Source organism: Sorghum bicolor, chromosome 5 (genome assembly GCF_000003195.3).
Source record: "Sorghum bicolor cultivar BTx623 chromosome 5, Sorghum_bicolor_NCBIv3, whole genome shotgun sequence".
Lineage (NCBI taxonomy): Eukaryota > Viridiplantae > Streptophyta > Magnoliopsida > Poales > Poaceae > Sorghum > Sorghum bicolor.
This window is the reverse complement of record NC_012874.2, coordinates 5,219,051-5,291,139: the sequence shown is the minus strand read 5'-3', so window position 1 is coordinate 5,291,139 and position 72,089 is coordinate 5,219,051. Positions and strand designations below refer to the sequence as shown.

Genomic DNA, 72,089 nt, shown 5'->3' with positions numbered 1-72,089 from the left:
GCACCACATCAATCTGGCAAGCCAGGACACAGAGGCAAAACATGGATTAGTCCAGTGCTCGATCGCCAGCTGCTAAGCAGATGCATCAGTGGTACTACTAGCGTTTAGCATGCATGTCAAACCTGACACTGCACTGCAGGTTGATGAAACAACACAGATAAGATAGGTTCCCTCGTGTCAAATACTCCTACAAGATCTGCCGGAGAGCCCTTGAGCATCAGTATCATAATAATGGCAGGCTAATTTCATTCCTTTTTGTAGCAACAGCACGTGTTACGACCATCCCGTGCGGCTTACGGTTCGTTGTATAGCAATAATTCATGCGTCAAGTCCAATGCATGCAGCCAACTATCCAAGCACACGGCCGCATATGCATATGCATGATGCATTGGTGATAATTAACAGAAGACGTGACACCAAGATCAGATTCTTTAAGATAGCGCTTGGTTGACAGACATCTAAGGATGGGACGGTTCCATCTCAGTTTTCAGTCGGGATAATCCCGTTTGCAGTGGTGGAGGAAGGATTTAAATTGAGGTGTGGCGAGTATCGAAATAGCTAATATAGGTAGCTAATACGGGCCGTTTGTTGTTTGGTTGAACAGGAACAGCATGGCTACATTTTTTATTTGGTTTTGGTACATCAAAAGTGAGATCATATTATATTATTGTAACATCTGGTCCTCAAAGGTTATGATGGTTCCAGCCCCAGTTCAGACTGAGAAGGTTCCGGACTAAACAAATGGTAGCTCTCATGTGGTTGCATGATTGACTTCCACTTTTACAGTTAGATACTTACACTTTTACAGCTTTGAAATCCTGGATAATTAATATGAACTATGAATGTGCAAATTACATTTCTGACTAAAAATGATTCAATGGATGAAACTTTTAATGCTGAATGAAGGTGAACTAGCTATAAAAGATAAGAACATTCCCAATGCAAGAAACTATCCATAGTTTCTATGGTCTAGGATATTGTGCACCAAGAAACTATTCTTCCCGATATACATTCTCATTCTTTTCTGTCTAGAGTTCAGATAAAAATCAACCAATCAATCTCTCTTCTGTACCTGGAACCTCTATTGTGTGAAGCAGTGGAGCGTGATGATGCAAGCTCCCGGCGACCTCTGGAGGGCTGGGTGCGCAGACACTACTACATAATACTAATTGGAGGCAGACAAAATGGGTTAATGGAGGCGGGCATTGCAACCGCCTCCAATGGCCTCGGTTAACCATGATATAATTGTGGCATTTGTTTTGCCCGCTTCCATTAATCTATTACCGGAGGTGAGCTCCTTAGAATGCCCATTACGGTTAATTGATAAAAAAAAACAAAAAAACAAGCCCAATGGTGAGCGCGCCCATTCTTGAGACCACCAATGAGCCCATTCCTGAGCCCACCAATGAGCTCGTTCCGAGCCGGATCTAGCCCCATCGTGCCGCACGCAGGAACAAAGATGTAGACTGCCACTAGATCTAGGTATAGATCTAGAGCCCTCACAGAAAGAGAGTAAGGGAATGAGGAGCGAGGAGAGATGGAGAGTGAGGAGGAGAAGAGCGGATCCAGTTACTCGTGTCAAAGAGTGAAGCGCCCCTGGTAAACCAGGAACTCAAATGTGATACAATACTAGTTCCAAGAGGCTAATAACACATTTATTACATCAGATAAGTTTTATCGCAGTAGTCTCGGTAAGCGTGGACAAGGAAGGCACGCTATAATAATAAGACACCAAAATACAACATAGGTCCAAAGACCCAGAAATAAACGATATCACAATCGAACATCTGACGAGTCCCAATGCCACAGGCTTAGTTGGGTGCAGACACGACCTTACTCGAACGCCACTTCGGGATCGAAGTCCGGATCTTCCTCTGTTTAATAAAGCAAGGGTGAGTACAAAGTACTCAGCAAATCCAACCTTACCCTACGGAAGGGGTTAACAATATATATGCATATGGATAAATCAAGAATGAGGCTTAGTTTTATTTGCATAAAGCTATCTTTTTACACATGCAAGGTTTCATTTCACAAATACTATTGTAAAAGACCTCTTTTTCCACATATGATAGTATTTCTAAAAATGGGGGTTTGATCACAATTTTAAGTGTTGTTGAACCCTTGTTCCCACAACACAATGGCAGTCAACCATTTATTTCCAAAATCACACTCTCTCACATGCTTTCACTCATACCAACCCATCTAGTTGTTGAAACCAAACCATAACCCGTCCGATACCGCGGACACGGTTATCCAGATAGATTTACACTCTGCAGAGGTTGTACACTTTTTCCACAAGTAGGATACCATAACTTACACCGTCGTGCAAGCACAGATCCATCAAAGTCATTACCCTCCATAGCTAAGTAATGGCGCTTACCACGGGAACACTAAAGCCACATCTCATGATACCACAATAATTCACAAAGCTCTTTTTATATATTTTCACAATTTCACATACATCACTTAGTGTCCCGTTGCACACCTGCCTCCAGGTGATTGCCATACTAACTAGAGGGATTTAGACTAAGCCTTTCCCATGTAAGGCGAGTGGTTGTACGATAAATGAGTTAGGCAAGATGAATCATCAACTCAGTCCTTAATCGAAACAAGGCGGATATCTTCACGCTTAACCTCGCAAGGTATAAGCCACAACACCAAGGCATCCCTCAACAGGGATCCCATCCGCCCCATCTCTATAGTGATCACATCTATAACTTGTTCATTACCCTTTTCACAATACCCACAATTTATTTTCACCACTCACACCTTTTACTTTTAAAATCATTATATTTGAGAAAATATAGTGATGAGTATCCAGGATGAGTAACAAGTCCTGAGCATTCTAAATAATAATATTTCTGTCATAGCATATTATTTGTAATCGGTACAGACAAATACAGGGAAAAAAATACTACAGAAAGACAGAGAAGAGCAAGGAGATGCTCATGAGCTGCTCACCTCGTCTTGCGACGACAGTCGAGCTCGGCTTGTGCGTATGGCCGTATACGGTATACGCGAAGTGAGAGCGAGTGAGCGAGTGAGCGAGTGAGTGAACGTGTTTCTCGGGTGGTGAGAGTGAGCACCCGAGGCTGGCTTTTTATAGGCCAAAGCGCTCAGCTGCGTGCCATTAAAAATGCTACTGTAGCGCATGGTCGGTGCCTAATTTGCATGCACGATGCATGCAAATGGACGGTGCCTAATCACCGTGTCCTTGCATGCAGGTGCATGCAAATGGACGGTGCATGCTCATCCTATATGCATGCATGCATGAGATATATATTCGTGTAGGTGCACTGCTATATTTTCTTGCATGTAAGCTTGCTGGTACTCGCTGTTATTTGTGCGCGAAAAATATGGATGGATTAGATGGAGATACTATAGAGCTCAAATTATTTTATAGTTTTTGAAATATATTTTAAAAATAATTTTTAATACGAGTGATTTTTGAATGTGAATTTTTGGATGTTACAAAGAGCGGATCAAGGCCGCCATAGTGGAGCTCGCCACTAGATCCAGTGGCTAGGTGTGGATCCCTCCACGCCGCCAAATCCACTTGCACTGGTGTGTGTGGATCCTCCACATCGGTGCGGATCCTCCACGCCGCTATTGGGTGCATGAGCTAGGGGCTGCATCAGAACACGCCGCCGCTAGGTGCATGAGCTAGGGTCCACGTTGGGCCGCCAAACTGCTTCTGTTGCCGGACGCACGAGTGGGTGACCAGATGAGCCACCACACAATGGCCTCCATCACCACACGAGTGACCATGGTGTTGCTTGTGTTGAGAGAGGGAGGGAGACGCTTTTGCTTGTGTTGAGAGAGAGAGAGGCATGGGGAGAGTGGCTAAGAGGAAAACTGAGTGACCATGGTGGAGTTCAAAACCCTAACACCCGGTTACATGTGTTGGGCCATTTCCAGGAGATGGTCCATTTTCAGAGGCAGGCCTATTAGGAAGCGAGGCCTATTAAGAAGCCTGCCTCTGTAAATTGATTTTATAAAAAGCGAGATATTCTAACCGCTTCCATAAATAAAATCGACTGTGTCCATTTAAGAGCCGGTTCAATTTTACGACTGCCTTGGTTAATAAAAGTGTATCATCTTAAAAAAATTATTTGTGTATTAGTGGGACACAGAGAGCTCCCTGTCGGGCGGTGATACGTGACGACGTGGGCTCGCCGTGGCCTCTGCGGGGCTACGCTAGCGGACGTGGGCGTGGGGCCGAGCAACTCCATCCGGCAACCATGAGCTCGATGGATGCCCACGAGCTCAGCTGAGCAAGTTCCATCGGGCGGTCGGGAGGGAAGAGGAGGGCGACAGCAATGGAGGCCGGGGAGGGGAGGGCGCATGGGATCTGAAGCTACGGATGCAAACGATGCATCGGCCTCTAATGTTGTTTTCTGTTTTCTTTGTTTCTTCCCTGGCCCTCTCGATCTTCGCATAGACGTCGAGTCTAAAGAAGAAACAATTTGTACGGATTTTTATTTCTCTCTTCAATAAATCTCTTACCCACATCAGTAAAGAGCTGAGTTTGCTGGACAATAAAAAACACACTACAATGATTCCACGTTGGCGGTGCCCGATCAAGTTTACCACTGTCCTATAAAAGGAAGCAACTGCTCGGAATCGAAAGATTCAGTCAGAGCTAGAACAGTTCGTTCCTGCAGTCTACAGACCCCACCCGGACCTAGCTCGCTCCCTCTACAGAAACGTCAACAACTAGAAGCCAAAACGTCATGAAAGGATGGAGTAAGGACACACCGAGCAATGCAATCCACGGCAGGCGAGCATGTGGCTCCATGGACGTACAGCAGCTGCTTCTTGAAGTCTGAATCGAGCAAGGAACCAAGCAGCAGCTGCCAAACCAGTCTCAGCAAGCTGCCTGCCTAGCTCTACGTGTGCCTACGTGGAGCTCGATCGTCTGTCGCCATGCACGGAGTAGCATCCAATCAGAATGCAGTCTAGTACAATCCAGGTACCTGCAGGTCCGGTCACCATGGAGTCATTGAACTCAGCCTCGGTGTCCCTAGATGCATCGTCGTCTTGCTTGCCTCCGGTGGGACCGGGACAGGATAATTTCAGCAAGTGGTTGAACTGGAAACATGAAAAAGTGCATCCAATTCATCACACATCCTTCACCTCCTTTCTCTTGATGTCTCATTCCTACAGAAATAGCTACCACTATCAAATATATATGTCGGTTGCTTCATGATCGCAAATATTACCATACCATCACTGCTAATTATTGTTAATATTTGGAACAATACTATATATCACACTACTGGTTATCGTTAACAACCGACAGTGGTCAATTTTAATAAAGATTGATAGTGATTTAACATGTAGACCAAATCAATAAAATCAAATCTAGTTAACACTCTTCCTATCGTATACCATTTCTAGTGCCTAGCCAATTCCTGTTTCACTCAATCTCTCTCATTCACGCTCACACTCCGCCTCTCACTACTCTCTATCTCCCACACGGGGCACAAGTGGGGCCTTGCGACGGCAACTGACACCTCATAGGCATGGCGGCATCACAGGGCGGATGAAGGCAGTGCGGTTCAACTGTTGAAGGCGTGGCTATATATGGTACCGCCCATGGTGGCTCTCTACACTCACCGGTACAAAATTGATCTCCTTTTTGTCCCATTGGGAATGACTCTATAGTGCTGTCTTGAATCCAGACTAAAGGTTCTCTGAGGCTAAAAAAATAATGTCTCCCACCTCTGTCTTGTGGGATTCGAATCCAAGACCTTATACATTGTAGATATGGCTTTGGATGACATGCTTTTCCTTTTGAACTAAAGAGTCTATATTAGTCAGGGTTGGTGTGTTATCAAGTGGGATTAAATGGTCAATGCTCTTTGGTCACCGGGAAACAGTAGTTGTGAATGTGAATAAAAATGAAAACAAAAGGAGAAAGAAATTTTAAATGGTAAACTTGAGACAGAAATTCAGATGGAGCAAACAGCCAAACAGGCACACATGGATCCATTCAGATTCAGGACTATGAATCATTCAGGTCCTGGCGTGCCTGCCAATTCACGTACACGGACAGCCAGTGCATTACCACACCAATCAGGCAGGCAAGGACACAGATGAAAAGCATGGATTAGTCCGGTGCTCGCCAGCTGCTAAGCGCAGTTAAGTTAAGCAGATGCATCAGGTGGTACTACAAACTAGCATGCATGCATGTCGAACCTGACACTGCACTGCAGGGTGATGAAGCTACACAGGTAAGTTCCCTCGTGTCAAATTACTCCTACCAGATCTCTGCCGGAGAGTCCTTGAGCATCAATATAATGGCAGGCTCATTTGCTGCTTTCCTTTTTTGTAGCAGCAGCACGTGTTAGGACCATCCCGTGCGGCTTACGGTTCGTTGTATAGTAATCTGCTGGTTTTTAGGGGATGAGTTTGTCCCGTATCTTGTGGAAATATTCTCCAGGTGAGATAACTATGTCCCTCATGTATCCTAACAAAATAGAAAAAAAGTGGGATGGTCTAATTCCATCCCACCACATCCACCAAACCAAACACTACCTTCTTTTTTTTTGTTAAATCCAAACCAGACACTAACTGTCGTGGAACGCATATGTACGTAACCCAATAAGGCATATATAGTTTAATGTGATGTTAAAATGGCCATGGTGTTGTATAGGCATGATTATTGTTTGTTTTGCAACTTTTGAAGCACGTTTTCTTTTGTCTCATGATTTACATCTTCAGCCAGAAATATTGCAAGACAAATAGATGGTGCAGAGCTACCCCTTTCCCCTTGTACTGTGCATTAGATGATTTGAGGATCAATCAAACGGGAATCATCTGTCCGAACGTTCGGACATGATACCTCCTCCAAACGGTGCGCGGGAACGGACGGGAGGAACGTGCCAACGATTGCTGATTTTACTAGACAGGCCCATCAACGAGCGCGGCCCAGCCACCACCGCGTGAGCGATTCAGATTCAGATAGTAGGGCACAACGTAATCAGGTACGTGCCAAGTGGTTCACGGCGCAATGGCAAAGGCCATTGGTTGGGGGGCTCCCACCCAGGGTTCAAATCTTTTTCTTTCCTTTTCTTTTTACTATGGTTTTCTATTCTTCTTTTATTCTCTTCATATTATTTTTCTTTTATTTTATTTTATTTTTAAGCTTATTTTTATATCGTTTTTCTGCCCTTTTTCTTTTTACTTATTTTTATATTCTTTTTTTTTTACTTTTTTTACTTTCTATATTTTTGTTAATCTTTCTTTATTTGTTTCATTTCTTTCTTCTATTTTTCTCTTTATTTTATTTTTAGCTTTTTTATTATTTTATCTTTTGTATTTATCTTTCATTGTTTTCTATTTTTGTTAATCTTTCATATTTATTATTTTAATTATTTTAAGTTTTCTATGTTTTATGACATATATTTGATGTTATAAATGTGATGTTCTACGATATATTTTGTGATGCTCATGTCGTGTACATATGATGTTCTCTTATATATTTGGGGATATTCGTGTAGTATATATGTGATGTTTATGATATGTTGCGTGATGTTCACATAATATAAATATGATGTTTTATTATGTTTCTGTGACGTTCACACATTATATATTTGATGTTTTGTGATAATCCGGATGAGGCCACGCATCAGGCTCCGCATGTACCGGCGCTAACAAACAGCGAGCCCGTCGGCGTCCGGACGCGCCGGCGAGCGTTTGTAGTCCACGGTGAAGTCCACGTCGCCTCGCCGCTCCCGCCCAAGCCGACCACCTCCATCTCGCTCGAGGTCGTTGCGGCGGGAATAATGGGTACAAGCTGAAGACGCACAAGGTTCTTTCCTGCTATCACGTCCTTGGTTCCGGGAATAATGGGTACAAGCTGAAGCGGGGCCTCTTGCGGTCCGGCCGTTCGGACTGAGTCCGGCGTCCGGCAGATTCCCGCCGAATTTTCTTACAGATAGATTTTCCCGTCTAGTAAGTATAGGCCAATAGTAGGAAGTGACAGGTTTTGGCTCAGCGCGTGGGTAGATATTTCTGGGCTGATCTATGCTTATCTCATTCCATGTCAACTAGGCTGACGCATTAAATAGTCTTCAACAGATTTAAAAAAGTCATAACTTTTATACTGATCATTAAAATTAAATTCCGATTACACCAACGGTTTTGTTACAATAAATTCTTCAAAATAAGATCTCACATGGATATATTTAGATAATATTTTATTAACGAACATTTATCTTACAAAGATAGAACATTATTGAGCAGAGATGATGTTCTAGGTTTATAAAAACAATGTTCCGTCTTCAATAAAAAAATGTTCTCAGTTTAGAACAATAATATTCTAGTTTAGATTTATGATAATATGATATAAAAATAAATATAAACAGATAACATAAACAAATGACAATAAATTTTAAAGTAAAGCATAAGAGAAAACATAATAAAGAAAAGATAAAAAAATATAACACGTATATTTTTTAAACGTCCTAAATAGACTAGAATATCACATAAACTAAGTGAACAACATTAAATACACCATAAAATATCACTAAATACATTATAGAACATCGTATATATATTATGTAACATCACTATATATATCATAAAACATCACATGTATATTGTGCAAACATAGAAAACATAATAGAACATCACATATATACTACAGGAACAACATTAAATAAACCATAAACACAAGTAAATACATAATAGAACATCACATATAAAGTAAGCGAACATCACTAAATATACCGTAGAACATCACGTATATAGTAAGTAAACACCACTAGATACACCATAGAACGTCACAGAAAACGTAATAGAACACCACATGTATTCTACATGAACATATGAAATACATCATAGAACACCATTATATACGACGTGAACATCGCATGTATACTGCACGGACATCACCATAAAACATTACATCTATACCATGTGGACATACAAACATCATAGAACATTACATTTATAACATGTGAACATCACAAAAAGTATCATAAAACATCAAATTTATATTACAGAAACATCATAAAAACATCACAGGACATAACATTATATACCACATGAAACATCGTAGAACATAAATCTATACCATATAAACATCTCATGAAATGTAGAAAATAAAAAGCAGAATATAAATTAAAATTAATCAATTATAGTAATAACAATAATAATATAAAAATGAAAAAATAGCAAAGAAGAGAAAATTAACATAAAACATGAATAATAAATGATTATTATATTGGAAAATATGAAATAAATATGTATATGAAAAATGTAATAATTAATTAGTGTAAAATAACACAGAATAAAAAATAAGAAAAGAAAAAGAAAAAGAAAAAAGAAATAAAAAAGAAAGTAATGAACAACTTACTAGTTATGTAAAAGTTCATCTAAAAATACCGAACCCAATCGTTGTATAAAAATTCATACCGCACATGTGTTGGAGACGTAGAAAAATAAAATAAAATAAAGTAATGAAAAACAACATGAAACAAAAAGTAGAAGATAAAGTGAAGAAAAAAATAAAAGTAATAAGAAAAAAGGAATGAAAAGAAAAAGAAATAAAAGAAACATACAAAATATAAAAGAAAGTGAAAAGAATAATAAAAAATATGTAAAACACAAAATAATAAAAAATAAAAAAGAAGCATGAAAATAACAAGAAATGAGAAGTGAAAGATAAAGTGAAAAAAGGAAATAAAAATAATAAGAAAAAGAAAGAAAAGAAAGGAAAAAAGAAAATAAAAAGAAATAAAAACATATAAAATATAAAAAGTGAAAAGAATAATAAAAATAACTATATAAAACATAAAATAAATAAAAATAAAAATAAATCATGAAAAGGAAAAAGAGAAATCAAAAAGGAAAGAAAAAGAAAGGAAAAGGAAAGAATAAAAGGAATAAGAAAAAAACTAACGCAACGTACCTGGCTGCCGATTCCTGCACTCGTTCCGCCTCGGCTCCCGTCGCGGGAAAAGGTCCACGCGGGAAACATCGGACGGCGGTTCCCGTCCGAGCGTTCGGACGGGAAGAATTCCCAGCTGAAGCAGCACTTGCTCCCCGAGAAGACGACCAAACGCAAGAAGATCGAGGCTCTCCAAGGCCTTGTTGAGCGGTGAAAAAATTTGGATTTAGTTATTGTAGTACTTTTGTTTGTATTTAACATTTATTGTCTAATCATAGACTAACTAGGTTTAAAAAATTCGTCACGTAAATTATAGGTAAACTGTGCAATTAGTTATTTTTTTACCAATATTTAATGTTTTATACATGCGTCTAAAAATTCGATGTGACGGAGAATCTTGAAAAATCTTGGAAAATTTTTAGGACTAAACACGCCCGAGGTTAATGTCTCAAGTTCGTTTGTATAGCTGTATATAAATGCTACTGTGGACCTGTCTGGTTTCTTGTTTTAGCGTCTGTCTACTCCTCGCTTTTGGAACGCTTCTTTTGTAGTGCTCAGATTATAGTGGCTTTGGTAGTGCAGCAGGTAATGTGTTCTTTTAAAATTCTGGTAGTATGTTGTAGGTCTGGGTACCTGCTCTTGTCTAAACTCTGTGTTCAAACTTTATTTCCCTTGGAAGCAATGAAAATGGGGAAGGCCTCTTGTGTCGAAAAAAATGCTACGGTGAAAAAGAGATGATTGTATCAAAACAAATCAAGCAACCAACACTTTAAGTAGTAGTAAAATACTACCACTAGTCATAGCACATGCGATCCTTACTAGAAGACATTGAATAATAAAACACTACGAGAAGCTCACATCCGTAGTAGAAGAAGAAAATTCTACTTGTGCAAACATGGTGTAGAGCTACCTAGTCTTAGATAGTAACCCCATATTGACTTGCTGGAACTAGGTAGCCAAACACATGGGTGTCTTTGGGGACATCGGTGAAAGAGGATTTGTGACATCGTAGACATTGCTCTCAGGCGCAATTTAAGAGGACCGGTGGAGCTGAACTGCGCGAAGACAAACTACTTCGTCAAGAACAGGTTCTGAGAGCTGCTTCCCATGTGCCTCCTGTTCCCAACAGACAAAGTAACTTCTCGTTATAACCATCGTGTCACATCTTGATCTTCAATAGGCCTCTGTTTGGTAGTTTGCTATATATTGTCTAAAATATAAGAGGCATGGCAAATTGGCAATGATGGATGAATTTTGGTACATGCATTCTGATATCCCTTGACAATAATATCTCGATTACGTATATATATTGTCACATCATGTATTATTAGAGAACAGAAGGCTCTGAGAGTAGTCATGGAAAATAACAAATGGATACAGTATCTTTTCCTTAACTGCATACTTTTCTTAAAAATGAATAATAACTTTCGAACAAAAAACAAATAGGAGGTGTCAACATATTGGAAATGAAGCAGTCCGTATCAGAAAAGTTACATTATTACTTGAGAACCAGTGTGTATGATTTATAATTTATTTTTGTAATAATATAATTTATGATTTTATTAAAGAAAACACATGGGTACAAAGATCAATTGCAAAAATGGCCCCCACCATCTATGGTATATCATGTCCACTAAGTGCATGCATGTTGGAATGTTTATGTTACTTACCATCTTTTAACCCCCTCGACATAAGTAGCAAACATTCTATAGTTACGTCCGTAGTCAATAGGTTCTCTACAGAATGTGGTCTCGATATACTATACTTTCTTCATATGGTATCAAAATTTGTAGTATATTCAAACAAGCTGGGCTACAAGTAAGCACAACTATCTGTCCTAAGACTTAAATTTCAGTATCACATAAATTAAATAGCAAAAACAATCTCTCTGTTCTCCTTTGTTGGTTGTTTGGATAGCTAAAAATGGAAATTTATTAATAAACACACAGTCTAGGTTGTCGCTATTATATGTTAATGTGCCTTTGAACATATCCTATACATGTTTGGATTATAAAACATGCGCCAATGAGTTTTCCATGTAACCGAAATGAAACCGCACTGCATCTAGCATCCCATCTGTTGCTTTATTTTTGCTCATCATTTCTCCCACTACTACCATGGGGACATACACCTGGATTATGCTAGTGCTGTATCATCTTCCACGACGTCTGTTGCATTAGAGGCAACCTGAATAATTCAGTCTGTGGACAAGATTCTGCAAACCCACCATTCATTTGCAGTGCTTGAGCTTCTCTGTCACCAACGGTTACAACACCCTCCATGAGTAGAGATAATATGTGACAATGGTGGTTGATGTGACTCACGAAGTTCCCAGTGTGCACTTTGCTCTAGAGGTTGGTCGTGAAAGCGACTACATCAGCTTCCCTCATGCCTACCATTCCCATGAGACAGTATCACAGTAACATCCTCACTCTCACCATTTTCTCTCCTTTTTCTCGTCATAATATCAAAATGGGTTGTTAGTGTTAGCCATGCCGGGCGAAACATGTTATATATAGAGAGGGCATGAATGCCAACAATGGTGCAATAATATTGCCTCATACTTATATATTGAGCACATCAGGTGAAGCTATGATCCATTGAAGATATATGTACCATTCAATAGGGACCATGAATCAAGCATAAAAATGAAATCAAAACCTTATGAACTTGAACATCCACAGCATAACAATCATGAGGCCACCACTTATTGGAGGAATCAACTAGTTGATGAGCAACGTTTTGTAAGGCAACCAATTTCAACGAAGCCCAAGAAAACGTAGACTGTTTTATACTCCCTCCATCCCAAATTGTAAGTCATTCTAAGAATCTTGTAGAGTCAAGCTATCCTAAGTTCGACCAAATTTATATGATAAAATAATAATTATTATGATATCAACTAAGTATCATTAGATTCTTTCTTAATTATATTTTCATAGTATACTCACTTTATGTTACAAATCTTAGTATTTCTGTCTATAACTTTGGTTAAATTTAAAAAATGCTTTGACTCTCCAAGATTCTTGGAATGACTTAGAATTTGGAATGGAGGAAGTAGTGTATATACATGGAAGGCCGAAGAAGCTCCTAAATCAGTTGCCATGTGAGGCTCCACAGATGCCCGAGTCATGTTTGTATTTCATGATTACTTAATAAATCACCGAGATAGCAAGTTTTTTCACTGACCATATTAATAAATTAATTGTTTTTTGTTTTGATATAAATCAAAGACCTTTGAGATCCTTCCGCATGGCGAAGGGGCAGAGTAACCTCAGCAAACTAACTAGATTAATTTATGATAAACCAGATATTAAATTGTCCCAGTCACCTCCATATAGTACCTTCCATGGTCCATAACGATTATATATATAGCCATATAGGATGTGCAAGACATCATATTCAGGTAAATCAATAAGTTAGCATGAGGAGAAAAGATTGCGGGTGTATGCTACTCCCTGGAAAAGCTGGCTTAATTTCATGCGGTTAGATAGGCATTGGAGGCAGGAGGGAAGAAGTTACTAGATGCAGTCTATATTACATGTTTCCTCCAGAGCTAGCACTACCATTTCTGACGGGCACAAGTCCCAAAGGCAACACCACTCCCCGTTCATGCGTTGGGCGTTGGGCCCCTTGACAAGGGCCAGCTGTGCGTCAACAAAGGCAGCATGGCCGCCTGGACAGCTTGAACGGCATCATGTCCAAACAATGCGTACTACATGCACATGCTAAGAGACCCATTGTTTTCCTGCTCAGGAACTGAAAAGCAGGTGAGGACGATCAGGCCATCTCTACATCTAATTTAATTAGACTTCATCAATTTGGCAGTCAGTGAGGAAGAGGACTTCTTATATTCTCCTAGTGTATTATCCAGGCCGTTTTAATTACTAATGAGCATGCTTAAGTCAACTGGCACCAGGTGGTCTGCTTGAACAGCGTGTGGATACTCACATATCTGGTGATTAGCTCCTCATCAGTAGATTTGTGGTCATGATCTTTTTTATGAACTTTACCAATAGAAATACATTTCATAGAGTATTGTGTTTAGTAGAATATGCCTTATTTGCCGATTGTGGTTATGTAACATATATATATTATAAACATTGAACGTTAACATGTTTCCATCGTATATCTACAAATATATTCCGAATATTTGTTAAATATTTATTATGTGAAGTATAATCCATGTCAAATTATCAGTTGGAACTATTTAATATTTCTATAGTTAAGTATACTGATTAAATAACCACGATATTGAACTTAATTCAGCCTTCAACATGTGTTTGTTTACATTTAAAGTCTACAATTCTAGGCATTTATACTCACTTCAGTACATAAACTTTTTGTTTTTTCTCGAAAACACAAGTGAACTTCACATCTTTAAATTAATAAGAAGACGAAAAAGGCTAAAGATCCCCTACAAAAAAAAAACTAAACCAGATACCTAAAGTCCTCACTATCTTGAAAAAAAGGATGGCGACCACTAGAACACAGACATAGGGTTTAGTCACTACCAAATAGTGGTGTAGTCAACAAAGTGATGCCCGTAGGTTTAGGTAGGCTCCAAATTAAAGCCTCATCTGTTCAATGGCCAAGCCGTGGCATAGCACATCCGGTGAAGCTCGGTCGATGGTATACCATACCATAGGGACCACAATGAAATTAAGACCTTACAAACTTGAACATCCACAACATAACAAGCATCAGACCACTAGTTATTACTGAAGGTGGAATCAACTAGTTGTGGAGCAATGTTTTGTTAGCCAACCCTTCGCAACAGCTCAAACCAGAATTACATGCTGAATACACAAACTTTCTTATAGTGTATATATACAAGGCCACAAAAGCTATGCTAACTCTGCCATGTGAGGCAGACTCTTCTTTTTATATCATCACGGTTACTTAGATTACTGAGGTAGCAAGGTTTTTCACAGACTATACTAATTACTACTTGTTTTATGTTTTTATAAATGAATGATCTTTGAGATCCTACCGCAGGGGTTGAGTCAACCTCAGCAAACTAATTAGATTTATGTGCAACCAGATATTAAATTGTCCTGGTCACCCTCCATCTACTTTCCCTTGTCCATATCGATTATATATAGCCATATAGGACATGCAGGGCATGATATTCAGATACATCAATAACTTATATTAGCATGAAGAGAATAGATTGGGGGTATATGCAACTTAGTTGGATAAGATACATTCGTGTGGTTACGTAGGCTTTGGAGGCAGGAGGGAAAATGCTACTAGATGCAGGCAGATGGCATGTCCTCGAGAGCTATCATGACCATTTCTCACTGGCACAGGTGCCAACGGTACCAGCACTTCCAGTTCGTCCATTGGTTATGGATGTGTTGGGCGCCATGACAAGGGCCAGCAGTGCGTTAACAAAGCAGGCGTGCCCCAAAACATGTGTGAGTTCCATGATTGAGCAAACTAGCGAGCAAGCTCGATAAAATATCATCAGCCCCTGTGTCAACCAGTCATCACGGCGCCACCGCCTTGCACAGTTAGAGCTACACACTGCAGCAGGTCCCCTCATGGTGGCACCATAAAATCCACTGTCTCTGTCGCTGTTTCGAGGAGCATGCATATATATTGGAACACCTAGACATGTACTTTTGTAGGTTCATGCTTTATTTTGCACTGCATACTCAAGTGCAATGGGTTCGCTAGAGTACTCCGATTGGAATGAAATGGCCACCATAATGTCAGCTTGAACATGATCCAGTTTGCTCAGCACCTGCACGTCACCTTTAGATCAGATAGTTGTGTATAGAGTACTGACGCTTGACCTAGCTAGGAGTCACTTTTTAAGGTCTCCAATTTCCAGTGTGCTTGAGTTGACCACAGAACCAGGCTGCATTCTCCAGTTTTATACTTCTAGTCTTAGTACTTCTATTTGTGTGTTTCTGCAATGAACTATGGACAGGCACTGATGCATGCTTGAACGGCATCATGTTTTATAATTTTTCTTGGTTTCTAGCTACTTTCCAAACAATACAGAAATTTATATAAAAGCTCTCCGTACTATAAAAATAATTTTAGGAGACAAGTGCTATTATTTTCGGAGGCACTATATTTTTTGTCCATCTTTGTACATAATATTAGAAGACAATATTTTAGAAGACAATCACATAAACTTGCCTGTTTCCGTTACTAACCTTCCTAATAAGATCTCTGATCTTTGGCTCCCTGAAACTTTCACCTGGGACAGTTCTCTTATTACTCAGATCTTTAACAACCAGTCAGTCAACTCAATCACTAGCATTGTCCCTGTACAGTCCAACTCCCCTGATATTGTCAGGTGGAATCATTCAAAAAAAGGGGACTGCACGACAAAAGATGCCTTTAGATTCCTTAATACTCAAATGCAGGTACATGCTACCATCTCAAGCAGCGAGAAGCATTACCACTGAAGCTCTTACTATTCTTAAGCGTGTCTGGAAATGCAGGTTGATCTCCCCGGTGCTAAAAACCTTCACATGGAAGTTAATAAGAAGAGCCCTCTCCATGGGTCAAAGAGCCGGAGGCTTATCCTCAAGAATCGATAAAAAATTGCTCCCATTGTGGCAAGATTGAAAATGAATCACATCTTTTTTAACTGTAGCTTCTCCAGGGCTGTTTGGTTCACCCACAGACCCTCTTTGCGCTCTTCTCTCCTACCGGTGGAGCAGGATGGTATCCAAGAAGAGCTTTGGTCACTTTGATAACAATGCAGACTTCTGAGGAGGCTCTTACAAAAACATTGCCACTCACTGGTTCATTTGGAAAGCTCGTAATGAGCTGCGCTTTTGACAAACCAAATGGTCTGTTTTGCAGGTACACTACGCTGCTCAAACCCATATCAGTGCTCACAAGCTAGCGCTGATGAAGGAGGACACTCCCCATTATGCTCCAAACTCTATAGGTCATTGTCAGCATATTGACCAAGAAGAACAGGTGTGTCGTAGGCCAGGCGAGCGAGCCATTGCAACTAAAGGAGTCATAATGATCCAATGGAAAATCCAAAAAAGGCAAGGATTGGAAATCTCATCCAAAACACAAGGTTGAATCTCAAAAATACCATCAAAGCACTAGTCCAAGAGTGTTTCTCTGTCCTTATGGGTGAAGCTATTGGTCTCTCTCTAGCTTCAGCTGTTGTGGAAAAACTTGGGTGGACGCATGCTACTTTCCTCACCGACAGTCGACAGATCCTCGCCAAATATATGAATGGTGATAATCAAGCCCCACCCCATGATTGGAGCAGAATCAAGCCATTCGTCTACAACTTCTTCACTTGAAAGGCTCTTCTACTAGCATCCTCAAGATTGAGAGAAGACTCAATAGCTCAGCCCATTTTTTAGCTCGCCAAGCTCGGGAAGGACATGAGCTTCATGATGGTCAAGTAGCTAAGATGTGCATTAATACTAGCCACAATCATTTGTGTCCTACTCTGCCATCAATTGTTGATGTACTTTTACAGTCATGTACCTGCATAGCAGTCTGTTGCTGCTAGTTTTAATAAATTTGCTTTATGTCCAACCAAAAAAATTACTTGGTCAAGAACAGGTTCGAGCTGCTTCCCATGTGCCTCCTGTTCCCAACAGTCAAAGTAACTTCTCAACAATTATAACCATCGTGTCGCATCTTGATCATCAATAGGACTCTGTTTGGTAGTTTGCTATTGTCTAAAATATAAGAGGATGGCAAAATGGACGAATTTGGTACGTGCATTGTGATATCCCTGGACAATAATATCTCGACTACATATATTGTCACATCATGTATTATAAGAGAACAGAAGGCTCTGAGAGTAGTCATAGAAAACAACAAATGGATACAGTATCTTTTCCTTAACTGCATATTTTTCTTAAAAAGGAACAATAACTTTCAAAGAAAAAACAAATAGGAGCTGTCAACATATTGGAAATGAAGCAGTTTGTATCGGAAAAGTTACATTATTGCTTGAGAACCACTGTATGATTTATAATTTATTTTTGTAATATAATACCATTTATGATTTATTAAAGAAAACACATGGCTACAAAGATTAATTGCAAAAATGGCCCCCTTCGCTGTCTATGGTATATCATTGTTACTTAAGATCTTTTAACCCCTTGACATAAGTAGCAAACAATCTATAGTTACGTTCATAGTCAATAGGTTCTCTACAGAATGTGGTCTCGATGTACTATACTTTCTTCATATGGAATTTGTAGTTTATTCAAACAAGCTGGGCTACATAGTAAGTACAACTATCTGTCTCAAGACTTAAATTTCAATATCACATAAATTAAATAGCAAACAATTAATCTCTTTGTTGTCCTAGCTTTGGTGGTTGTTTGGATTGCTCAAAATGGCAATTATTAAACACAAAGTCTAGGTTGTCGCTATTATGTTAATATAATGTGCATTTGCACATATCCTATATATGTTTGGATTATGAAACAAGCCACCGACGAGTTTTCTATGTACAGAAATGAAACCACACTGCATCTAACATCCCATCTGTTGCTTTATTTTTGCCCATCATTTTCCCACTACTACCGTGGGGACATACACCTAGATTATATGCTAGTGCTGTATCATCTTCCACGACATCTGTTGCATTACAGGCAGCCTGAATAATCAGTGTGGACAAGATTCTGCAATCCCACCGTTCATTTGCAGAACACGTACAGGGTCTCATCTTTTATGGGGTTCTTGACGACTCCGTCCATGAGCTTCTCTGTCACCAGCGGTTACAACACTTCCATGAGTAGAGATAATCATGTGGCAATGGTGGTTGATGTGACTCACGAAGTCCCCAGTGTGCACCTTGTTCTAAAGGTTGGTCGTGAAAGCGACTACTGCAGCTTTCCCTCGTGCCTACCATTCCCATGAGACAATAATATCTCAGTAACATGCATCCTGACTCTCACTATTTCCTCCCCTTTTTCTCACCATAAAAGGCACTAAATTTTTTGTCCATCTTTGTACATAATATTACAAGACAATATTTTAGAAGACACTAAAAAAATATGCCTGCCTCTAAACAAGCCACATGTGTAAATCGTCTCATTTAAGATGCCTCTAAACAAGCGACATGTTTTAAAAGAATAACGTTTTTGGTTTTTATCATAAAGTAGGCGTGCGCTGGCTAATCGACGCAGGTAATTACAGTACAAGGCTAATTAGAACCAAACCATTCGTTTGCATGACAATGGCCCCTGTGTCCATTATTGCTGGGCAAAATCTGTGCTAGACACTGCTAACCTACAACGGAAAAATGAATCAGCCTCGGCGGCGCAGGTGATTAATTCTAATAAGCTGAGTTAATTTGAACGCATGCATCGACAAGATTTCTTGGTATCTGGAAACTCGCTTCTCACATCTTATATATGGGAACTGAGGGAGCACTGAGGAGCACATGCATTTAACTCAATTGACGCTGGCTGTACTGCTTGAACAACTGTCATTCTGGATGTTTACATATCCAGTGATTGCTCCCGCGTCAAAGGAGTTCCATTTTTGCCCAATGGCTTAAGAAGCCATGGAGCCGTGGTCACTCTTTGTGGGCATGTTCATCTTTGTTAAGAATAGAAAACAATTTTTTTTTCAGAATATGCATTGTGGTTATGAAACATATAGTGAAATATGTTCACGTTTCCATGCTGTCAACAACATATTCTGATATATGTTAAACATTATTTTTTAGAGTATTAATCCATATCAAATTTATTAATTGGGAGGCGATATCAGTACTGAATGACCATTGAATTTTATAGTTCGATCACAAATTGAATCACTACGATGTTGAACTTAAATGAGCCAGCAATATAGTGTTCCTTTACAACTAAGACTTCTGAACATTTGTTTGTTTTTCACAACACAAATTAACATTCAGATACTATTCTCTACACCTTGAGTTTGAAAATTTCGGACATAACACTTTAAACAATATAAAACAATCTTTCAAAACACTGATGTCACCACTATTTTTAATTTTAAATTAAAATTCTAATATATTTAGATCAAACCATGAATTGTTATAAAATAAGTTTGGTAGTATATGCATGGTCTGTGATTCTGCGAGTGTATCAAGTTGGTGGAGATTCCTGCTCCACGCTATTGTTGTGGTTACGTTTTTCATGTCATATTTAGAAGTGTGTATGGTAACTTAACATGCACACATGATTATTATAACCCCAACATGACACTTCCTTGTAGCACTATAATTCAAATAATGAGTTCATGACATATCTCTTCTGCACCTAAAAAAGTGTAACAAGAATTGTCTCTGTGCATGTGAAACAAAGAGATATATTGTTTCAAAATCCTTTGCACGCTCGCTCCGCTGTGCAATGCATGCGCGCGAAACCAAGACTGCGTCACCTCCTAGGTTGCTTGCCCATATGCAAAGCAATATACGGTTTCTTTTTTTGTAATTATTTCAGGGATTTGACCCTGGAGGTGCATGCGAAATCTAGGACCATTGCAGATGGGTTCGCAAGCTGCCACCCCTCACCTTTAATTAATATAATGGTCAGATATGTTCTGCTTTTTCAGCTGTTTGAGACAATTAAACATGATTGACATGCATTCTAAGTACTGCCGAGTGATTAAAAACCCACCAGCAATTATCTAGTGTATATGTATGTGTATGTCCTAATGACCTATTCTGCAGTGTAATAGTTTTTTAATGTGAACCAAGACAAATAAACCTTAGCATATACATGATCAAAGATACTGCTAACTTCATCGCCATGTGAGGCAGGGCCAAACATGCCGCTAACTCAGTCGCATCATGTGACTATAATTTATATAATTGTTTCATCCTTTTTGAAAATCAAAGGATATTTTAATTTCTCTATGAGCTCCAACCTTTATCTACCGTTCTAGTATATATTTTGTTGCCCCTGGACGATGATATATATAGGAGACTGGTGCACATCAATTTGGACGTGCAAGGCATGATATATATATATATATATATATATATATATACTCAGGTACTACAGTAACTTAGCAAGAGGAGAAAGCTCACATGTATAGCTGGAAAGGCTTTTGCTCCTTCTTGATAGGCATGGGAGGCATGAGGGAAGAAGCTACTAGATGGCGGCAAACTACTTGACGTCCAGAGGTACCATGGGTAACACCCACCGGTGTGTGTTGCATCAGCAAATCGAGTGGCCGTTCGGGCACCATATCCACTTCCCCAAATGCAATGCCTAACCCAACAGCATCGACACCATGAGCCCCTGGGGAATAGGTCTCGCAGCGCACCTGTCACAGGTGTCTATCCCGTAATCTAACTTATGTGACATGGAGCCCCCCGTGATCTAGCAATACCGCCATACCAGCAAGCAAGCTTGATGAATTGCATGATGAGCAACCTTGATGAATTGCATGGGCCACAGGTTCCGGCAGTGGGTGAGCAGCCATGGCATTGCATGGTTAAAGCCCAATGAGCAACCGCCTAGATTGGCCCGTATGTAGTATCATCAAGGAGAAATATCAAAATCATTTAGTCGTTGCACATTATATTTATGACAATAGTTTCAAAGCAAGTACATGGTTTTATAGTCATCGTCTCATCGATATCAAGCAAAGTTGTGCTCTTCTTTAATTATGTCAGGTTAGCAAAAACATCTACCTAACAACCATTTAATGTGCAAGATGTCATACACATATCATCGAGTACATGGTACAAAGTGGTCAGTTCTACTTTTCTGTGGTGGTATGTTATATATTGCCCCGTGGGGGTCACAGGAGGTTCGTGCATCAATGGCATCATATATATCCAAAGGCTTGGTACCAAAGGGACATCAACTTGACATAAAAGACATATCAGATAACGAGTTCATTGGAAAGGGTTTTATGCACTTTTGTAGGCATGAGAGGCAGCGGGGAAGAAGAGCAAGCTAGGTGCATACATGCCCTGTAGCCCATATATACGAGATCTTGAGAGGATGGAACCCACAGCAGCTAAGGAGGAGGCCTCGCTGGGGAACAGCAGTGCAGAGCTGATGGAAATGGTGGAGAGTACACTTGCAAACAGCGCGGGCCACGCCGTCAGCCCGCTGGGCCAGGCCGCGCCGCGAGCACGCGTCGACCCGCATAGCGGCCCACCTATACGAACCGGGTATAGGAACCGCACAACCCGTCGCGATGCCTCCAACCGCGCCGCCGGCGGCGCCACAGGCGACTCAGCTGCCGCCAGCACAACCTCCACGGGTGGCTCGTCCCGTGCCGCGGCCATCACCACGGGCGACTGCCGCCATCGCCCCCCACCGCGTCTGCCCGACTCCCCAGCGTCGATAAGCACCCAGGTATGCCCATTGAAATCCTTACGAGCTGCAAAACGGGAGGAAGAGAGAAAAATAGGTTTCGATGGGATTGGGATCCAAGATCACTCTGCTGGAACGAGATGGAGAGAGGTGAGTGAGGTGGTTGGCTGACGGGCAATTGGCTCAGAGGCGGAAGTAGTCGTGCTCATCGCCCGTGCAGGAGCAGCTCACGCCGTACCCCATGGCTGCTGCCCGAGCTGCCGCCGGTCGCTCATTTTCTTTTGACTCCTCAAAGAAAGAATGTGGCTGGGGATTTTTCATTCACGACGATCAGGGCCAGGCAGTGGCATCGGGTGCTGGCCGAGAAGAACACCAATCAGGCTAGGGAAAGTAGGGATCATGCCTATCATAATTGAAGTGCTTGGCACGGTTGCAGATCGCTTTCCGGTTCTCTTTTCTAACTGTACTCAAAAAGAGGTTTCAGTCCGTTAAGCAGTGAGCTCCAATCTTCAGAATGCATTCATTAGTAGGTTCACAACGCAAGTGCTGGATGAAGCCACCGAGAACACCAGGCAATCCCAGTTTACAAGTAAAATCAGGTGCCGGCGGCAGCAAATTATGAGATATATTTTATTAGTAACCTATATGAGGATATAAAGATTGATATTTTTTTAAATGAATTTACTGCTGTTTTTTTAAGTAAATTGCTTTTTTTAATTACTTTTGGATGTGCAGTTTGTGTCCTGTATCGTTTCTGAAACTACAACATAGTGGGAACATTTTTTTCTTTAAAAACTTTGTATTTCTGTTAATTCTGTGGTCATTGTCCCATACAGTACAGTACAAAATGCTAATGAGCATCTCTTCTTGCAAAATGCTAATGGACGTCTCTTCTGGTAGGCCAATATACTGCAGTTGTACCTCGCCTGCATCCGGAACACTCTGAGGCTCCTCCTGCTGCTACTGTTCCCAGTTCATCACGAGCCAACAAGCCTAGTGCAGATGCAAACCTGGTGCCACTACCGCCACCACTTTATTGAGAAGAAAGGTGAGTTTTGATATGAAGTTTTTCTTGTGGATGTCGTACTGCAATTAGAACACTAGCTCATGCCATCTATACGCTGCAGTTATCTTGTTGGGTCTCCATTTATTTTACTATTAGTTGAAATAACAGTGCTACCATTTGTACTCTGTAATCGTTATTTGCGTTCTCACTGTAATAGGTATTTGTGTTCTACAGTTTACAATTTGTTTCCATGTAATGCAGAAAGTTTCCTCATCATCAGCTAAGCGGAAGGAATCCGGAATGAAACAACGAAAAGAACAACCAACAAAACAGTTAAAGTCACCAGCAGAGCCAATGTCGTCACTCATTCCAGCAAGATCAACAGGGATAAGGATGATGCTATCATCCCCGAGGGTATCCCCAAGGTGGATGTCTCCATCTACAACATTGGCAAACTCCCCACTACAGCCCCCAACATCTGCTTTGGAGAAAAAAAGAAACAATCTTGGTCATGGTAAGTGTTGATGTACTCTTTTGGTATTGCTTTTTATGCTTCTAATTAGTGTTTTTATTATTGTTGCATCTGTTATAGTTAGTGTTATCTAATAATATATTTTTCATGCTGACCACTAGGATCTCCACATCTGATTAAAAGGCGCAAACTTACATCTGAGATATGGGAAGATTTTGAGGCAATATATGATGGTGGAAATGTGGCTCAAGCTCAGTGCTTACACTGCCATAAGTTATTCAAGGTAAACCGTGATGTTGGTACAAGTGCTTTTGTATTATGGTTACTTTACAATGCAGAGTACATTACACAATGTATTAATGATCAAAGATAGTAATCAAATCGAATAAAGACCCACAAAATCACATGTGTCTAGAATGATTTTCAGTATGAGTGTTATTTGTAAGATATGGCTATCTATATGCTTAAATGGTACAGTACCATTATTCAATGGCATGGCATATATATATTTTTCACTTTCAACGGGGGAAAGGCTCCCCACCTGATGGCTGGGACGTGGTTTCAGGTGTGGTTGGGGGTGGAGGTCCGGCAGCACGGCGTTGCCAGAAGCGTCGCCATCAACCCAGCCCGAAGAAGACCCTGTGAAGGGTGATTTCACTATGCTTAGTGGCTCAATACCATGGCATGGCATATATATATATATATATATATATATATATATATATATATATATAACACTTATGTTTCAGTTGGGAACACTAGCTGGAACAGTGGGAGGCATGAAATATGGGAGCCGCCAGTGATATTTATTTGAGAACAGTGGGAGGCATAACGGAAGCAATATATATTGGCTGGTTAAAGTTTCAGTTAGTCATGAAGCATGAAATTCCCTAGTGACAACAATTGGATACCGACGACCAAAATCGAGCTTATAATTAGTCTCTTGTGTCCAAGTGACATATACATTTATCTCATATTCACATTTCTGAAGCTTGAAATGAATATTTAGGACCCCAAATGAATTCAAATGAACAATTTTTCAATTGAAAAGTTTTAGATATTGTCGAGTACAATGACTTTGGTTTGGTTGTTTTGCCTACCATGGTTGTTTGCAGGATTTGCATTTCAAATTGTGATATCTTGAAATAGAATGTTAGGACCACAAATTATTTCAAATGAATAAGTCATCAACTGCAAAGTTGTAGTTCACATTGGGATATACAATTTTGGTTTTGGTTATTTTTTCATTTCAGATCATTTTTTTAGAAAAACAAATTTCAGATTCTGAGAATTTGGAACAGAACTTTATTACCGCAAATGATTTGAAACAAAAAGGTCAATAACTGTAGTTCTCATTGATATCGATAACTTCAGTTTTGACGTGCACCAACAACCAGAGGATGCTGATACGAGAATTATAATTAGACATGAGCGGCATTGGCTGGGTCACGCTATTCGACTTTGTCTAGTTAGCTTCCCTCTACATCCCATGCCCATCATGATAAGTTGATGTACCTGATGAGTATCATGCCTAGGCGTCAGGATCCTATATATATCACCGTCTTAGGACAACATATAAAACACTATGATGGAAAGAAAAGTACATAAAGGTTACTGCCTAACTAGAATGTTTAGGGGGTGTTTGGGACTGCTCTGCAACACGTTTTTCAGCTCCGCTCCACGTTTTTTTAGCCAAACAGCTTCAGCTCCATGCACTCAGTTCGAAAAAAAAGGTGGAGTTATGAGAGCACCTAAAAAGGTACTCCACAAACTCCAGTTTTTTGTGGACCTGCTCCACGATGGAGTTTGTGAAGCAGAGTTTGTGGAGCAGTCCCAAAAACTTTGTGTCTGACTATAAATCAGCAGATATGCAGAATAAAATAGAAAACATGGATTATATTGTCTCAAAGGCAAACTAATCAGTTGTTACAACCTTCAATAAATTTTGGTGCACCATCATGCTATTTGACTCTGTAGTTAGCTTCCATCTAAGTGCTCCTTTGCTACTGGTGAGTGCGCCACGGTTAAGAGAAAGCACTATATAGAGGTGATGCCAATAATGATGAAATACTTGGTAGGTGTATATATTGAAAATATGCATTACTCTATGGATCACAAACCCTATATCTTTGTTGCTTACTATGTCATTGATATATGTGGCACGACAATGGAACCTCAATGCATGAAATAAAAGGAACATGTTTCACTAGAGAAAAGTTCTGTCAAGGAATTGTAGTCATGATAAAATCATAAATGATGTAAAGCAACTACGGATATTACACTAACTGACATTGATTCACATATTAAGTGTTGATCCCCTGATAAAATATCTCATAGGCATCATGTTCCACATTGTGCATTAAGCAACAAATCAGGAGAAAGATGTTACACATTCTACTAACCAGACAGGCTCATTGAACTGAACCTAGAGATGGAAGGAAATCAAAGCCACCAGTAAAGAGGGAGGGGTGAATGTCTCTTGGCAGTCACAAAAGCAGTGCAGTGAAGAAGTCTAACTGAGCGGTATCAATGGCTTTGTGACCCACTGTAGGGAGAAGCAGACACTACTGTAGTACACCTTGATGGTAGTCTTTTTATCTGCTTGCTGCAGACCAATGTCAATGACCAATGGAAGAAATATAAAAGTGCCATACTTAATTGTGAAAGAGACTGTATGATAAAACACTTTCATAGTAGTATCCTTGGTTACTGTAAAGTTGAAGACGTGCATCAATTTCTTGGTACTTAAAATGATGTTTCTAAAAGTGAAGAACACAGAAAGATTGATGATGATAGATATTAAGTCATGAGAAGTTTATCTTGCAAAGCCATTAACCTAATGTGATGCAACTAATTTGTGACGCAAGGTAAACTACATTGGCATAACAGAGCATGTGGTTCCTATAGACAAAGTCAAAAAAACAAAATTACATAAGCGTTCCAATGTTCCATTTACCTTTACTAAACTACTAGGGTCATCAACTGCCTGGTACTTCTCACTTCTACATGGAGTTGATATTAGTACACAAAAAATCATAACCTGTAAGAGATAAAAAAGTTACAGAAAAGAACAACAACCTGGAGCAAAAATTTTGTACTATTCAATTATTAAGATTTCGACATGGGAAGCATTTCATAAATACAGAAAGTCGCTTCCAATAATAAGAACCAAAGATCAGAAAACTAGATGATGCTGAGATGGTTTTGTTGTGTTTTTTTATATGTCCAGTTCCTAACGAAGTGCATATATGCACAAATATAATGAACTGACACACACAAACAGGATGTATTGTATGTACAATGGCAAGACAAATCAGGAGAAGCATATCTTCAATATAGAATCAGAGTTTGGCATGTTTATTGTATAAGCAGGATCTGATGGCTGCAAATTCGATCAAAATGGACTGTATACAGGCAGAAGAGCATTCACTACAGTTCCAGATGATAGTGCTAGTCTAACAATGAATTCTGATGGCAGCAAATTCAACCAAAATGGACTGAATAGAGGCAGAAGAGCATTCACAACAGTTCCTGATGATATTGCTTGTCTAACATCGAACACAAATTAAATCTCAACCATAAAGCAAAGTGCGGTAATATAAATTGTGATAAATCAGAACAGACATAGTTTGATTACTGATGATACTTGGTTTTGTAACAAGTATGGACAACTGAACAAAAGAATCATGACAGTACATAAATAACTTACAACCTGAACACTGAATTCTGATTTTCCCCAGTGGTATGCCATTAGCATTCAAGACCTTCAAAACTTTGAGTACTACCCCATCAACATCTTTGGATATGATTTCAACATTCTGAAGATGGCTAGGTGCAATTCCCAATGGATTGTAACTTCCCTCTGTTTTCATTAAAGTCTTGCGTGGCTGAAGCAAATGAATAATTTAATCAGTTAATAAGCAAAAGCAAAATAAAGTGTGGTACAGAGTAACAAGTTAATGAGAGCACCTTTGGAATTTCAAGAGTAAGCTTCTCCAGAAGAGGGGTGTGGTGGAGGAACCAAATCAGTGCACTGAGGTCAGTAGACAGAAACCATTTTCTAAGCACCAACGTCTTTAACTTGTTAAATGCAGGGCACCATTTCAAATCCCTGTTGAAAACATACTGGGAAAAGTGCAAGGATTTAAAGTGAAACAATGAACACCATGAAAAAAAATATTGCAAGCTTTGAACACATCCTGGTTAATTAGTAAGCCAGGTTATAAAAGGTTTAGACTTATATCTTTTGTAGATGTGCATCTAAACTATATACAAAAACAAACTGCTGTTTTCTAATCTGAGCATCGCATTCTGAATCTAATGATATAGCCATCTAGCAAGTTTCAGTTCAATAATATCAGTAACACTGCAGGAGAACACAAGTTTCAGTAATGAACTAATTGTATAGGCATCTAGTAAGGCACTCATCAACCAACCACAGGTGATGTTCGATTGAAATCAGAGCATTTTGAAACGAACACAGCTATGTATGTCAACACAATTGCAAAAGCAAAAAACAGGGGATGCAGCTGCAAGCATACCATATCAGGATAAGCTGACAAATTCAAGTATGTAGCTTCAGCCAAGCCATGAAGAAACACGCTGCCCGAATCATGAGGACCATAGTAATTAAAACAACCCGGACAGGCAGCATCTCCACAATCATCCAAGCGACCATTTTTACATCGATCAGCATGATGACGATCGAATCGAACAATTGCCGTTTCCATGTACGGCATTGTTTCAAGCATTGGAGCCCTTCCGAAATTAGCAACGAACTCGAATGAGACGAGGCTGGGGAAGGACAGCACAGTGCGGCAGTTGGAATAAAAGATGCAGTTTTTGATACTGAGATGCTTCAGAGAGGGGGACTGCATTTCCGTTGAAGAAACACTGCACCTCTCCATCTTGAGACGCTCCATCGCCAAGCAGTCAGAGAAATCAAGGACGACGGCGTTGCCCTTGACGCCGCTGAGCTCCAAACTCGTGAGGCGCTGCGAGGAGAGGTGCACGTGATCCAGCTTGAAGGCAAGGCGGGGGTTGGCGAAGGGGTCGGCAGGGGCACGGAACCGGAGTTCCTGGACCTTGAGCTGCAGCACGCGGCTGATCCAGCTGTTGCCGTGCGGCTCCAATCTGCGGTCGTCGGACAGGTCCAGATCCAGATCGAAGTCGCACGAGTCAAGGGGCGGGCCCCTGCGGCGGACGTGCAGCAGGGTGTTGACCAAGGAGAAGAACGCGTCGGCGCCGCCAGCCATGCCGGTGGAGCAGGCGAAGCGAAGTGCGGGCGCGGACCGCCAGCGGTTGCGCCAGCTCTGGGCGAGAACGCACGTGCGCACCGCGTCCTGCGCCGGCAGGAGCGAGAGGATGTGGTGGAGGACGCCCTCCGGGAGGTCGCTGATTCGGTCAGCCCCACTCGCCATGGGAGGTGCTCTGCTGGTCTCGGCCAGTCGCTCCGTCGAGCAGGTCAAGTGCGCCGCGCCGCCGCGGAAAGGTGGACGAAGAAAACGGAGATAAATACTGTGGCCGGGCCCAGTAGTCCATCACGTCCTTATGTCCGCTACATATCCTTTTAATGTTTATTAGTTTTAAATATTTTTGATAAATTAATATTATAATAATGAGATTGTTTTATATTTTTGTACGTGACATATACTAGTATAATGCCCGTGCTAATGCCACGGTTTTTTGTAGAGAATGCTATAGTAATTTTTTTAGAGTTTTAATTTTAGGTAATTGTTTTTAAGTCTATATATATTTTATGAATCATCAGTACATAAAGACATCTTTACATTTTCTCTAACTTTTTAATCAAATATTGGATATCTTCAGGGATGTTGTCGTAGCACTCGTTTGCGCGACTCGCCAAAATTTCAGCCAAGAACTCCGTCCTTAGTGACCTTGATAGCTGTGAATGACAGATAATATTTTGTCAATATTTAATCGTTCATTGACGCAAATATAGTTGGAGACTGCATGTGCTTACATTATTTATCGGCGACAATCTTACACCATCCCACAGCTTCATGAAATTGTATACAAAAAAGCCTTCCAAGTTCCTGTACAAGTTCAGTTGTTTATTTGGCGTACAAATCTGAAATATTTGTTACAACTACAACAAACTTGAACCAAATGACAAGTGATTACCGGTCTTTATGTTTTGATGTAACCTTTGTTACACATGAAGGGTATTCTCGCCGCCATGAAGATATACGATGGTTCCTCTTTGATTTTGATAGTCTCATGGCGAGCATGAACATTCTAGCAATAGCTTGAAATGTAGTTGTATATGCCATATCTTGACTAAAACCAGGCAAAGAAGTTTGTTCTTGTAGTCGATCCATAATACAAATAATTTTATTTTGCATGTCTATTATGAATAAAATGTACAGTCCGTCTTGATAATACAGTCATTTATGTGATATTGCATACCAGGCCAACACTCAAGTACTTTTTTCAATTTTTCTTGATATACTTTGTTAACAGGTCCACAACATCGTGGATCTCGTCTAAACTTAGTTATTTCCTGTTGAATTTATAGTAATTAGCAATCTTTGATGAATTATACTATTTTATAATTATAATTATTTATAAATTTAAACTTAGATCCATGAGGTGGTACTTTTGTTTCGTCAGCTTCATGCCTTGGTTCTTCACGAGCATCCGAATACTCATATTAAATGATTCATGATCCAACTCTTTTTCCTCTTGTAAAATATTAATAATATTTCTATGACTCAAAGAAAATGGATGTGGTTTTGTACTTCGTACCAACTCTTTGTTGAGAACACGAAAAAGGATAAAATTATTTATTGTAGCAATTATATAGGTAAAACTTCGAAAGACTTACTCTAAGGTTTTATCGTTGGCAAAAAACTGGATGATTGTGGAAATGGCCTGCAATAGTTCTTCTTTGCTTGCCCACCTCAGTGTACTTATCATCTTGAGATCTCCCGAGTATAAAATTTGTGCTTCATCGAGCTCTTTCACATCATCAAATTGTTGATTTGGGGTTTCATATTGTAGCTCATTATCTATTTTCCCTCTTTTCTTATTTATCGGGGAGTTGTATAATATTGCAGGTAGCTTGAACCTAAAGTTATCTATGTCAGTCTGAAAACATGAGTAAGTCATTGTATATTACTATTAATCAATTAATCTACTTATTACATATTAGCAATTAGTCATGTAGGAGTTACCGGCGTGACATGATCAGATAAAGTTGTCCCAGTCCAATACTCCATAAAATTAAGCATCCATAATCCACAACTTTAGCAAGAATGTTGGAGCCCGCCTCGACAAGGCCTCATCTTTAGCAAGAATTTTGACAAATTTGGATTAGATTACAAAATTAGAAAAAACACCCAATTATTAAAAGCATACCTGTGACGTTGGTGATGTCGCTTAGCGCATCGCGTATATGTCTAGGTGTAGACATTGAAGCCTCCTGAATGAAGAAAAAGGAACTGCAAAAGGGCATTCATGAATTTTATCATTAGACGTTGCATAATTAGTCAGAGACTCATACTATGACCTCATACACTTTTATTAGTTACTTACTACAGAAATATGCAACCATTCAGATGTACATACATATAGGTTCAGAAATCACCCATCACCCACCTGAACCTATATCTAAAATCATGGAACCATTTAGTATTCATCTAGAACCATGGAACCATTTAGTGTTCATCTAAAACCATGGGCCGTATTATCACTGAGATCAAGCATCTGAAGGCAACAGAATTTTCTTCTTGCTATTTTAGATTCTGTCCTTGTATTTGTAATAAGCTAGCACATGAATTTGCTTCTCTAGGTTGTAAATTGCCCGGCAGTATGCAAACTACCTGGGACATTGTACCTCAATCACTGGAGGATAGCGATTGAGCTGTGACAAGAGAGTAATGAAATACACTCCAATTCAAAAAAAAAACCATGGAACCATTTAGATCAGAGTACTCCTACTCGTTTGAGGTTGCCAATGTTGTCAATGCAAAGTGCATTGGCAATTATCAGTAGACAAGGATGGATCATTTTCCAGGTAATTATCATGAGATATGTTACCTCTGCTTTGCTTGTCCGCTGGGCACAGGATGAGGTGACCTCATGCAGAGAGGACGTGCTGAAGGCCAGCCGTGGCTGGATGTCGAGTACCGCCGTCAAGAGACAGTCGAGGTGCGTGCTGCCGCTGGGATTAGAATTATGTATGGGTACATACTAACAAGAATCTGCACAAATCATGTCCAGGGTGCACGCATCATGCTAATTGGAATATGCACAAATCATGGTAACGGGAATATGCACAAATCTCTTCTATGCACAAATCATGCTAATGGGAATATGCACATCATGCTAACGGGAATCATCGAGCGGCGGTACGATAGACATCTCTACTATGCACAAATCATGCTAACGGGCACAAATCTTGCTAACGGGAATCATCGAGCGGCGGTACGATGGACACGGTCGATGACGCAGACGGCCTCGTAGGTCCTGGGTGCCCTTCCCGTCGCTCCCGTCGTGCACGCAGGCGGCCTCGTAGGTCTCGGTCCTAGGTGCCCTTCCTGTCGTTCCTGCTTGGTCCGGCAGATCCGGCAGCAGGCGCGGCACACCGTCTCTCTGCCGTCCGTCGTGTCGTTGTGGGCTCGTTGATCAGACGGTCTCCCTGCCGTCCGCCGATGGTGCCGGCGTCACAGGCATTTTTTTCGCGCTTGAGGAAGGGAGACGTAGTAGATTGACTAATCATGATTGACCTAGTTATGGTGGAGATTAGTGGGCCGAATTAGTGGGCTGCGGTGGAGATGAGTTTATTGGGCGTGAGTTTGTCTGGTCTAACGGCCCAAGAAGTTTTCAATTATAGTGGAGATATATCACGTATATCTTGTTGCACAAATAAAAGATCCAAAAATTGTGAAAATGATTTTATATTTTCTATAATTCAAATGAATATCTACGTGTTTGTTGAATGTAATTCTAACTAGAACTACTCTAATGAGATTTGAAAAAAGAAATTATATTTAGGCTTCTATATTATATTATAGCCCCCGTTTTGAGCTAGATGAAGAAATCAATTGTTTACTAGCATGTTTGGATCCTTTAGTCTCAACAATGTTTGGATGGATGGATGAATACCCCCACTAAAGCTACTATACAAAGACCAAAGCACCTTTAATGCTCCTCCTTCGCCTCCTCCTTTGCCTCTCCTTCGCAGCGCCCCAACTAGGATAGTTGTGCCGAAGGCCAGGGGGCCACGCCCTCACAAGGCTAGTTGTGGCAGCGGCTAGGCAAGGTCTTGATATGGTAGGGTTCGCGAGGTGGAGCAAGGGGTAAGAGAGGAGCCGAGCGGATGCTATAGTGGGGCGGTAGGGACGGCAGTGGCACCATGGCAGATGCGACAGAAAGAGGAGGCGCATGTGAAGGCGGATCCTGCTAGGGCGAGCATGGCCGACCATGGTAAGTGTGTCTAGTCGGCATGTTGGCGTGACCTCGTGGGGTGTATGAGGTGGAGTTTTGGCCTGGGTGCAGCAGCGGTGGACGAGGTGGAGTCTAACATGGGTGCAGCGGTGGAGTCTAGCGTTGGTGCGTGGTGGGTTCCAGCGATGGTGTGGCGGTGACACACGAGGTGGAGTCACGCATGGTTGTGCAGTGCATTAATGATGGGGGGGGTTTCTTTTTGCTGGTTTAGTCCCCTTTGGTCAATCCCAAGGGACTAATAGACTAATCCCTTTAGTCATTGTGTTTGGGTCTTTAGAGACTAAAAGGGGAGTAAAAGGGGTGACTAAATTTTAGTCACCAGGATCTTGATAGGCCTTGCTCGATTATGCATCTTACTCATAATGAGATGTCGCAACCTGTCGCGATCTGCTTTTGGCCACACGCGCAGTGGACATTGACATGCCCTTGACAACTAGGATATAATTTGGTAGAGAAATACAATGGTATATATTTAATGATAGGATGATACTTTATTTTTTTATAGTACAACACATAAGCCACAACGCACACACACTAAGACCATCTCCAGTGGTATTACCTAAATTAGACCCCTACTACTTAGTTTGGGTTGCCACTTATTTTGGTACTACTCCTTTTTTTTATTTTCTCCAGTAGTACTACCTAAAACACACCCCAAAATCTATTCTAGTAGAGAATGACAACAGGGACCCACATGTTATTCTCTTTGTTGTATTCTTCTCTATGGATGAGCTCCTCTGCCTCGCTACCTCTTGCCTCGATAGATGGAGCACAGCCAGCGGGGCCACGTTGGGGAGGCCCGCCACTAGGAGCCTGCCACGCCTGCCTGAGTTGCCGCTCCAGGGAGGCCCACCTGCGAGGGGGCTGGCCGCGATGTTGTGTTGAGGCGCACTAGAGTGGAGCAGACGGGGAGTCAGCCAGGTAGGGCTGCTGTGCGGGGCGGCAGAAGACATCTAGACAGGGAAGAAAACTACGAAGAAATTTTTTGGTAGTCCAGTAGGGGCCAATACGAATGGGTAGTGGATGGTGAAAGTAGGAGGCCAACAAATCTCAAGGGTCTAGTAGGGGGTCAGCGGAGTTAGTTTTTTTTGCCTCCACTACCCAAATCTCATGTAGGGGGTCAAGTAGGGCATGCTGCTAGGGTTTGCCTATATAAAATGAGCTCTGCAAGTTCTAAAAATTGTTTAACGTTCACGATCTCATATTTTTCATATGAACTTGGATGGAGGCATGTTCTATACAAAGTTTCATAATTGAATCTTTTTTCAGTACAAGATTCATAAGTGTTAATACAAGTTGTCTTTCAATACTGGATTGGAACAGGACAGTTCTAATTGAGGATTCATATGATTCATAAGTGTTAATAAAATTTCATAATTGACTCATCCCCCATCTTTTCTCCAGGGTGGGGTAACTGGATTGGAACAGGATAGTTCTAGACTTAAATCCTCAATTCATCAAAACCTTATAAGCTTTTCGGGTCTGAGGTCTCATACAAGTGACGTGTTTCATATGAACACGTCTTTTACTGTTATCAGTTAGGCGTTTAGTTGATAAGAGTAACAGTACATTAGTGACACGTTTTGTTTCTTAGCATAGGGAATTGAGGCAAAGAAATGAGACATTGACTTTATAAACATGTTTTGCTTTCTATATATATTATGACTGCAAACAAAATATTTGTCAATCACGCATATAATACTCCCTCTGTCACATAAACCTATAATTTCAGGCAATATTTGGTGGAAAAATAATTAAGAGCCACAAACAACAGTAACAGTACATTAGTTAGTTTGAAAATGTGTAAATTTTATGTGCCAAGTGGTATTCAAATTATACCAGGAAAATAATCCATCTATTTGAAGGATTTCAAGAGTACTATACAACATGTTAGTGGTCATGGATGTAATCAAATAAAGGCTTCGCAAAGTCAGATTTGTGTCTAGTATGTTCTTCGATAGCATTATATTTGGAGGATGTGCATGTGTGCTTATTAAATGTGCAGTACCATCACTGAGCATGCCATCTATATATATAATAGTTATGTTCCAGTGAGAGGCACCAGCTCGACACTAGTCAATAGCTGCAGGATGAGGTGAAAACGGGAGGTCCACATTGTTGTTTATAGGAATAGGAGGCAGAACGGAAGGAACTATTCTGTGGCCAAAACTCCTGTTAGCCCGACCGCAGGGTCAGACAGTGACGACAAACGAGTAACAGCGTAGAGCTTGGTCCAGCAGATGTATGGCTGTGGAGTCTGCAAGGCGGGTTCTGGGGCTTCATGCCCACACTGCTGCATAGTTGCAGTTCTCAGGCTCGTTGGCCACTGGCACATAGTGTAAACCAGCATCCCCTGGTCACCACATGATTCCAGAGCCCATTACTATTGCATGAATATATGTCATCCCGTTGTCACCAAATGTCTAAAGAAGCCCATCACCACTTCAATAATGATAAACAGAGGTGTTCAAGAATGGTTTGTAGAGTCAGGTAGCTCGGCCACCCCTATCCCTATGAATCAAACATTTCTAGAAGCAGGACAAGATACCCACCTCTGATTCCATTAACAGAGGAGATCATGCGTTGATGGTTCTTGAAAGTTGTGGCCGATTGAGATCCTCCGGTGAGGTCGAGATCGAGTGTTGGCCAGTCGAGATCCTTCGATGTCGTGTCGAGATCTGCCAGTGGCGCGGGTCCAACCCCGTACTGGCAGCATGCATGCTTGGGCTTGGGCTTGCCAGCGGGCTTTGATTTTTGAATTGTTTTATTTATTTTTAAGGATGGGCACTGTACCGTCTTCAAAAACTTTGATTAATAGTGATGCCAACTCTGAGTTGGACATGCTGCCTGTCTCCAAAAAATGATTTTGACAATCTTTCAAAATATGTGGTAGTAGTGACCAATGAATGCGGACATGGTTAAGAAACTCTCATACTAACTTAGTGCATATTCGTGACTACAAAATAAACCCTTCGACACTTTCAAAGCCTCCCAGGAGGTCAGGGTCTTGGTCCTATCTCAACAGTTCGCCACCATGCATGCGTGGTCATCCATGGAACAACCAAGCAAACCATCGTGATATGATGACGTATGTCCATATTCGTAGACACCAGCCTACATTTTGTTATGTTCCAGCCCACGTAGTCAAGATTCGTAGCCATTCCATGAAACGTGAATCTGATCCATCCTCGGCCAATCATTTACCAGTACTGGCTTTAGTGTTTCTTGCAGTTGCAGGTAGACACGGTGGTGATTTTGTTTTTAATATCCTACTATATGCATTGATTGTCTACTTGGAGAATATGAGGACAATAGCTCTTAAATGCCTTTTGACGAGACAGCTCTCCCTTATATTTATTTGAAACCTACAAAGATCCCACACTGAACACGTCTCCATGCCTTACATTTTCTTTACAATCAATGCATATAGTAGGATATATTATTCAGTGATGTTGCCATGTCATTGTAGTGCCTACTATATAACATGTTTAACCATGGAGACCTAATCAAGAACAGGTGACGTGGACATTGATCCAAAACGGTGAGAGCCAGGACACAGCTAGCAAAATGTCCCGTGGGAATAGGAGTCATAAGGAAAGCAGTTTCCAGCAGTCCAAAACAAGAGTTTGGAAGTGTAAGGAGTGAAGCGACCATAATATCTGGGCCACCGTGAAGAGTCTCTATACCTGGCATTGCTGTGGTACCTGGAGAATAAGGGCCACTGTCTGTCACGGCCCTTGCACTCGGGATCAACGCTGTTCGTGTTACATGTGATGTAGGCGAGGCATATGGGCTTGAATGGATTCATCGAGACCACCTGAAGTAGCTAGACTTTGAGATAGGGATACAGAGAAAATAAGCAGGTGCCTCATTGAACAACATTAATGTTTCCTCAGCATTATACTATTCATCATTCTTGAATCGGGACCATTGTGTATCCAAATATGGCCATCCATGATTCTCAAATCATTTTAAATATCCTCAACTACTATCAAATCATTTATTATATATCAGAAAAAAAAATATTTCTCTAATTGAGATATCTCACCGTTCCATCTAGCTTAACGTGCAGTGGCTCCTGCAATTCGCTTACATGAAGTAAAAAAAAAATCATGTTTTTTATTTGCTTTATGGATAATCATTACTACAAAAATGACTTTGGGAGACTGGAGATTTTGTTTTCAGAGGTGTTAATTTTAATATAATTATAGGAAACACATGATTTTAAGATGAAGCAGATGTTGGACAAGATGTCAAGCTTTGTGGCTTGGCCAGCCACCACAGACACCGCGCACCGACCATCTGGAAGCGCACCTGCACCCACCCTTGCCATGGCCACCACCGCAGGCCGGTTAGCTCTCAGTGGCATCAATGTGAACCTAGCTCCAACACTAGGCGGGGCATTTGCCTCAACCGGAGAGCGGCCTAACGGGCACAGCTAGCTTTAGCAACACCAGGATGTGGGTGGCGTAATCCTTGATAAATTCAGTCTGTCCTTCCGAATGAACAATCTGCTCCGATCCATTCACAGTGCTGACGAGCTGATCTTACATGCATGCAAGATATATAAATACTGTTCTCAGGAGAAGCAGAATGCATATATTGCAACAAATGAAAAGCACAACATACAAAACTACTGCAGCTTATATATATTAGAAGCTACCGACCTCTATCAGCAGATATTACACTAGGCTAGTGGCACCGGGGATTGAGCAGGATGTTCAAACGTGTTGCTTCTAAGAAAATATTTCCAACAACCAAATTTTTCCAATGCACTTACACTGTCTACCAAACAACTGGTAGATTTAGCCCTTCTTAACAACCAAATTTTTCCAATGCACTTACACTGTCTTATAGCTATATTTACACCATCTTATTCCTATATTTACAATGATACCTTCAGTGTAATTTATTAGACAGTATTATAATTTGGAGACAATGCAAATATATGTCAAAATTTTCAGAAAAAATATACAGATTATTTTTATGAATTGCAGATATCATAAATATATGTCAAATTATTCACAACCTTATCCTTCTTCTTCTTGTCGGACCACACTCGCCAACCTTATCCTTCTCTTCCGTTCTAGCCTTCCCTGAGCTGCACCCTTGTCGCGCTCGCCCTCCTCGTCGCCAGCCACTGGCCACGTGCCGCCCAGTGCCCTGCCCGCCTGGGCTGCTCTCCCTCCTCGTCGCCGGCAACCAGCCCTGCACCGCACCCGCCATGGCCACACACCTACCATGGCCAGAGCCACGCCCGCCATGTGCGCACACCTATCATGACCGGAGCCGCGAGCTTCGAGGTCGGCCTCGTCTGCCCCCTCGCCAGCCACGCCTGCTGCCTCGCCGGTCATGCTCCCCTGCTGACCGTGCCCTCCTGCTAGCCATGCCACCCGCCTAAGCCATCCACGCCCGACACGACGGCCAAAACACCTGGTTAATATAGCCTACCAAAACTATTCTTAACACATAATGCTTTGTACTACGAGATCATAGATCATGTTGAGCTCTAGAATTCAGATAACAAAACTCTGGTCTCCGAAATTGAGTCAAATGTGAGTCCAACTTGACCAGTTGGGATCACAAGAGTTATTCATCCACTAGATTTTTATTACTTACATCAATCCAAAATGTGGGATACATAATTCAGAAACTTCACTATCCTTGGCATGACCTCTATATAACATGTTTCATACTGGTGCCGTCAACAGCAAGTATACATTTTGATTAGAAAATTTTCATCTAGAAAATAGGAGAAAGGACTCCAGTGCAACTTGAGTGGCTGAGATATATAACTCAGAGAAAGATTGACAATCATTGGCATGAGCGAGTAGCCTCTATATAACTTGTTTCACCATGTTGAAATCATTGGAGGATTAGCAAACCAGCAACTGAAATGTATTAGGACATAACAATGGTAAGAGTTATCTAATTAGGATGTTGCGCTGTGATGTCATCTTATGGGAATTGGAGGCACAAGGGAAGCATCTATGAGCAGTCAAACACATCACCTTGCCAAATGAGAGGGATATACAATGACATGCGGATTGTGGTCATGAGTCACTATTTGCCGTAGTTCTAGAACCAACCGGGCCTGGGATCAGAAGGTTCGCGCGGGCAAAGGTGTGCATGAAACCATCGGCGACGTATGACATCTGGATGAATGACTTGGAGGGCTCGGTGGTGGCCAATGTCGACCTGTGGCGCGCCGAGGCGTCGCACAGCAATAACAGCATGGAGCGTCACATAGCAGCTTGGTGGCAGCAACGGCATGGAGTGTCGCACAACGGCATGGAGACAGCAGCAACATCATGGAGCATCGAACAGCAGCTCGGTGGCGGCAACACAGTGGATCATGGTGAGATGTACATGAATCATGGTTACGGATCAGGACGAGGATTTCTTCAGGCTGCAAACACATCAGCTTATTGAGTAAAGTATAAATAGGACCATGCTAGAAAAATAGATGTACAATGGAGCAGATATAATATTCTAATGGAATTGAGTCCTAATCCACAGAAACGCAACAAAAATTAAGTTCAATGGGTAGGAGGATGTTTTGCAGCTGCTCACCAGGAGTTGCCCTACTTCTGCTAGCTTGAATGGAGATGATTGGGAGAGACACAGACCTTGCGGCTTCCGCAGTTATGCAAGCGCCAAGGGGATTAGCCGGATCCTGTTGAGACAACCAGCTCTAGAGTATACTCTTTAGCCAACTACAAAATAGCATATTTTGTAGCCATGCCACTGACTAAACCAGGCCTGTCCCCTAGCACGCTTCGGTCTCCCTGGTCTGGCTCAGAGAGTAATTAGCGTCCCTTGCATGTTGCATACGACAGTAAATTTGGAAAGTTATTAATGCGTCCAGTCATTACATCCCTCCTGGAGGAAAGACCCTGAAAATAGGATAATAACTTGAGATGAGCAGCATAACTAGAAGCATATAAGCAAGACCATTTGCATCTTCATATGGGAAAGTTGAAAGGGGATTTGTGCATTATCTCAAGGTCCAGTAACAGGAGCACCATCAATTTCTGGAAGAGCTCCACAACAGGATCAGCAAACCTGGCATACTACATTACCAAGAAAACTTTGACATATCCTATATAGATTTTTACTATATATGTCACTAGCAGTACAGAGTGTATCCTATATAGATTTTTACTTTGCACAACAAAATGAATAACTTTCAGTATCTTCTAGTAGGCAGCAATCAAACAAGGAGTGTGTACAGACACATTTCAGTAACAATCAAACAAACCGGGAGTATCAAATCAACTGCAGAGCAATATCGAAGATATTTACCATGAACTTGGGCCCTGTTGGTCTCCATGATAGAAACCAAAATTTGGGGGTATGGCGCCCCATCCTCCTCCTTGCGCTGGCCGTGGCTGCATGGTTGACGGCGGCGCAGCAGGAGAGGCAGTCGCAGCACCACCGCTGGGATTCGGCGCTGGAGGGGACCGATTCCCCGCAACAGAGGGCGGCGGAATATGTGGTGAAGCTCCTGGACGCGGTGACGGAGCAAGTGCCGCCGGTCTCTTCTTCAGTCCTAGCTGCTTCCCCCCGCGTGCTTTGCCTCCATTGCCGGCTGCGCGCTGCCGTGATTCACCGGCCGGAGGGCTGATCCATGGGTGGTGGATCTCGGGCCATGCCCTATCTCTACGGACTGGTGGATGGGGAAAGATGGTGAACGGGCGAGCAGGGATGAACTGGATGAGGGAGAAGGAGGTGGGGGAAGGGGCGGGAAGAAGGCCGAGCCGCGGGAGGATTGCGCTCGCGGGGATGGCGAGCTCGCGGGAGGATTGGCGCGCGGGGATCACGGTGCCTGGGATCGCCTCTACGCACGGGATCGGCAATGAAACGATGAATCCCCTCAATGGTCGTTTCACCCAGTTACCGATGTCTGGGAAACAACGCGGACCCGTTTCACCGTGGTGAAACGAATTTTATCTCTCTCCTGCCTATTTCATGCAAAGATTCCTTTTTTGCTGAGGTGTCACTCTATTAAATGTGCATGAAACCCCCATTGAGATTGACCTAAACTCTGGGCATGCAAAAGCATTTCATGCGCATGCAAGTAGAAGGCAATAGATTATGAACTTCAATTTATTTATTTATTGTCCATCCGCATGCAAATATTCTTGTTACGAGAATACAACATACCTTAAAATAGTAAGGTTACGATAATACTATTGTCCACAAAAAATAGTAAAGAATATATTCTAATAAATAGGAATGGGTTACGACATTGCTGTACTACATGCTATGGGTAACTGAAGAGTAGTATACAAGTTGAACTAATGTAATTGCTCATTTGTTACGAGAATCTGAGCACAGTAACCAGACCAATTTTGTCACATAAGCTGATTAAAATAATTTGAATTTCTTGAACAAAATTGCATTGTTTACGAAAATTTCATGAACAAGTTGCCATAATGATGCATATTTACAAAAATTCTGTTTGAAAATTGTTGTAAGTCCAAATGCACTGTCCAGTTTGAAAATTACAGTAGTTTCACTTACCACAAATGCACTATTCAGTTACCTTAGTTAATATACCAAAATTGCATTATTAAGTCATCGAAATTGATTGTAATTACCATAACAAAGTCATCTAGTTACCATAGTCAAAATTACCACAATAGCGTCATCGTATTAACACTAGCGCTGAAGTTACCACAATGCATGGCGTCGTAGAACAAAAAACATAAAAGAACGTTTAGATAAAAGAATCAAGAATCTAGCAAGGACGGTGCCCACTTCACCTGCTCACCGCCACAAGGGCTCCCCGTCGACACTGCAATGCCTCCGGTGGCATAAACACAAGCGACAGCGGCGAGGCTGCTGTCGCTGTGTGCACGAGTACTGACACGCCGAACTGCAACAGGAGGTCCACCTGGTCCTAGATCTGGCAGCAAATTAAACCAAGGATGACACCGCAAGGCCTCCGGTGGCCGAGGCAGTCCGGGAAGACGGCCAGGGATGCGCTCCGTGTAGGTCAGCCCGTGGTGCCACCGAGGTGCGCCATCCGCTGAGGAAGGGAGAGCCGCCGCCGTTGGAGGGTCTGCCGCTGCCCAGGTGCGCCATCCACGTACACCAGGCTGCACCACCGCCGAGCCTTCACAGAGCACCATGGTAAATCAGCGTCGGGAACAAGATGACACTGCCGAAGGACACCATCTGATCTCTTTGGGCTGCTATCTGCATGGCGCGGACATCATCATCACCAAGGGTCGCCATGGGGCGTGGACGCGAGCCGCATCGCTGCCAGGACGGCCAGGCATCGCGTGATGGGCTGCGCTGTCACCCATCCATGCGCAGAAAGCCACGCCTTTGCCAGCTGCAACAGGTGAGGCTGCCACCACGGAGAGTAAGGTGCCGCCGATAGGATGCAGCCACCGCACCTCCAATATGTTTTCTTTTTGCGAGTTTTTCTGTGCTAAAAGAAACCCAATGGGTAATTAGCAGAACTAATTTCTACTTTGATTGGATGGGACAAGAGACACAAGCGCCAAGGGGATTAGCAAGATCCTGTTGTGTGCAGCAAAGGACGCACAACGATGGTTATTATGTAGTCAATATGTGCAGCAGTGATGATCTCAAATTACTTCTCTATGACAAAATTATTGTCCTCTGTACGGTAGAACTAGGATAGGCCATGTGATCAAGTAAAAGTGCAACATGTGGAAGAGCCAATGCATGACACATGAAATAGCCAGGACACGACACGTGAGCAATTAAAACCTGACACGTGGAAGAATGAAATCAAGCCACGTGGCCGAATGAAAATGGGACACGCGGACGGATAGCGCCGTGATGTATGGTCGAATATGAAATGGCCACATGGACCAATAAAAATAAGACACACAGCCCAATGAAGAAGCTAGCAGCTCGCAGATGAGGTCTCGCCATTTGTTGATTGCATTGCCTCCATAGATGTCAACTAATAAGCTACTTCTTCAAAACTAGTAGTGCTTGCCATAAAACTGCCAAAAAGGAAGATCTCGGAATTCAAAATCAGTTAATATATACAACTTGCATTCTATAATACTTCTCCATACATAGATTTTTTTTATTAGGAACTAGTTGTATTGCCATTGACGCGATGATAAAAAATAGTTGTTGTTAGAAATGTTTGTGTTCTCCTTGATTAATTGGTACCAGGTGCATTGTTCCTTCAGGAACCCTACACCAATTAAGTTTCCTCTGGTCTGCTTTTCCTTGTCCCATAGCTTGGTGCAGTGTCAATTTACAAGCTACACCACAGCACATTCCCGGAACAAGACACTGAAAAAATGGAGATTGGAGAATGCTTGAATGCATTAATCACAGTGTGCTTACATAATGTGCCGGAGCACTTCTGCCCAATCCTACCCAGCCTTGATGTAAGCGGAGAGGAGTAAACTAACGGCTGACATTATCCTATCTATATTTTGGGCACTAAGACCGGGTCTCTATACTATAACCGGCCACAGTGCACAGTGTGAAGACCGAACCACCGCCTGGAAACCAGATGATGCATGCCACAGTCCCCTGATCACAAAGCTGGGTCTTTCCGATGCCTCTCATACCCAATGGCACCTGGCTCATCCAGTAACATACATGCATCCGAATAGGAAGTTGTGTTTTATAGACGGAGTAGCACAAGCCATAGATGAAAGTTAAGTGACACCCTGCCCATATACTTGAAAGCTGGAGCTCTACATATTTCTTAACTAATAATTAAGAAAAAATTGAAGCCAACGAAAGGGATGTACATCACAAAAAATCTCAGCAATGCCGGGAGTGAATGAGGCTGATCTAACCAAGGTTTCTGTATTGTTGTCACGTGTCAGTCCTCGAGGTAGCCTCATAACACTAATCTCATTGTCAGTTAATTTGCCAGTGGCTCATAATAGGTAGTTCTCGCTCTGGATTTAATTTTCACTTATTCTAACAGTGTTCAGAGTTTTTGAAGTTGGAGGGGTAGTCAGGAAGAATTAATCCATGGAACCATCGAATTCAATGCAGCTGGCACTATGGCAGACAGCCTTTTTGGCAAGTGTCAAATAGTTTGCCGAGTGTTTTTTTTTCGGGCACTCACCATGGGAGTTAAACTAGCTAGTGACCTCTCGCCTCACACGGTCATTCTCCTGCCACTGCAGCACACAGTCACATCTGATTGCTGATATGATGTTTTGTATTTGTACTAATATATAGGAACCTTATCACTAATATCTTGACTTATAAATATTCCTAAATGGAAAAATTTTTCAACTACAAAGTTTTAGATTTTGCCAAACTTTGCATCTCTGAGATACAACAAGTCTAAATCCAAGGTCATTTGATAAATTCAAAATTTTGTATTCAAAATATGAGAAGATAATTTATATATTTGGAATCCTAAATTATCTCAAATTAAAATTTTATCATCTACAAAATTTTAGATCTCATCGAGATCTACAATTCTGATACAAAAATTGTCTTCATTCGACTTCATGTGAAAAGGATATGAATTTATTTGTCCCACGACTATTTTAAAGATGGTTGACTTAGTCAACTATCCTTGACAATTATTTTTTAGGTATGGTGGACTTAACAAAACAACCCCGCCCTAAAAATCACACATTTTTAGAGACCGTTGACATAAGCAACCGTCCTTGAAAATCTTCTTTTCAGGGGCGGTTCTTTTATAGAATCACACCTGAAAGTAAGTATATTATTTCAGTAATGGTTTATTTAATAGAACCACACCTGAAAATTAATTTGTAGCAAATGTTTGTTAACTACAGTGCTTCCCACAAAGGTTATGAGCGGTTTCCTAAGTCGTCCGTCTCTACTAGAATTGGCAGCCATCACTAAAAAAATTTCTATACTATACGTGGATGGCATGGACTTGCAGTGCACCATTTAAACTTTAGGGACCCAGAATTTATTTTGAAAGCTCGTGGGCCTTGGTGACATAAACTTGGACGTTTTAGGGCCGCTAGTGCATTTAACTTGTATTTTCTACCTCGTACCTCCTACTATTTTGGAATTTCAGAATACCCTCAAAAAGCTAATTAGACGTACAAGGAACAATATACTAAATGGTCTTACACAACTTGATCCACCTTCGGTCATAGTATGTAATGTGGTTCCTTGAGTATGCATGATGTATATATTACATATCTGTGGTGCTTCAAAGAATACCTTCGATTATTGTCCTTTGCCTGTTGCTTTAACTGCAGTTTGTAATATACTTATCCATAGTGCTGTGCTGGCCAAATGCACGTAGTACATTAACTCTGCTGTCACTAGCTGCATATATATAGTGGTTTCTTTTTGGTGAAACACAAATGTTCTGGTAGTATTATACAATATAGATAATAGGTGGTGTAGAATAGGAAGATATGTAGATGATCAACCAAAGGGTGAGGGAACCTTTAGCCACAATCCAATAGAAATAGGAGGCAACAGGAAACTACTATCAAGTTGGTAACATAACTCTTGTACCAGCAACATTTTCATCGACGCCATGTAAGAACCTCACACAGCAAACAGTGTTGAACTCATCCCGAGCAGTTTATGATTTTCAGCCTTACTAACATGATATGTTGTTTAGTAGCTGAACATTTTCACTCACTTATAATGGATGGATATAGGATACAAACATATGTGTAAGTGTCATAGTCTAGGAATGTCTGATGCTATCCTTCCTAAGAGCTAAGATATGTGCTAAATTGTACCTGAATGTCTATAGTTTATCATTCTTAAAAACATTTGTTTTCGAATTCACTGAATTGATACTTATAATGAGTTACATTTGTTTTCGAATGCACATTATCAATAGTTCACCTACTAAAATTCCACCACAATTAGTATTACCCCTGTCTCTATATATGAAGTAGATATGCACCGAGTACATGGATATCATGACTATATGTTCCACTGATGCACACACAAGCCATCGCTTGACAAATCACACAAAGAATGAGAAGAAGCACGAGATTAAATGGGTAGAGCTGAGATGTCGATGGTAGAGTTGTGATGTTGATTATCTACTTGGAAGGGGAGGCATAAGGAAAGTACATATCTGCAGGAAAGAAACTAACAATTCCAGGTGAGGTGCCTCAGAAGCATTGGCGGGACAACCCCGAGAGACACAATGAGATCCTTCCCTTCCTGGGCTCGACTCGGCGAGCGTAGCACGCCCTTCACCTATCTCAGCTTCGCAACCAGTCTACATGTTTAAGTTGAGTCAATGTTTAGTCTTAGTCAAAATCCTATATGAAACTTAGATTTATTTCCACTAGCATTTAATATGGACCTCAGAATTTATGCGATTTAATTCCATTAAAAACAGGCCAAGGCCATACGAAATCAAATAGAAATTACAAAAATATAACCTATATATTTGATGAATTTAAAAAATAATAGATTGTCCTGCTGGTGGAATGATTTTCTAAAATTGTTTTTTTGGAAAACAAACATTAGGTAAAATTGTACATCACGAAAAATGATTGCATGAAAAATAAAATATTTTTTTCACTTAAATTCAAGCTTGTATGTATCGTCTATACCATTCCCAAGCAGGTGTCTGCACCAAATTCATATATAAGTTATCAATCGTGTGACCAGGGCGCTCTACATTTATTTAAAACCTAATTGTTTCTAAAAGTTATTAGGAAAAAGTCTACATAACCCGTCCAACTATGTAGGATGGACTACTTCACCTCCTCGAGTGGTTTTAGAGGGTGGTTTTGGCTTTTTATTTTTTTATTTATTTTCGCTGAATCTTTGAAAAATCATAATAAATCATAGGCAAATCATAAAATGAAAAACTCAATTTTATTGGACTCCGGATGAGTAGATCTACACCGTGAATATATAGTATGGTATACTTTAGTACAAACTTTTTGCCATACCTTTAAATCTATGTTTTCTATAATGAATTCAAATAATTTATATATGTACTTCCTATGGTTCAATTGTGGTAAAATTTTTTATGGTGGAGTCACTATTGTATGCTTGAACTATGGTAAATGTTTCATACTCATTGGATCTTGTATAACTTTGTTATAGATTTATTTAGTTTTATTCTTGTAAAATCTATGCTTTATCTATAACTAAGTTATACATGATCCAATGAGTATGAAATTTTTACCATAGTTCAAGCATACAATAATGAGCCCAACATAAAAATTTTCCACAATTGGACCATAAGAACTACATATATGAATTGTTTGAATTAATTATAGAAAATATAGATTTAAAGCTACAACAAAAACTTTGTACTAAAGTATGCCGTATTATATATTCACTATGTAGATCTACATATCAGGAGTCCAACAAAATTGAATTTTTCATTTTATATTTTTTCTGTGATTTATTATGATTTTTCAAAGATTCAGCCGAAATAAATAAAAAAGAAAAAACAAAACCACCCTCTAAAACCACTCGAGAGGTTATTTGACTGGTTTTGGTTTTATAGTTCGGGGCATGAAGTAGTCCACTCTAGATAGTTTGGGGGGGGGGGGGGCTATGTAGACTTGTTCCATTACACACACATTAAAACTATATACACACAGAAAAATAAATCGGCACAAGGATTTGGCTTTGGCCCTGTTTTGGACATGGACTTGCACAGAGAAAAATTTGGCGTTAGCACTCTAGCTTTCATGTTGGCGCCTTCTCTACAGCAGACATATTTAGAAAATAAATAAAAATCCTAAACCTAAATCTCCACAACTCCAAGGAAGCTTGCATCTTATCTTCCAGTCCACATTCACCCCCACACCCCTACTCCATGCATCCGCCCCCAGACCCTGCTATCATGACCATGGGACTGTGGATGCATCAGATAGCTTCAAGGCGGTGGCTCGGTGTTCGCACTTCGTTGTGGACGAGTGTTGCGTTCCCTGAAGGTACTGTGTTGTGGCTTGTAAAGTGACACTGACATCCAGCTACGGGACGAGAAGGACTACAGGAAACTTGTAAGGATCCTCTAGGAACAGTGCACGTGGTACCAACCATAAATGAACATTTCGAGCATCAACTAATTTTTATCATAGTATGAACAAAAATACAACTAGTACCTAAACACCACTTCTATGTATGGAGAAGTGTTATAGAATACAAGGAGTATAGATTAACTGATTTGAGTTGCGTGGTCTTCCTTTTTGGTTGTTTTATTTATGGCAAGCAATAGTTTTGAAAGCTTATTAGTTGACACATTGATTTGGCCATGTACCATGGGTGAAAGCATTCATTCACTTATATATAGTATCGTCGTATGCATCTGTGGAGGCAATGCAATGCATATCACCCAACCCATGCACAATGACCAAATCTGTCGTCAACCATATTTCTGTGTTTGTTGTATAGGGCTGGGAGGTATTAGGAATGCTATCAGCATCCAGACCTCATGACCATGTGGCTTCCAGAAAACCTGTATGGACTCACAGACCTACTATACCACTCCATATAACCATGCACCCCAGTACAGATCTCCACAGCTTGCAACCTCTGCTACAGCACACCCTCGTGCTACCCAACCTCAGAAGGAGACAGACAACTTCAGCCACCACATTCATTTTTCTCGTTTCGTTTCGTCGTAGAGCTGGTTGGTACTAGGAAGCCTCGTTAGGTGTAGACCACATCACCTAGTGACATCTGTAGATATGGTATCCAGGCTTATCAAAACAAATGGCGGATCGTGGCACCTGTGTGTCCACCTTCGTCGATCAAATTCCTTGGTTGTGGAATCTACACTTGGGGTTCAGGATGTTTAATGAAAATTTTTACAAAAATTCTCACGTGTATGTGCATATCAAATGTTCTATTCATAAGAAGCTAGAGGAGAATAAAAAAGCAACCAGGTGCAAGCTCTCCCGTATGTCCAAGAGAGAAGTCTAAGGTGCACACACACTCGTATACTTAGCCTGAGAATACGTAGATGAGCCTGTGATGGCACAAGCATGTGACAGATGCTACGCTGAGCGTCCCAAGTACCTGACCAGTGTACGCATATGTAGTGTTTATATACGGAGATCGGCACATCCAGCCTGAGAAAGGAGGCACTACGGGAAACAGGATCTTTGCCGAGGGTCTGGCTTTGCCGAGAGCCACACCCTCGGCAAAGCACACTTTGCCGAGAGCCAGGGTGAACTCTAGGCAAAGAGCCTTTGCCGACGGCTAAGCTCTCGGCAAAGCCGAGCACTCGGCAAAGGCCAGCTTTGCCGAAAGCATGGCTCTCGGCAAAGGAAAACTCTCGGCAAAGGTGCTGTCCGTGAACAGCTCCCGTAGTCGTCGTCTTTGCCGAGAGCCACCCCGTTACGCTCTCGCCAAAGAGGAGGGTGGCAAATCTCACATGCCTAACGCTGGGCCCAGGCCAGCAACCTTTGCCGAGCGCAGGACACCCTGGCTCTCGGCAAAGGCTCCTTTGCCGAGGGCCAAAACTGGCCCTCGGCAAAGAGGAAATATTTTTTTTTGAATTTTGAACCCAAACTTTTTCTATAGCCCTTGCATATTGTATACAAGCATATGTTCAAAGTTTAGAGATTTTTATAACATTTTGCTATATTTCATCAATTAATTTATTTTCCTTGCATTTTTCTCGAAAAAGTCAATTTGAACTAGAGGTGCATGAAATAATGAAATATAGCCATTCAAAAAATGATATTCATATTCGAGAGTGCATTTTGAGGCTGTATCCATAAAGTCACCCAAAAGTTTGAATGTCTTGTATACGGAACATGACCATTCATATGTCGTAGATGTGATTTTTAATTATAAAAAATCCAAATGAACTCCAAAAATCACAAAACTTGGCAACGTGTCGTATTATCGCATGTGGACGCTGTGGTAAAAAAATCATAAGGTTTCAAGCAAGTTGCAACTCCGAATGTCTAAAACCCAGACTTCTCCACATGTGATCACATTTGATCACATTTGGAGAAGTGTAGGTTTTGGACATCCGGTGTCCTAACTTACTCGAAACCTTATGAATTTTTTACCACACCCTCAACATGCGATAACATGACACGTCGCCAATTTTCGTGATTTTTGGACTTTATTTTAAATTTATATAATTAAAAATCACTTTTCCCTCACATTCCTCGACATGTTACATTAGCGAGAGGGTTGAGATTTTATGTGCTGTTGTGGATATGGCCTCAACATACACCAAATATCCATACTATCATTTTTCGAATCACTGAGTTCTAATATTGCATGTACGTGCAGTTCAAATTTGAATTATATAAAAAATATAAAGAAACAAGATTAATTAGGTAAATATAGCAAAAAAAGTCAAATTGATGCCAAATTTTAAAATGTATTTAGAAATTGTATCACAAAGACACACCAAAAAACTGAGCTCTAAAATAAAAAATAAAAAAAAGTAAAACAGCTCTTTGCCGAGAGCCTGCACATGTGGCCCTCGGCAAAGGTTCTTTGCCGAGAGCCTTACTGGCTGGCTCTCGGCAAAGGGTATTTGCAGAAAATAACTAGCCTTTTTCTTTGCCGAGAGCTTCACTGTGGCTCTCGGCAAAGGATATTTTCAAAAAAAAATCCCCTTATCCCCACGGACCCCACCCGTGGCCCAAGCAGAAGCCAACCCTAACACCGAGGCCCAATCAGACGCCCACGACGCCCGCGCCCCCGCACCACTGCTCCCGCCGCCGACGCCCGCAGGCCGCCGACGCCCGCGCGCCGCCACAGCACTGCTGCTCCCCGTGCGCCGCCGCCACGGTCCAGATCCCCCGCCCCCGCCCCTGTCCCGCCCCTCCCCGGCCCCGTATGTCGCCGCCGCCGCGCCGTATCCCACCAGCTCTCGCACTGCCAAAGGGCGTCGGCGAGAGGACAAGACGAAGAGGACAAGACCATGGCTGCTCGTTGCTCGCTCGCTGGTGCGCGTTTCTAACGGTGCCCACACATCATCAGGCTAGTGGAGAAGAAACCTCCGCTCTCTTGGTCAGGTTCTCGCCGAGCACGCAGTTTCAGGTAACCTCCTCCTCCCTCCCGTGTCTTGGTCTGGATTTTAATTTCCATCTGCTACCGCTGGCTTTTGTTCCCCCTGAGTTTATTTGATCTGATAGTTGCAGCACACTTTCGTTCAGATGATGGTAAATAATTTCATTACTGTGTTGGTTATCTAGTTGCAGCACACTTCCTTAGCACTGACAGATTCAGATGGCAAATAACCGTAGTGGGTTCTTTTCGTTCTTTATTTACTTTTCAAACATGCATGCTAGATCGATGTTAGTGAAGTACAGTATATATGTAGCTTTGAGCAGCGGGACCTCATACCGTCCCATGTGGATTGGCTACTGTTGCAAACCATTGTACTCCTACCATGCTGTTGTTGCAGCAATCTTGCTTCCAACTGAATTTCCAACTGAAAAAGCTTCCAACTGAAATTCCAACTGAAGAATCTGGCAATCTGCCAATTAAATGAGATTTAGTACAGTAGCAGAGTGGTGCTCTCACCTCAAAACTGAAAAAGCTATTTTGGAAGTTTCAGAATACTTCAAACACTTGTTAAAACTTCAGCAGCCACCATGAGTAAAAATCTCCTAGTCCTAGGCTGAGAAGGGCTTGCTTACCTGAAACCAACCCCAAAAGCATAACTGACAGCAGTCTGTTCAATAAGAAGATTAATGATTTAGTCACAGTAGTTACTCACATTTAGGCACACTTAAATTATTTTATGTTCACTAACATCGAATCATTTCAATGTAAGGGCAGAGCTGATGCTCTTAGCTAGGTGTTTGTATGTCCAATTAATGGTGCAACCATTAATAAAATGAACTGTAATTTGGAACAGAGGGAGTAAACAGATGGAGAACCTGGATATCTGTCATTGACGGTCTTCGTGCCTGAATCGTGGATGTGTGGCCTTCGTGCCGTAAATGTGAAATGTGGATGTGTGGCCTTCGAGCCATATATGTGTTGTCGGCCATCGAGCCGACTTTTTTTTGCAGGTTTTGGAAACCTCCCCGTGCAGGGGAGGTTCTACCGAAATTTTGTACTTATAGTGTTGTTTTTCTTGTTTTGCAGAGTAGGACCTGTCGGAGGGGACTCGGAGCACCTTGGCACGGCGCCACCTCGCCACTGCACCGTCTCGCCACTGCGCCAGTAGCCTGTCTTCACCGCCACCTTAGGTATAATTAACCTCCCTCCCTTATCGTTTTCATACGTAGGTCGCGTAACCCAGTTAGGTGTCTCCCGTCCGAAAGAGATACGACCGTTGGTATGCGTGTCTGTGCATATTCGTCGGCCGTATCTGTTTTGGATTGTCCATGTTTTTTGGACAGCCTGTGGATGCGTAGATGGGTAGCTTCCATGTTTTGCTCCCGTCTGAGTCGGAGTTTCGGCAGCACCTCCCCGTTGTTCTCCGGATACACACTCTCCTTGCCAGGACGTGTATCACTAGAACAGCGGGGAGGTGCTGCCAAAATTCTGACTCGGACGGGAGTAGAATATGGAAGCTAACCCGTCTACGCATCCACGGGTGGGATTAGGACATATCCTTCACCTATTAGAAGGTAGGAACGTCATGTAGATGCAATTGTTGGTTTTATTACTCGCTTACACATGTATATGACAGAGGATGGCTAACCGTGACTGGATGTACACGGGCTTTGCAAGTAAGAGTGATGAATGGATTAGGGGGGTGGAACATTTCGTGAATGAAGCATTTGACCCGGCTGTTGCTAAAGGGTCGAAACGGATGCTGTGTCCCTGCAGTGACTGTAAGAACTCAAAAAGAAAACTGCCTAGAGAGATGTGGAAAGATATTCTCAAGAATGGATTCATGCCAAACTATACCCGCTGGACCTTGCATGGTGAGCGTGATCGTATGGCAGCAAAGGATGTGAGAGCACGCCTCGAGTATTTTGATGAAGATGCCGGAGTGGTCGACATGATGGTAGACATCAACGAGGCATGTGACAATGAAGGATCGGTGGAGGAGGATCCAGAGGAAACTGCAAAGGCGTTCTACTTGATGATGGATTCGGCGCAAAAGCCCCTTCACGAGAATACAACAATGTCGCAACTCGATGGCATTGGACGCCTTTTAGCGTTGAAGTCACAGTTGAGCTTGAGCCGAGATGGCTTCGATCTCGTGTTGAAAGTTTTGGGCACAATGCTTCCAGAGGGTCACACGCTGCCGAAGAACACTTATGAGTCACAGAAACTCCTTGGTGCACTTAAGATGCCGTATGAGTCGATCCATTCTTGTCCTAAAGGGTGCGTCCTATTTAGGGGAGACGACCTTAAGGAAGCAACACACTGTCCAAAGTGCAAAGCCTCTAGGTATGTGGAGGTAGAGGGTAGTGATGGCAACAAGAAACAATCTAAGATCCCCGAGAAGGTCCTACGGTATCTTCCTATCCTACCGAGGCTCCAACGGATGTACATGATAGAGGAGTCCGCGAAACAGATGACATGGCACAAGAAAGGCAAGAGATATAGTGACAAGATGGTACATCCATCGGATGGTGAAGCATGGAAGTACTTCGATGAGCAGCATCCTAGCAAAGCGTCGGAGGCTCGGAATGTACGTGTAGCCTTTGCAACAGATGGGTTCAACCCGTATGGAATGATGGCGGCCCCGTACACATGTTGGCCTGTGTTCGTGATCCCCCTCAATCTCCCCCCCGGCGTCATGTTCGATCCCAAGAACGTGTTATTGTCGCTGATAATACCTGGACACCCGGGCAGCAATATCTGTGTTTTCATGCAGCCACTGTGGGACGAATTGCAACATGCTTGGGAAAAGGGGGTACGAACTTACGACCGAGCTACAAAGCAGAACTTCACAATGCACGTGTGGTACCAGTATTCAATGCATGACTTCCTAGCGTATGGCATATTCAGCGGGTGGTGTGTTCATGGGAAGTTCCCTTGCCCAGTATGCAAGGCCTCTGTGATGTTCACCTGGCCGACCAAGGGTGGCAAGTATTCTTCGTTTGACAAGCATCGTCAATTTCTAGATAACGACCGTGAGTTCAGACGAGACATCAAGCACTTAACGAAAGGTGTTGAAGTCACCGACAACATTCCTCAGATTATGAGCGGTGCTCAGGTCCTTGCCGAGTTAGAGGCCCTCGAAATTGATGACAAAGTTGGTTTTAAGAAGTATGGTGTGGAGCACATGTGGACTAATATATCGGGCTTGACTAGGCTTCCCTACTTCAAGGACCTTCTTCTTCCACACAACATCGATGTAATGCACACAGAAAAGAATGTTGCTGAGGCACTCTGGGCAACACTCATGGACATAAAGGAAAAGTCAAAGGACAACGTAAAGGCTAGACTAGACATGGAACAGATGTGCGATAGACCAAAGCTAGTGATGAAGACCCCTGCTCCCGGCAAGAATTGGAGAAGAGGCCCGACGGATTACATCCTAAAAAGGACTGATAGGAAGGAAGTATTGGAGTGGATCAAGGCGTTAAGGTTCCCCGATGGGTACGCAACGAATCTGAGTAGGGGAGTGAACTTGAAGACTTTGAAAGTCTTAGGGATGAAGAGTCATGACTTCAACATATGGATTGAGCGGCTACTTCCTGCGATGACCCGTGGATACCTCCCTGATCCAGTGTGGCGTGTCCTAGCAGAGTTGAGCTATTTCTTCCGACAGCTTTGTGCTAGAGAGTTATCTCGGGCAGTGATTCTTGACCTGGAGCGTGTGGCACCTCTGTTGCTCTGCAAGTTGGAGATGATCTTTCCACCTGGCTTTTTTCTGCCGATGCAACATCTGATTTTGCACCTACCGCGTGAGGCACGGCTGGGGGGTCCCGTGCAGGCCCGTTGGTGCTATCCAATCGAGAGGTGTCTAAAGATTCTTCGGAAAAAGTGTAGAAATAAAGCCAAAATTGAGGCTTCCGTGGCAGAGGCATTCATAGTGGAGGAGGTGTCAAAATTCACAACGACGTACTATACTGAGAACCTTCCCACCGGCGCACCCCCTCGTTACAACGCCGGTGAGAGTTCATCGACCCTGAGTTTATTCAAAGGGCAACTCGGAAGAGGAAGCGTAGGTACCCATAAGCAGTTGTGAGATCATGAGTGGCGCACTATCATGCTCTACGTGTTGATGAACCTTGACGAAGTGGAGCCTTATCGAATGTAAGTTCTCAACGATCTTGTTACATACGCCGTCAATATCCTCTACATATCAAAAGAACAGTGAGCTTGTCTCTTGTTTTTTCAGAAAGTTTGTGAAAGAACAATGGAAAGGGAGAATGGCTCCCACCATCCAAGATGAAGACAATCTTCTCAAAAATGCCGTGCCCGATTTTATTTCTTGGTTCCGTACAGAGGTACCATCCAACCTACCTCGTTCCAACTTTGAGATTCCACTTTGCTCCTAGGAGTGAGTAATGTAACAATCTACCTGGCCTCACCTTGCAGGCCCGCACGGATGCAGAAATGGATGGTGAATTGAAACAGGTTGCACGGGGCTTTGCTACAAGGGTAAAGTCATTCACCGTTTATGATGTGAATGGCTATCGCTTTCGCACGAGAAGGCACGAGGAGAGTCGGCCCAACCTAAAGACCACATGCACAGGAGTTCGTACACCCGGCAACGATGACTGTGACTATTACGGCATAGTCGAAGAAATATATGAGCTTGACTTTGAGGGCCCCCAAGCTCTTAAACCAGTGGTGTTCAAATGCCATTGGTTCGACCCTGAGGTCATCAGAAGAGCTGATGACATTGGGCAAGTCGAAATTCGAAAAGATTCCATCTATAAAGAAGAAGATGTCTATATTGTGGCTCAACAGGCCACGCAAGTTTATTATCTCCCATGGGCGTGCCAAAAATACAAGGATCTTGAGGGTTGGTACCTTGTGCACTTGGTATCGCCACGTGGTAAAGCGCCTCTCCCAAACGATGATGACTACAACTATGACCCACAAGATAATAGCGGAGAGTTCTATCAACCTGAGGGGCTAGACGGGCGATTGGAGATAGACATTCTTTCGCTAATGGGCATGGAAGGCGACAATGACGTCGATGAGGACGAGGGTGAAGTAGTGCAAGATGCTAAGGACTTAATAATGCTTGAGGAATGGAGGGCTCAACGTGATAGACATGTTGTTGAGGATGATGGAGTTGGTGTTGAAAATGGATATGTCGAGGACCTTAGAGAGCTCGACAATATTGACAGTGATGATGACTATAGTGACGATGAGCCAACCACCGCCGTTCGTGGAGATAATTTCTAATTCATGTAATATTGTATTTTTATAGTTATTAATTTGCAATTATGTTTTGTTCATTTTGCATATCTTTGTAAGTACTCCTTGTTTAATTGTACTAATTGGTTTTAGCTTTGTCATTGCAGGTACAGGACAAAATGCCGGGCGGAAGGCGACCGCGGCGAAAGGGGTCGCCTCGACCTTCATGAGGCACGACGACACCGACGACACGGACCTCCAGCCTCAGCTGGAGTCGTCCATGAGCAGGGACCATGGACGAGGCCAGGTCACGGCGTCTTCTAGCCCGATGGCCTAGCCCGAGGAGGAGCACTTCGAGGGCGACCACGTCGAGGACGACGATGAGGAGCTAGTTGTTGAGGCGGCGAGTTCGTCTAGCTCGAGCAAGCTCTACGCGCGGGGTATCACGCGCCTCCCTGATCGGCCGCCCGCGCGACACGCCCGAGCGTTGATCACACCTTGCGGTGATAGGTAAGTAACCATTCATGTTTTTACGATTAATTCATATGACATGTTGAAAATCGAACTTCAGACTAACATTTTTTCGTAATGCCTCGTGCAGGAACTTTGTCAAGGTGGATGCGACGGAGTCGCGCCATATCACTAGCATACAGGGCCTCATTATTAAGAAGCACTACCCCGGCTTGGTCGAGCACAAGGGGAAAGTGGAGCCACCCTTTTCCTGGCCGCACTTCTCTAGCGTCGTGGCAAACGACACCACTCTTGCGCAGGTCATCAAGGCCGAGTTCTGGGTTAGTCTTTAGTACTATGCATTCATTGGATGTTTTTGAAATAATAAAATAAAACATATATGATGTTTGTATGTAGGAGTGGTTCGTGTGCGAGGAGGGGAAAGAGGCCGAGGCGGCGAAAATCCAGGACAAGGTCTGCAGAGAGCGGCTGAAGGACATGTACTCCGAGGCGCATATCCAGTGCGTCATCTCCTACCACCATGGGTGCTTGGCCAGAAGGTGACAAAGAAACAGGCCAGAGAGATGATCATGTGGCCCGACACTGATATCACCAGAGAGCAGTTAAGTAGGGAACATTTATTTTGCCTTTAAAAATAAGTATGAAACATTAATTCTCATTCATCTTCTGACATATCAATTGCACGTTGTCATGCAGTTTTCTGCTGATTGGTGCAAATCACACACCGACTGTTGGGCTCAGATTGTGGACTCGTGGCAGAGGCCGGAGGTGTACGTGGAGCGCAGAAGAAGACGGGAGAACCGCCTGGCTGCGACGAGAGGGGCGTCACACCACCAGGGGAGTGTGCCCCTCCCAGGGTACATGGACACATATGTATGTTTCTTTTTTTGTTTGTTTATTTATTTTTGCTAACGCTTTATTCTCATTACGTTTAATCAACCTTGTTTGTGTTTTTCTCGCAGCGCAAGACCCACGGCAACGTGCCCATCAGCGAGTATGTTGGGTACGCCCTGGCTAACAAGGGGCGAGCGTCGGATCCGAACAACGTCTACAACCCACAGGACGGGCCCGATGCATACACCAACACTGCCGCCTACGAGAAGATGTCCGCGTACGCCACTGCAGCTCGCACGCGCCATGGGGATGACTTCGACCTTACCACCGAGCCACTGGACACGGACTTGCTCATGAGGACGGGAGGAGGGAAGCAGCACGGCCGGTACATGATTGCCCACAGCGCAATCAACCCGGCCACCGTACCCACGCTCTGCGAGGTTCGGCAGGGGAGCAGCTCGACCTCCGACGTCCCCATACGGCCTCGTCAGCCGAGCTCCGTGCAGCAGATAGCTGCGATGCAGGTAAATACAACTTTATCCATCGTCCATTAGTTTTACATATACACATCTCCTTTTGCATTGTTTAACCATTGCGGGTGTAATATTGCAGTCGCAGCTAGAGGAGTTGCGGGCCAGGCAGGACGAGCTGCAGGAGGCTCATCGGCGAGAGCTGGCGGCTGAGCTGGCGGCCAGAGACGAGGCCCATCGGCGCCACATGGAGGCACAGCAGCAGCACACGCAGCGTCAGATCTCGAACCTAGTCGGATACTTCTAGTCCATCCAGAGCTCTACAGCGCCTCCGCTGCCTGCCTCGCTCTTCGCTCCACCCCCTGTTCCACCCTCTGTTCCTACCCCTGCAGGCAGTCCGGTGAGTGTATATATGTTTGTCTATTGCTTTGGCTTCTGCGGCCGTCCTGCACATACTAATGAGTTCGCTTTTATATTATGTAGCATCAGTCGTGGGGTTCGAACCCGACCCCTTCTCCAGGCAGTGGGTGGCAGGTTACTACTTATGGCCACCCAAGTACGCAGCACACGTGGCCTGGTGCCCATCCGCAGCACGGCCACCCCGGGTTCTCCGGCAGCCCTCCTCCGCGCCCCGGGTACTCGTACCCGTACCCGTCGGTGCCAGGGCAGGCCATGTGGGTGCCGTGGGCAGGTGCGAGCTCTCCACACCCTGGGGTCACTCACCCTGGTCGGCTTGGCCAGATGGGGGCTCGGGACACGACGGAGGCCACAGCGACGACTGGTCAGAGTCACAGCACTAGAGATGAGGCGCTAGCGACTTCGAGGAGTGATATTCTTGTGGACTTGTGGTCTATGTTATGAACTTGTGGTTTATGTTATGAACTTATGGTTTATGTTGGACGTAATGTTAGATTTTTCATATCTATGTGGATTTGTGTAGATTTGTCATATCTATGTGGATTTGTGATATCTGTGGACTTTGATATGTTTTATGTGTGATATATATGTGGATTGTGATATAGACAAAGGGATTTGTGATATATATATATATACATATATGGCTGTGCATGTAAAAAACAGAGAAAAAACAAAAAATAAAACTAAATTCCCAACTTTGCCGAGAGCCTGCATGGCTGGCACTCGGCAAAGATAGAAAGCCGGGTTCAGAAGAACTACAGCTTTGCCGAGAGCCTGGCTGTCTGGCTCTCCTTTGCCGAGAGCCGTGCTGGCAGGCTCTCGGCAAAGGCTTTTTTTTAAAAAAATAAAGAATCTTTGCCGAGAGCCTGCCAGCACGGCTCTCGGCAAAGACGACGTCAATATTGACGTTCCTCGACAGCGCCGTAGGCTTTGCCGAGGGCGTTTCTGGCCCTCGGCAAAGTCTTTGCCGAGAGCTGCCACGTGGCTCTCTACAAAGAATTCTTTGCCGAGAGCTTCTTTGCCGAGAGCTCTTTGCCGAGAGCCACGTGGCAGGCTCTCGGCAAAACCTTTGCCGAGGGCTTTTAGGCCTTTGCCGAGGGCTCTCGGCTCTCGGCAAAGAAGCCGGATCCAGTAGTGAGGTAGGGTCTGCGCTAAACAAGGACAACCTGCATTGTGTAGTGTAGTAAAGCTGGGCTAAAGCCTATGATCCAAATAAAACGACGACAACATGCATTCGACACAAAGTAAATGAGTAGGTTTAGTCATGCAGAAAGGACAGTGTGCTAACTGCTAACTTAAGAGTACATGAGTATCAATACACAAGACAAAGAGTACTGCTAGTCCAATGCTAATAATGTCATTGTACTCAATTGTCTGCCCAGATTTGTATCAGCAAACCAGAGAAAATAAGACATACTGTCAACTGGGATATGAGAATTTGATGTGACGATTAAATAGTACCTATCCAGTACCTGTAAACTGAAATATCAATGTTTGTGTTACTTAAATTAGAGGAAAAAGGCTACATAACACCCCAAAATATCTAGGGTGGAATACTTAGCCCCTAAACTATAAAACCGGATATTCTACCCCCTGAACTTTTAAAACCGGTCAAATAACCCCCTAGAGTGGTTTTAGAGGGTGGTTTTATCTTTTTATTTATTTCCGCTGAATCTTTGAAAAATCATAATAAATCACAGAAAAATCATAAAATAAAAAAATCAATTTTGTCGGGCTCCTAATGAGTAGATCTACACAGTGAATATATAATATGATATACTTTAGTACAAAGTTTTTGCTTTAGCTTTAAATCAAAGTTTTTCTGTAATTAATTTGAGTAATTCATATATCTAGTTCCTACAGTCCAATTGTGGTAAATTTTTTATGGTGGGCTCGCTATTGTATGCTTAAACTATGGTAAAAATTTCATACTCATGGGATCAAGTATAACTTAGCTATAGATAAAACATAGATTTAACAAGAATATGGCTAAATAATTCTATAACTCTATGTGATCCAATGGGTACAAAATTTTTACTATAGTTCAAGCATCTGGAGTCCATATTATACTAAAAATATGAGGCTAAAGCTCCGGCTCGGGATCCGAGGCTAAAGCCCCTTCTCGGCCAGGACTAAAGGTCGATCGTGTAGCAGTGTACGTATTATACCAAACCACATGTAAAATAAAATATTTGAGGCTCTAAATAATTTTAAATCAAAAGGTTGTCAACTAAAAAGTTTCATAACTTTTCGAGATATACAAAGTTTATTCATAGAGTTTTCCATCCGAGGTCATTTGAAAATTTTGATTTTTAAAATTTCAAATAAAGACGTAGTTTTGCATGATAAAATGAACTCAAATGAAAAAGTTGCCAACTACAAAATTCCTAACTTCGCAAGATCTACAAAGTTTACTTTGTTTGTTTGGTCATTTGTTTATCTGACATGGTGATTCTAATATTTTTCACAAAACTTATATATTTCTCTTGTAGTTTCATAAACTATAAGAGAGAGATGAAAATTTGTGAACAAATTTATTTTCACTTTGTCAAATGAAGAAATGACCAAATAAAGGTTGTCGATCTTGAGAAGTTATACAACTTTGTAGTTGATTTAAATTTGTTTAGGGCCTCAAAATTTGATTTAAATTTTTCTTTGCCGAGTGTTTTTTTCACACTCAGCAAAGAAGCCTCTTTGCCGAGTGTGCCCGAAAAAAACTCGGCAAACCATTTGACATTCAGGCAAAGAGCTGGATTCCGGTAGTGATTCTCTTATATCTTCTTATTAATAACACATATAATATGCATATACATGGGAGAAATTTTGTACAAAATTTCATTAAACATCGTGAACCAAAGTGCTACATCCACAACCAAGGAATTTGATCAATGAAGGTGGACACACTGGAGCCACCATCTGCTATTTGTTGCGATGAGCCCTATGTGTTCTACAGAACTCACTAGGTGATGTGGTCTCCATGTCAGGAGGCATCCTAATACTTCTCAGCCCTACGACTCAACTAGAAATATGTATAAGGTGGCTGAAGGGCTCTGTGTTGTTACGAGTTTTGGTTGCAGGAGGGTGTGCTATAGCATAGGTTGCCCTGTTGAGTTATGTACTGGGTGCATGGTTATATGGAGTGTTATAGTAGGCGCATGTGCTCCCATACGGGCTTTGTGGAAGCAGCTCGCAGATGAGGTCTCGATGCTGATAGGATTCCTATTAACTACCTATCGTATACAACAAACACGGAAATATGCATTGCATTGCCTCCATAGATGTATACTATACTATATATGAATGCTGTAACCCATAGTACATGGCCAAATAAATGTGTCAACCTAATAAGCTACTTCTTCAAAACTAGTAATACTTGCCATAAAACTGCCAAAAAGGAAGATGATCTCGGAATTCAAAATCAGTTAATAATATATACTCCTTGCATTCTATAATACTTCTCCATACATAGATTTTTTATTAGGAACTAGTTGTATTGTCATTGACCCTATGATAAAAATTAGTTGCTGTTAGAAATGTTTGTGTTCTTGATTAATTGGTACCACGTGCATTGTTCCTTCAGGATCCCTACAACAAGTTTCCTCTGCTCTGCTTCTCCTTGTCCCATAACTGGGTGCCAGTATCAATTTACAAGCTACACCACATAGCACCTTCCCGGAACAAGACACTCTGAAAGAGTGGAGATTTGAGAATGCTTGAATGCATTAATCTGAAAAAGTGCTTACATAATGTGCCAAAGCACTTCTACCCAATCCTTCTCAGTGTCCCAGCGTTGAAGTAAGGGGAGAGGAGTAAACTAATGGCTGTCATTATCCTATCTATATTTTGGGCACTAAGACCAGGTCTCTATACTATAACTCAATTGTCCACAGTGCACAGTGCGAAGACCGAACCACCGTCTCGATACCAGATGTTGCATGCCACAGTCCCCTGATCACCAAGCTGGGTCGTCTTCCCGATGTCTCTCACACCCAATGGCACCAGCTGACTCATCCAGTAATATGCATGCATGCCTCTGTTTCTGCCAGCCCTAATCCATTGACATGCATCCGAATAGGAAGTTGTGTTTTATAGACGGAGTAGCACAAGTCATAAATGAAAGTTAGTGACACCCTGCCCATATATACTTGAAAGCTGGAGCTCTACATATTTCTTAACTAATTAAGAAAAAATTGAAGCCAACGAAAGGGATATAGATCACAAACCAAAAATCAGCAAGGCCGGGAGTGAATGGGGCTGATCATATATCTAAGGAAGGTTTCTGTATTGTTGTCACGTGTCAGTCCTTGAGGTAGCCTCATAACACTAATCTCATTGTCAGTGTGCCAGTGGCTCATAATAGGTAGTTCTCGCTCTGGATTTAATTTTCACTCTCATTCTAACAGTGTTCAGACTTTTTGAAGTTTGAGGGGTAGTCAGGAAGAATCCATGGAACCATCGAATTCAATGCAGCTGGCATTATGGCAGACAGCATTTTTGGCAAGTGTTAACTAGTTTGCCGAGTTTTTTTTTTTTCGGGCACACACCATGGGAGTTAAACTAGCTAGTGACCTCTCGCCTTAGGGTCATTCTCCGGCCACTCCAGCACACAGTCACATTTTATTGCTGATATGATGTTTTGAATTTGTACTAATATATAGGAACCTTATAATCAATATCTTGACTTATAAATATTCTTAAATGGAAAAATTTTCAACTACAAAGATTTAGATTTTGCCGAACTCTACATCTCTGAGATACAACATGTCTAAATCCAAGGTCATTTGATAAATTAGAAAATTTGTATTCAAAATATGAGAAGATAATTTATATATGTGGCATCCTAAATTATCTCAAATTAAAATTTTATCATCTACAAAATTTTAGATCTCAACGAGATCTACAGTTTTGATACAAAAATTATCTTCATTCGACTTCATGTTAAAAGAATATCAATTTATTTGTCCCACAACTATTTTAAAGATGGTTGACTTAGTCAAGTATCCTTCACAATTGCTTTTTAGGTATGGTGGACTTAACAAAACCACCCCGCCCTAGAAATCACACATTTTTAGAGACCGTTGACATAAGCGACCGTCCTTGAAAATCTTCTTTTCAGGGGCGGTTCCTTTATAGAACCACACCTGAAAGTTAATTTGTAGCAAAAGTTTGTTAACTACAGTGCTTCCACAAAGGTTATGAGCGGTTTCCTAAGTCGTCAGTCTCTACTAGAATTGGGAGGCATCAGTAAAAAAGATTTCTATACTATACGTGGATGTCATGGACTTGCAGTGCACCACTTACACTTTAGGGACCCAGAATTTATTTTGAAAGCTCGTGGGCCTTGGTGACATAAACTTGGAGGTTTTAGGGCTGCTAGTGCATTTAACTTGTATTTTCTACCTCGTACCTCCTACTGTTTTTTGAATTTCAGAATACCCTAAAAAAAACTAATTAGACGTACAAGGAACAATATACTAAATGGTTTAGACAACTTGATCTACTTTTGGTCATAGTATGTAATGTTGCTCCTTGTGTATGCATGATATATATATTACATATCTGTGGTGCTTCAAAGAATACCTTCGATTATTGTCCTTTGCCTGTTGCTTTAACTGCAATCTGTAATATACTTATGCATAGTTCTGTGCTGGCCAAATATATGCACCTAGTACATTAACTCTGCTCTCACTAGCTGCATATATATACTGGTTTCTTTTTGGTGAAACACAAATGTTCTGGTAGTATTATACAGTATAGATAATAGGTGGTGTAGAATAGGAAGAGATGTAGATGATCAACCAAAGGGTGAGGGAACCTTTAGCCACAATCCAATAGAAATAGGAGGCAACAGGAAACTATTATCAAGTTGGTAACATAACTCTTGTACCAGCAACATTTTCATCGACGCCATGTCAGAACCTCACGCAGCAAACAGTGCAAGAAGTCCTTTGACCCTGTTGGTCATCATATCAGAACTTTCTAATAACTATGGTTTGAAGCCTTGAAGGCTTGAACTCATCCCGTGCAGTTTATGATTTTCAGCCGTACTAACATGATATGTTGTTTAGTAGCTGAACATTTTCACTCACTTATAATGGATGGATATAGGATACAAACATATGTGTAAGTGCCATAGTCTAGGAATGTCTGATGCTATCCTTCCTAAGAGCTAAGATATGTGCTAAATTGTACCTGGATGTCTAGAGTTTATGATTCTTAAAAACATTTGTTTTCGAATTCACTGAATTGATACTTATAATGAGTTAGAGTTAAGAATTTAAATAAAAGTGGCATAGTTAAAATATCTTTCATATTCATGAAGAAATGAAGATATGATAATGTTAGACAAAACATTCTCCTTTTTCAGAGAGTTGTAATCTACCATGCTAATATGGAAACCAAATCAAATAAAAATAAGTAGTATGAACTTCTTGAATTTTAGTTGCAATATGGGGTCATACTTCAATTAATTTACAAATTTCTGGCACACAATGCAAATTCAAGATTGATTTGCGAGATTGGTGAAAGGAACAAACAACAATTTTCTTTCAAGGCTATTGAATCATATATAGTCCCTGGATCACTCAAAGTCAGTAATATATTGTGTCGTTCTACAAAACACCTATTTAGTAACATTCAACCATCATGCCACAATATTGCATTCACACTTCGCTCTGTTATGTATAAATAGTTGCACAACTTACCGTTTACAGACCAACGATGGAATTTGCATATCAGTCTTAGAGGCATCCACTGTTCCACGTGGAATTATGGAGGTTTTAATTGTAGAGAAAGCATGTATTATCTTGATTCCTACAAATGTGAAGGAACACTGTAATCAATCTATTCAAATATACATGTGATCTCAAGAGGCCTTTCACCTCATCCACCTCCTTTCCATCCATCCCTGTTCGCTATCCCAATATCACATAGAGTCCTAGCGTATATGCCTTCCTTTTATCTTCTCCATTGTCCAACTAATGCACTGGGGTTAGCTTCCATCATAAATCAAAAACTCAAACATTTATCAGTGCATTCCTTTATTATTCGACAACCTTTGTACACATATATATTAATATGCACTGCTACTGATCAGATCAAGTAAACATGATTGAATTCACCTAGCTAATGGATGAACTCAAGTATCCAGCCTACAACATGAATGATGGTTTCTTTTTGGCACACCACAAATGATAATTGTTTTATCTTTTTAAAGCTAGAGACTACCTCCTAGGAGGCAGGAGCACAATCTTGCACTCTAGCCAGAGAAAAAAACATTAGTCCAATGCAACCCCAACTCAGGCCCCTACTTATTATGGAGGCATGCAAACATCCTTGCTGAGCCCCAGCTTCCATGAGTTTGAATTTTCCCTGACACAACACCATCTGCCATGTCCTTTCGTTTGCATCAGACTCCCGCTTGTGCTGCCAACCTACTGGCTCCCATTGCGCAGCCAACCTACAATGCTCCATCTTCATGACTATCTAAATAAGGAAAAAGCGTCATCACCATATCAGGAAGATGTAAAAAAGGTTTTTCCTCTTAGGTCTGCAAGCCCTTTACTATGAAATGTAAATGTTTACAGCTACCACAAGTCCTCATTAGTATTATTATTGCCTGTATATAGTGCCTCTTTTCCCATATCCTTTTATATCAAGTTCAGCATTGTGTAAAAGAGATATAGTGTGGCTAGGCAAATCTTTCGAGGTGATATAAGAATGGGAGGCAAAAGGGAATTAATGGCTAGCCAGGCAAAGAACTCTGGTACCTCCATAGTTCTTGTGCCTGGTTACACAGAGTTCTATTGTGTAGGTAATAAGCAATGGCCGGCATGTGGTCGACATATTTTCACTGGCTTCCAGACAGGATCAGTCACGGGCCCATGCTTCTTGTCGTCATTGATCCTATTAGCCGAGGACAGATGCTCACTTTGCCGGTTCATCCAGCAGAGTAGTGTGAGCATTGGTCTTTGATGGCTGCTGGTGAATCGTGGAGCTGGCATAAACAACACATCAAACTGCTTGTACGTGGCTACACTGATTTTAATTTATAGTGTGCTGACTTGACCTTAATCAAAATCATGTATATTTTAGAACGTGAGTCGGTCTACTGATCAAGAACTGTGGTCACTTTTTCTTAATCCATACTCATAAAACTTTTGAGTACCTCATTAAAGGATTTAAATTCTGATTTGTTAAAAAGCCAACATTGTCAATTTAGTCACTTTTTCTATTTGAAAGTTGTAGCCAACAGAGTTTAGCTAGGGTACTCCAATTACTCTGTAGAAACTAGTAGCTGAAATAAATCACAGCTATTGATTTTAAAATTTATAAAACAGTTTAATAATTAAAAAAGAAAAATCCATTAAATTAAAGTCAATTGACGCCAAACTTCATTTAGTCTGCGGTAGTATCGTGCATGCAAAATAATGCACACATGCATGATGGCAGCAACACCTCTGTACCTTCTCCCACACTTGACACTGTGACAAGCAGGTAGGCCTTGCTGGGGGCACCTATTTTATCCTATTATCTCATAGGAACACCGTGACAAAATTCTTTTTTTTATCCTATTAGCTCATAGGAATTATATAACTATCTAATATCTTATCAAATTGATGGCTCAAGGTCCTAGCAACAAATAGACACGACCCTAGTCAAACTATTACGTTGTTGATGTTAGTGCATTTTTTAGTCATCTAGATATGTATAGTGAATGTTCTACGTTTTTCACAAGCGGGTCTTGACCCGTTTTTCATTGAACGTTCTGTATAGTATTGGAGCCCAAATATGTTATCAATTATTTCTTGATAATTTTAGTTAAACTATTTTGTTGTGAATGTTAGTTCAATTTTCTGTATTTTTACTTTTTTAAAAGATTCACATATAATGAAGCTGAAATGGTCCAAGCACATCCCAAGATCATATAGGCACAGCTCTACTCATAATTTGTAGTATAGCACTGTACTTTAGCGTGCCTAAAGGTCCTGTTGCTGATGGTCCTGGAATCACAAGGCCTGATAAGTCCGACCTCTATCTGGTAATGTATATATTGATTTTCTTGCCTTGGGTCACCAAAGAACAGATGAGGAGCATAGTAGAATCGAATGAGTACGTACTGGAAGACAGAGAAAAATCACTGGAGAAAAGTTGTCGTTGTAATTAAAGGTGGGGAATGGAGGAAACAGGGAATGAATGCCAGGCAAGATCTTCTGTTTTTCTAGACAATCATTTCTGCAACAACATAGAAATGCTACTGGCAAGGAAGTCGGAAATGTTGCTTGTGATGGAAAAATAAAAATATCTGTCAAGCATTTCCAAGATATATACTTGTGATGTCCTTTTTCAGTGTTCATGTATTTTTAAGATGCTACTGCACATCCAAATACAGAAAATAGGCACTTCCACCCGGTGACGTCTACGCGACCACACCCCTATGTGAGAAATATAAACACTCACCTGACAGCCTCCGCACAGTGACTGACCGAGCAGAGGAACACATCAAATTGTCCCCTCGATCAGAGTCTGGAAGTCTGGAAGAGGTGGTTTGTGAAGTATATCCCCGTCAAGTCTCGAAGCAGATTTTCATTTGTTTTAATTTCTAGTGGCACAGTACAAGCACAAAGAGTTAGTCAGTCAACCAAGGCATGCCTCCAGTGTCTGGAGTTTTCTTTGCATCAGTTATGTTGCAAGTCGGTACGTCCGTCAGGGCATGGACATGCCTATACGTTCATCTAAGGCCTTGTTTGGATGTAGTCGGATTCACATCAATCCACATGTGTTGGAGTGGGTTGGAGTGTAACTCAAACTAAATTTCACCCCAATCCACTCCAACACATATGAATTGAGGTGAATCCGACAACATCCAAACAAGGCCTAATGCGAACTTAATAAAATACTAGCTACCTCTCCAGTGGCGGTAGTTATGCTATGTTTTTGACCGCTTCCATTCAGTTTTGATCGTCAACAGATTATGACAAAGAAACACTAAACACTAGCTAGACACGTTTAAAAATAGAGTGCATTTTAAGAGGCAGCCAGAAATGCACCATCTCTGGAAATGAAGTTTTAGAAGCCGTTTATATATAATTTGGTCTGCCTCTAAAAAGAGGTGCAGCATAGTAAATTTGTAACTTTTTCAATAAAGTCAGATAGAAACTAACTTTTATATCAAAGCATTCAGGCCTGAACATAATTTGAAATTCAATTAGTTTGAACATTCCAAAATGTCCTCACATGGACAAACTACCTATACCAAAGTTCTAGTACTCAAAGAGAGCTACAAAATTGTAGTTGATTACTTTTTCATTTAGAATAATTTAGTTCCCCTGAAATTCTATTTTATTGATTAATGATTTTGAAATTCATATTTTTCAATTGTTAAAATTACCTTGTATGGAGAAACGACCTAAGTGAAAGTTGTAGTACACAAAAATATATTAAATTTTCTTTTCAATGCTTTTTAAATTAATTTCATTTAGGGTCTCAAATAAACATTACAATATATATTCACTAAAGTGGATATAAATAGCACACATCAACCATTTAGTCTCAAACGACTTTGAGGGATAATGGTTAATTAAGGACCATGTGTTCAAATTAACACATGGGGTTTCTGGTCATGTGTTCAAACCTTCACAGCTGCATGGGCACATACTTATTTGAACTTGTTGAGATCAATATATTATTTCTAAAAACAGGGTCAAACTTGAAAAGAGTTAGAACAAATCTAAAGTAATCTATAATTTTAAAAGAATGGAGCACATGTTATATGTTCAAAGTGGAATGCACATCGTCAGTAGTTCACCTACTAAAATTCGACCACAATTGGTATTACCCCTCTCTCTATATATATGAAGTAGATATGCACAGAGTACATGCATATCATGACTATATATGTTCCACTGTTGCACACACAAGCCATCACTTGACAAATCACACAAAGAATGTGAAGAAACATGATGGATAGAGTTGAGATGTTGATGGTAGAATTGAGATGTTGATTATCTACCTGGAAGGGGATGCATAAGGAAAGTAGATATATATCTGTAGGAAAGAAACTAACGGTTGTAGGAGAGGTGTCTCAACAGCAATGGCAGGACAACCCCGAGAGCACTGGTACAGGAAAGGGCTTTAGCCCCGGGCCGTAAGGGCCTTTAGTCCCGGCTACGGAACCGGGGCTAAGGTTTCGCGACTAAATGTCCCACCTTTAGTCCCGGTTCCGCGAGCCAGGACAAAAGGTCCACCTTTAGTCCCGGTTGGCAACAGCAAAGTTGAGTCCTGGGCTCGACGGCTCGACGAGTGTAGCATGCGCTTCACCTATCTCATCCTTGCAACCACTAGTCTACATGTTTAAGTTGAGTCAATGTTTAGTCAAAATCCTATGTGAAACTAAGATTTATTGCCCCTAGCGTTTAATATGGGTCTTAGAATTTATTCAATTTAATACCATTAAACATAGGCTGGTAATCGTTAGTTCTCATATCCCAGTTCAGGGTATGTCTTTTTAAATGATTTGCTCATACAAATCTGAGCAGACACTTAAGTACAATGACATTATTAGCATTGGACTAGCGCAGTACTCTGTGTCTTGTATTGATACTCATGTACTCATAAGTTAGCACACTGTACTTTCTGCATGACTAAACCTATACTCATTTACGTTGTGTTGAATGCATGTCAAAGTTGTTTTTCTGGACCATAGGCTTTATCCCAGCTTTACGAGTGCTGTCCTCATTTAGCCTAGATTTTGTAGTTCAAGTTCACCCTACCTCCTTTCTCAGGCTGCATCTGCCAATGTCCATATATAAGCACTTCATATGCGTACAATGCTCAGGTGGGAACGCTCAGCGCAGCATCTGCACATGCTTGTGCAATCATGGGATCATCTACGTATTGTCAAGCTAAGTATACAGGTGTGCATTTACACACCTTAGACTTCTCTCTTGGACATACGGGAGCCCTTGCAACCTGGATGCTTTTTCATTCTCCTCTAGCTTCTTATTTATAGCACATTTGATATGCACACACATGTGTGAGAATTTTTGTACAAACTTTCATTAAACACCCTGAACCCAAGTGTAAATTCCACAACCAAGGAATTTGATCAACAAAGGTGGACACACAGGTGCCACTATCAGCCATTTGTTTGGATAAGCCTGCATACGAGTTTTACAGATGTCACTAGGTGGTCTCAATCTAAAGAGGTTTAGTACCTCCCAGCTCTGCGACTAAATGAGAAATATGTATTCAGGTGGCTGAAGTTGTCTGTGTCGTTGTGGGTTGGGTAGCAGGAGCGGTGTGCTATAGCAGAGGTTGCATGCCACGGTGAACTTTAGTGCGGTGCATAGCTATGTGGAGTGGTATAGTAGGTCTGTGCTTAATTTTCCTGGATCTGGAAGTGTGCATACAGGTTTTGTGGAAGCCACATGGTCATGAGGTCTGGATGCTGATAGCATTCCTAATACCTCCCAGCCCTATACAACAAACACAGAAATATTGTTGATGATGGATTTGGTCATTGTGTGTGTGGGTTGGGTGATATGCATTGCATTGCCTCCACATATGCATACTATACTATATAATAGAATGAATGCTGCAACCCATAGTATATAGCAGGCTGCAGGTGCACATCAATTTTGACGTGCATGGTAGTATATATGACACTAGCTCAGGTACATGAACTTGGCGTGAGGAGATAGATCCTAGTAGCTGGAAATGGGTTTTCCTTGAGTTTTATATATAGGAATGCGAGGCAGGATGGAAGGAGGTACTAGAACAAAAAGTCAAAAAATGTCGTCTTGAGCTAGCCCGGCCAATGCCAATCGACATGGATTGTTGACCCAATCGTGCAGGCAGTCCACAATGTTGGGGCACCGTGCTTCTTCACTGCATTGAACTGGGGACCGTAGCAGCTAAAGATTGGCATGACCGGTGGCAACAGGGTGGCCTGTAGGAAATGCAGGACATGTGCTTGAGCGTCATTTTATATGTGATTTATTTTTGTTTAAAAAAATAAGGGCAAGTGCGAGCACATGGTAGGCCGGTAACCATTCTTAAAATATTCTATTGCTGAAGTCGTGAAAACCAAAGAATTCTGTACGTGCACATATTCCCATTCATTTTCTTTTCAAATTTCAAAACATGAGTCTTGAACTATTCTATGCAATGAAGGCAGATGGATCAGTTGATGTAAACTACAATCCACTATCGTGCAAAAATATATCAGTTCAACTATTTTGTTGAATTTTGCCAATGAGTAAACATATGGCGTTGCAGTTTATGCACTATGAGAAACAATGTACCATGCATGCAAGCTTTAATTAGCAATTTTCACACTTCAATTAACTAACATTAAACACATGTCTGTAGTACACCAACAAATAGATATATACCAGAATACTGGGTAAATATTAATTATAGTAAAGTAACAAATCATGTCAGATTAATCGTCAATTGTGCTGCAGTGTCAAAACTAGAAGACCACCGATTTCGGTAGTTAAGCATATATACAAATTGATCTGAGCCACTAAGATATTCAGCTTGAACGAGCCATCAACGTAGTGTGTGTTACAACTAAAGATTTCTAAACATTTATTTATATTTTGTGGGTCAAACTTTCATTCCCACTGCCCATTTG

General features: G+C 41.6%; 3 protein-coding genes and 2 long non-coding RNA genes across 8 annotated transcripts; 3 read left to right on the top strand and 2 right to left on the bottom strand.

The window, feature by feature from the left end:
* On the top strand, positions 22,038 to 24,319 carry LOC110435789. Its single transcript, XR_002453643.1, has 5 exons — positions 22,038 to 22,194; positions 23,053 to 23,200; positions 23,420 to 23,672; positions 23,792 to 23,913; positions 24,196 to 24,319. It is a non-coding gene; the product is annotated as an uncharacterized LOC110435789 (long non-coding RNA).
* Positions 25,905 to 29,150, bottom strand: LOC8073632 (putative F-box/FBD/LRR-repeat protein At5g56810). 4 transcript variants are annotated; one of them, XM_021461111.1, is made up of 5 exons: positions 28,172 to 29,150; positions 27,600 to 27,755; positions 27,343 to 27,517; positions 26,587 to 26,670; positions 25,905 to 26,235 (listed from the first exon to the last, which is right to left on the bottom strand). In XM_021461111.1, exons 1-4 carry the CDS (start codon positions 29,048 to 29,050, stop codon positions 26,633 to 26,635), a joined length of 1,248 nt encoding a protein of 415 aa, XP_021316786.1. In that variant the 5' UTR covers positions 29,051 to 29,150; the 3' UTR covers positions 25,905 to 26,235; positions 26,587 to 26,632. The 4 variants fall into 4 exon arrangements, with proteins under 4 accessions (XP_021316786.1, XP_021316787.1, XP_021316785.1 ...); XM_021461112.1 differs by having other exon boundaries at positions 25,905 to 26,228; XM_021461110.1 differs by having other exon boundaries at positions 25,905 to 26,670.
* Positions 38,623 to 42,344, bottom strand: LOC110435848 (translation initiation factor IF-2-like). The gene is made up of 4 exons (XM_021461923.1): positions 42,236 to 42,344; positions 40,407 to 41,007; positions 39,675 to 39,997; positions 38,623 to 39,510 (listed from the first exon to the last, which is right to left on the bottom strand). Exons 1-3 carry the CDS (start codon positions 42,342 to 42,344, stop codon positions 39,973 to 39,975), a joined length of 735 nt encoding a protein of 244 aa, XP_021317598.1. The 3' UTR covers positions 38,623 to 39,510; positions 39,675 to 39,972.
* LOC110435730 lies at positions 56,504 to 57,320 on the top strand. Its single transcript, XR_002453586.1, has 3 exons — positions 56,504 to 56,768; positions 56,860 to 57,049; positions 57,126 to 57,320. It is a non-coding gene; the product is annotated as an uncharacterized LOC110435730 (long non-coding RNA).
* LOC110435729 lies at positions 57,468 to 59,073 on the top strand. The gene is made up of 4 exons (XM_021461697.1): positions 57,468 to 57,602; positions 57,692 to 58,087; positions 58,176 to 58,433; positions 58,517 to 59,073. Exons 1-3 carry the CDS (start codon positions 57,591 to 57,593, stop codon positions 58,338 to 58,340), a joined length of 573 nt encoding a protein of 190 aa, XP_021317372.1. The 5' UTR covers positions 57,468 to 57,590; the 3' UTR covers positions 58,341 to 58,433; positions 58,517 to 59,073.

Coding starts and splice junctions, on each gene's coding strand:
- LOC8073632 (XM_021461109.1), bottom strand. CDS start 29,050: ATGGCGAGTGGGGCTGACCGAATCAGCGACCTCCCGGAGGGCGTCCTC. Junction 27,756..28,171: donor TGTCAGCTTATCCTGATATG/GTATGCTTGCAG, acceptor CACTTTTCCCAG/TATGTTTTCAACAGGGATTT. Junction 27,518..27,599: donor TTACTCTTGAAATTCCAAAG/GTGCTCTCATTA, acceptor CATTTGCTTCAG/CCACGCAAGACTTTAATGAA.
- LOC110435848 (XM_021461923.1), bottom strand. CDS start 42,344: ATGGCGACCCTTGGTGATGATGATGTCCGCGCCATGCAGATAGCAGCC. Junction 41,008..42,235: donor CCCGACGCTGATTTACCATG/GTGCTCTGTGAA, acceptor GTTGTTTCCCAG/ACATCGGTAACTGGGTGAAA. Junction 39,998..40,406: donor CAACAGGGCCCAAGTTCATG/GTAAATATCTTC, acceptor TCCTATTTTCAG/GGTCTTTCCTCCAGGAGGGA.
- LOC110435729 (XM_021461697.1), top strand. Junction 58,088..58,175: donor AGCAGATAGCTGCGATGCAG/GTAAATACAACT, acceptor GTAATATTGCAG/TCGCAGCTAGAGGAGTTGCG.